The 69,967-nt window shown below is 43.2% G+C and overlaps 7 protein-coding genes across 10 annotated transcripts in view; 5 read left to right on the forward strand and 2 right to left on the reverse strand.

Annotated features, from left to right (window-relative positions):
* Window positions 1–1,517: 1,517 nt before the first annotated feature.
* On the reverse strand, window positions 1,518–2,913 carry LOC137891384 (1-phosphatidylinositol phosphodiesterase-like). Of its 2 annotated transcripts, none has more exons than XM_068735956.1 (3): window positions 2,836–2,913; window positions 2,587–2,660; window positions 1,518–2,488 (listed from the first exon to the last, which is right to left on the reverse strand). In XM_068735956.1, exons 2-3 carry the CDS (start codon window positions 2,637–2,639, stop codon window positions 1,651–1,653), a joined length of 891 nt encoding a protein of 296 aa, XP_068592057.1. In that variant the 5' UTR covers window positions 2,640–2,660; window positions 2,836–2,913; the 3' UTR covers window positions 1,518–1,650. The 2 variants fall into 2 exon arrangements, with proteins under 2 accessions (XP_068592057.1, XP_068592056.1); XM_068735955.1 differs by having other exon boundaries at window positions 2,831–2,881.
* Window positions 2,914–4,046: 1,133 nt separating this feature from the next.
* Window positions 4,047–9,562, forward strand: LOC137891433 (ubiquilin-4-like). 2 transcript variants are annotated; one of them, XM_068736025.1, is made up of 8 exons: window positions 4,047–4,264; window positions 5,383–5,534; window positions 5,671–5,834; window positions 6,257–6,537; window positions 7,196–7,311; window positions 7,504–7,675; window positions 8,209–8,358; window positions 8,837–9,562. In XM_068736025.1, the coding sequence occupies exons 1-7, from the start codon at window positions 4,118–4,120 to the stop codon at window positions 8,347–8,349; spliced, it is 1,173 nt and encodes a 390-aa protein (XP_068592126.1). In that variant the 5' UTR covers window positions 4,047–4,117; the 3' UTR covers window positions 8,350–8,358; window positions 8,837–9,562. The 2 variants fall into 2 exon arrangements, with proteins under 2 accessions (XP_068592126.1, XP_068592125.1); XM_068736024.1 differs by having other exon boundaries at window positions 4,048–4,264; window positions 8,209–9,562.
* Window positions 9,563–10,366: 804 nt separating this feature from the next.
* lamtor2 (late endosomal/lysosomal adaptor, MAPK and MTOR activator 2) lies at window positions 10,367–13,821 on the forward strand. The gene is made up of 4 exons (XM_068736286.1): window positions 10,367–10,554; window positions 11,314–11,476; window positions 11,583–11,672; window positions 13,372–13,821. Exons 1-4 carry the CDS (start codon window positions 10,487–10,489, stop codon window positions 13,426–13,428), a joined length of 378 nt encoding a protein of 125 aa, XP_068592387.1. The 5' UTR covers window positions 10,367–10,486; the 3' UTR covers window positions 13,429–13,821.
* A 1,275-nt stretch (window positions 13,822–15,096) lies between these two features.
* On the forward strand, window positions 15,097–24,710 carry rab25b (RAB25, member RAS oncogene family b). Its single transcript, XM_068736012.1, has 5 exons — window positions 15,097–15,423; window positions 20,438–20,633; window positions 23,022–23,215; window positions 23,538–23,618; window positions 24,088–24,710. Exons 1-5 carry the CDS (start codon window positions 15,387–15,389, stop codon window positions 24,204–24,206), a joined length of 627 nt encoding a protein of 208 aa, XP_068592113.1. The 5' UTR covers window positions 15,097–15,386; the 3' UTR covers window positions 24,207–24,710.
* A 2,038-nt stretch (window positions 24,711–26,748) lies between these two features.
* Window positions 26,749–36,836, forward strand: rab11al (RAB11a, member RAS oncogene family, like). The gene is made up of 5 exons (XM_068736062.1): window positions 26,749–27,084; window positions 30,006–30,201; window positions 31,049–31,242; window positions 32,810–32,890; window positions 35,012–36,836. Exons 1-5 carry the CDS (start codon window positions 27,045–27,047, stop codon window positions 35,149–35,151), a joined length of 651 nt encoding a protein of 216 aa, XP_068592163.1. The 5' UTR covers window positions 26,749–27,044; the 3' UTR covers window positions 35,152–36,836.
* Window positions 36,837–41,794: 4,958 nt separating this feature from the next.
* On the reverse strand, window positions 41,795–50,025 carry mex3a (mex-3 RNA binding family member A). Its single transcript, XM_068736061.1, has 2 exons — window positions 49,550–50,025; window positions 41,795–46,186 (listed from the first exon to the last, which is right to left on the reverse strand). The coding sequence occupies exons 1-2, from the start codon at window positions 49,977–49,979 to the stop codon at window positions 45,045–45,047; spliced, it is 1,572 nt and encodes a 523-aa protein (XP_068592162.1). The 5' UTR covers window positions 49,980–50,025; the 3' UTR covers window positions 41,795–45,044.
* Window positions 50,026–62,914: 12,889 nt separating this feature from the next.
* LOC137891663 (lamin-A-like) overlaps window positions 62,915–69,967 on the forward strand; it is a 29,063-nt gene continuing 22,010 nt past the window's right edge. Inside the window, exons 1-2 of one of the 2 annotated variants that reach the window (XM_068736392.1) lie at window positions 62,915–63,178; window positions 64,967–65,353. In XM_068736392.1, the coding sequence (XP_068592493.1) occupies window positions 65,016–65,353 (338 nt within the window). In that variant the 5' untranslated portion in view covers window positions 62,915–63,178; window positions 64,967–65,015. The other variant, XM_068736393.1, reaches the window with a different exon arrangement.

Genomic DNA, 69,967 nt, shown 5'->3' on the forward strand with positions numbered 1-69,967 from the left:
AGTTGACATTTGAAGCACTTTACAGTATTTCCAGTTCATGTCCTTGTATATCAGATTTTGATCTGCTGAGTTTCGGTAAGTGACACATCTTAACAAACAGCTCTCAATCTTATCAGTAGGTGCTGAGACTTTCGGTAAGTTGATAAGATTCTCAGTAAGAGCTATTATTTTATTTTCTCTTCCACCTGCATGGCGAACACATCAAATTGTTTTGAAATGTGTTCTGTAGTGAATATGGACTAAACAAAATGACTTCTAAAGGTTACAAATGCTGAACATGAGGCTGCAGTCTAAATAATCCCTATATGTTGTTCTCTACTTTAAAATGTATGATATTCACTCTAGAATGTAGAACCTCTTTATCCAAAATAATTGTTGCTAATGACAGATTCTGCTCTGCAAAAATTGAGGCTATGAAAGCATTTCTCTTTCTTTTGCTAAAAGATAAAGTTATGAAACATGACGGATATCTTGTATACCAACACCTCATGGAGAGAAAATAGTTTGAGATAATTAATGGCATGATGAGTAAAACAATGTCCTTTGGAAAAATAAACACATCTACCCGCTCTCTCCACTAACACCGAATGATCTACCTTCAACAGTTATAAAATCCTGCTTTAATCATGTTTGAAATATCCTAAACATACAGTAAACTCAACCTAAAACAGTTTTGATACATTAAATATAAAATAAAAGATCACTGATATTTTCTAGTATTAATGTCTTACCTGTTTTTTGGCTGCAAAGCAGTGCCCATTGGTTGAGCTCCACCTAAAACTGAGTCTGGCTTGGAATTTACTGTACTATTTGGGAGAGGAGGAGGAGGAAAGATTTGCACCATGTGACCTCCCCTCGTCCTGAAGCAGAAGCTCAACCCTTTGCTTTTATAGGCGTAAAAAATGACTTGAGAACAGTTTTTCTTGGATTCTTGGATACTTTACTTGTGATTTTGCATTTCACAACATTCCAAAAGGGAAGTATTGTCATTTTTACGTCATTGTATTTATAATAAGTTATATCATTCAATTATTTTCCTTCTACATTAGGCCTTGTTTTTCAAATATGATCCATTCTGATTAAACGACCCATGTTGAAATAACCTCAATAAGCTACATTGAAAGATGTTTCCACATGTATGAAGCTGTAATAATAATACTATAATATTATTGACAGCAGCCACTTGGTATAACGTGTCACTTTTGATATACATGTTGCTGATAGTACGTATATGTCCTTTTACTAAAGTGAGATTTTGAATGCCTGTATTTTTACTTGGAAAGGAGGATTTTACATTATAGTATTGTTACTTTTACCTAAAATACTTATACTGAGTATTTATTCCAACCCTACATTTATAAGGAGCACATTAAGGCAGTATTACACTATATATAAGCTATATATCATATCAATAAGGAAGCAATAAAATTACATTTGTTTTTGTCAATATTATGGTCAAAGAAATGTGACTGCCATTGCTTCCAAAATGACATAGTTCAGGATACAACTGACAAAGACAAGATTACATTTGTTTTATTTCCAATAATTCAGTTAGATCAAAGTGTTTACAGAGACAAGTGATGGGAAAGATACAGGAAACATCCATTTAGATTCAAACCCTCAACCTCTCAAGCACACAATGGTACATAATTACCAGTTTAGATTGATAACAGTTTGAATGAGGTCAATGCCAGGGAAGTCCATGGCAATGACACCAAAGCCTGGTCTGTGCTGATTAGGATAAAACTGTTTCAGGTACTGATTGAGCCAGGGGTTTACCCTTTCAGCCACTCTCTTCGGTGTCAGAAACATTCCCCAGAAAGTACCGATCCCAGAGCCGCTACTGAAAGTCAAAACAACATTATAACCTCCCCAAGCTTCGGTGGCTTGGTTCAGCTGCTTGATTAATCTGTTGTCTTTATCTTTAACGTCGGTAACCTCTTTGATATTTTTCCCGTTTGTCTCTATTAAGGGAATCCCTAGTGTGAAGGTGCTCTTCTGTAAAAATACAATTCTCCCTCTGACCTGACCGATATTTGGCATTCCAGAGTCCACCCAGACGTTTTTGTCATCGCCAATGAGACTCTGCACCATGTGATTGACGGTATCCTTCTCAAAAGACTCCGGTTGGACTCTAATGAGCACAGCCTCAGTCTTAAACTCTGTCAGGAAGGCTCGGACAGTGTCTAGGACATCCTTGAGAGTACTGTGCTGGTACATCACTCCATGCATGACATAGAGGGTGTCACCCAGTCCAAACACCTTGAGATCAAGGAATCGAATGCCGGCCCTGAGCTGATCCTGCAGGGACCAGGCCTGGCATTTGGCCACTCCGTACAGGGCCATGCTGTCATGGGAACCGGGGATGGTGATGAGAGAGAGGCTGAGGTAATCCTCAATGGCCGCCATCCATGGAATATTGTAGAACCCCGGGAGTATGAGGTTGTCATCGTCATTGAAGAAAGGGTCTTTTCCATGGCACAGAAAGCTGATGATTTAGAACAAGGTTGTGTGATGTTTAAGAAGTTGCAGCCTAAAAATCTATTCTTCTATATTTTGCCTGCAAAACTTTAATATTATACTTACGTGACAGACACCAGGGTAAAGTAGAAAAGCAGACACTTATGACCAGCCTTCATTCTTGCAGTAAAACGAGCAATCTAGCAAAATGTGTAAAATATATAATACAAATGATGCATTAATCAAGGTAACTTATTTTGAATAAAATACATTTATAATGATTAATTAAGGTAAGTGTAAGGTAAGCATTAGGAAGCACTTGAAAAGTTTTAATTAACAGTATCAAATGCTAAAAGAAATTGTACTATACCCTACAGCCAGGAGGATTTCACTGCAAGCCACTCCGATGGTCAGAATGTGGACGGTGGACTAACTTATATTGGCCTGGTTATCTGCAAAATGCTAGGCGTGGACCACAAATATCAGTTCCATAATTCAGACTTATTGTTCAAACATGTTTGCACCGATTGTGGTGTTTGTTTCCAGAGAGCTTCAACGGGTGTGCCTCTCAAAAAAAGAATTGATTCAGATTAGACTTGATTTATAACTAAAATTATCTCGAAGGCAAGCAGCCACACTAGCAAAAACCAAAAACACAATGACTCAGCTGTCGTGTTTGCCACATTATCGGTGACTGAATTAAACATTTGCCAACAATAACTAAATAAAAGCGTATCGCCTCATTGGTATCATAGCGAGCATCAGTGATATCAGTGAGGTGAGGTGCCTTAAAAGACATTAAAAGACTATACTCACCCCAGCAAGCCTGTTCACCCTGCTGCCGTGTAGCCTTGGTGAATATAACTGAGTACATTTACTTAAGTACTGTACTTCTGTACACATTTGAGGTACTTGTACTTTACTTGAGTCTTTTCCCTTCATGCTATAGATACTTCTACTCCACTGGAAAATATTGTACTTTTTAGCTACATTTATTTTTTTGCATACGAACCATATAAAGAGCTTATTAAATATAATGTCTTGTCATTTACCCAGCAGTATATACAAGTACAGCTGAAATGATTAGTCGATTTGAATCACAGTCACAGGGGACATTTTTCTGCAATGAGTACTTTTACTTTTAATACTTTGAGCAACTTGTCCTGATTGCACTTACAGACTTTTTACTGAAGTAACATTTTCAAGTGTGAAATTAGTACTTTTAGTTAAGTAAAACTTACTTCCTGCACCTCAGTTATATGTATAACAAAAGTATGGATAAGGAAAGAAATCAAAGTAACAAGAACATGATTCATGATTTCATGATGATCTCCTCCGGTACCAGTGAACATCCAGGGAATGGTCGAAACTGGGCTGATCAAAAATAATTTGTTTTGTGAAATATTGTTTATTTTGATGTTGCGTTCCTGTTCGTTTTATTTGTTGTATGCTTGTTTTGGATATGGTTATAGACGACTCAAGTCCACACTCCAACACAATAGTCGGCGTTAATTCACCTCAACGCTGGTTGTCACACTGCCATAAAACCGAAGAAGAAGAAGAAGAAGAAGAAGAAGACGAAGAAGAAGAAGAAGAAGAAGAAGAAGAAGACTATACCGGAAGTAACGCAGAAGAAGAGAGAGAAACATTAGTAAAGATGGCGGAGAAAAGCAGCACGGACCGTACGGAGGATGACAACATGGATAATAGCGTTGCTCCCGGAGCATCTATGATGGTGGTCACCGTCAAAACCCCCAATGGAAAAGAGGAAATCTCCATTGCAGAGGGTTCCTCTGTCTCACAGGTGCGTTAATTCACCTTTTTCAGCGGATATCACGCTACCATCACGTAAACGTTTCCTCGCAAACATTAGGGGAAAGGTCAAAACCTTACTTTTTTTTACCGTTACATCTTGACAGGTATATTCGTGGTCTCACAGATGTCTGCTGTGAAATCAACCTTTTGAATCCCACACGTTATTAAGACGGCAGACATTTCTGTGGCTACTACGACAGTAACCGGAAAGTTAGCGTCATGCTACGAGAGCTAACGTTAACCTTCTTATATACAACCGAGCAACAGCATTAACGTTAAACAAGTCGGATTACCGTTACTGATAATGGTCACCCGCTCTTTGATACTGTGTGTGACTATTGACGGAGTGTTTACCAGTTATAAGATGTTATTAACCTGTCAAACCAACGTTCGTCTCCCTGTCAATCAGACTCGTGCTACCACCACGCATTACAGTTAAAGTCAGACAGCAGACAGCAGTGTCACATCATAAGGATTTTGTTTCTCAGAACTATAGTGGAAGGTCTGAAGGGTCTCCTGGTACAGGTAGGTAGTCCTCAGAGGCTCATGTTCTCCATAGAGAAGGTGTGGCACCTCACTGAGTCCTCTGTCCACTGCAAACTGTCTGTTTTACATCAATTACTGTCCTTAGATATTCATATTCACCATTAATAGCTCTTCGTTGGTGTGTCTGTCTTCTTGCTCTGCAATAAAAATGAATTTCCTTTTAGCTTTCTTGGTATTTAGCTGAAGAAAACGGGAGATTTCTTGGTTAAAACGGGCCTGACTTCCATCAACAAACAGTCCACTCATTCATGAGGCGTTGTTGCATCATCAGCGATCTAATCAGTAATCACCGTGTCATCAACAAATTTAACCATCAGAGGAGTTGGCTCCACATTTGTTTTGTGCTGTTTAAGGAATGAATACAACAGTCTGGCCTTAGTTCCTTGGTGCACGTTGTAGATGGAGTCTAAAGACAAGAGACTAACTACATTTTCAGAACTAGATTCTGACACCTCTTCTAAAGAGGGCCACGGGATTACAAGTAAATGTCGGACCTAGTTGATATTTTACTTTGCTTTTCCCTGTTAGTAATCTTCCTTTGCTCTTGTCTCATTTGTCCAGTTCAGACAGGAGGTGTCCAAAAAGTTTGAGGCCCAGCAGGACCAGCTGGTGTTGATATTTGCTGGAAAGATCCTGAAGGACGGTGATACGTTAAAACAGCACGGTATCAAAGACGGCTTGACCGTTCATCTCGTCATCAAGACTGCCCCGAAGTAAGTACCGGTACGATGCGTTGGTGGTAGGAAAATACCGTTGAACTATGTAAATCCCCATCTATGTGTACAACTAATCAAGAGTTAGCTGGTCAGAGTGTCAGAGTTTCATTTGTTGGCTGCTTTCTCTCTGAAGATCGACAGGTGAAGGTACATCTCAGACAAGTTCCCGTACTGCAACACCTCAAAGCAGCACCACCAGCAGCAGCAGCAGCAGCAGCAGCAGCAGCAGCAGCAGCGCAGCAGACAGAGCCGGAAGTGGCACGAGTACGACGCCAACACAACCTGCTAATGCTATGGGTTAGAATTCTATCCATTTTTACAATGACTTTCTTGCTATTTGCACTGCAGCGCGTTGAATCCTTGTGACAGATGTGCTCTCGTAATTAGGGTTGTACCACAAATCCACATAGTGAAAAGAATCTGAATCCATAAGCCTCTCTTTGTCTTTTCTTTCTCCTCGTGTCCCCTACTTTCCTGTGAGTTATTGTCACGCCATGAATAGAAACCATTTGGGCTCCGTAGAGAATTTGTCTTTCATTCTTGCAGATTTGAAATCAATCAAAATGTTCAACTGCATTTCCACACAGACGTTTGACAAGCTACCATCATAAATGTAGCACTTTAAAAACATATTTGGGTGACATGCATACATTTTCCTGTCAACATGTCCACTTACCTGCCACCTTATCTCCGGCTCTGCTCCTCCTCCTCCTCCTCAGGTGGACTCGGTGACCTGTCGGGCTTGTTGGGTCTGGGCGGTATGGGCGGCATGGGCATGCGCTCGTCCAGCTTCATGGAGATGCAGCAGCAGGTGCAGAGTCAGCTGATGTCCAACCCACAAATGCTGTCGCAGGTGATGGGCAACCCGATGGTGCAGAACATGATGTCCAACCCAGAGCTGATGAGACAGATGCTCGCAGGCAACCCTCAGATGCAGCAGCTCATGGGACGGAACCCGGACGTCTCCAGCATGTTCAGCAACCCTGAGCTCATGAGACAGGTCAGTGCAGTGTCGCCCGAGGTAGTTCTCTAAAACACCAAGTCACCCTCAAAAGAGCCAGAGGAACGTCCAAACATTCAAGTTAATTAATTGCATTTGTCCATTTTCACTGAGGATACAGAAATATTAGTATCCTCCGTTCTTCTCCTGCTGTGGTTCCAACCTCTGTTGTCCCGGACCATTGGCTTGCACATGTTGATGTCATTTTAAAAATACTTTTAAAAAAAGAATGTTGTTTTCGTGTAATTGGGTGACCTATTGTTTTTATTTATTTTCTGCAAGAAATACGACCCCGGGTCCAACGTGATCAGGTCAAATGTGCTGGAGTAACGATGGAACTCAACGGTCTAGTGAGACATTAGTTGCTTCTTCCTTCGGCTCTCGCTGCTTGTTTTTGTCACTTGCATCCTCTCGTCCCTTGACGGACCACGCGGTTGACAAGGGATCCAGCGATGATGCAAGAGGTGACGCTTTACCAGGACCGGGTGCTTAGTAACCCTGAGAGCATCCTGAGGGTTTAAAACACTCTGTGCACAATGTATGCGGACATCGCAATTGTTATTTTGTGTACACTAAGACAACATATCATCCGTCAGGTCTTTGGGGACCCTGTTGGGTGGGTTTGGAGTTGACCTGTGTCGTGTTTGTCATTGAGCAGATGCAGAGTCCCGAAACAATGTCTATGATGACCAACCCCAGAGCCATGCAGGCCCTCATGCAGATCCAACAGGGCCTGCAGACCTTACAGACAGAAGCCCCGGGATTCATGTCCAGGTAAATCCAATACTTAAACCTTGTGTAATTGTCTTAATTTGGCCGTCAAATCAGAATTAAGCGGAAGAAACATGATGGCTATACCCTTCAGTTGTAGTTGGTAAGTATTGGTAGTGGTCATTTAAAGTCACATTATATTCAATGCAATTGCTACATTTTCCTGTATTGTTGACATTTCCTCCCCCTCTCTAGATTGTCTCCTGGAGGTCTCGCGGTTCCTCCAGCCTCGGGGGTCAGCATCCCCCCAGAGAACCCTCAGCCTCCTGCTATGGCAACAGGAGCCAGCCCCTCCTCAGCCACCAGTCCCTCTGACCAACAGCTCCTCCAGCAGATGTTACAGATGTTCGCAGGCGGAAGGCCACCAGTATGTTTCATCTAATTGTTGAAGTGGAAGTTCAGGAATACATTTCTGTAAATTCAAGTGTAAGCACTGAAAGCAGTCGGGAGTGTATTTTGTAAGAACAGTGGAAGTTTAAAGTTTTATTCGTATTTAATTTTTTGTTCAAAGTAAAAGTGAAGACCTGAGTGTGAGTTAAAGTTTAATTACTGAAAGCAGATGAAGCGTCAGAGGAAGTGATAAAAGCTCTTAAATTGTCAGTAAAGGTGTAAGTTAATGAGTTGAATGACTCTTCTGTTGTTCTTGAAGTTGAACGGTCCTAAAGCTTAAAATATAACATCATGTGTGAGGATGAGTTTGTCTATATTTTGATGAATAAATAATAAATGAAGTAGGATTAAGTAGAATTAGGGCTCAAAGTGCTTGATGTCCGTTCAGTTATATTTGGCAAAGCAAACGTGTCAAAATCAGCCAGTATGAAGAAACATTCGGCGGAGGTCCGCCTCTGTAAATAAGCAGCAATCTGACCGTGACCTCGTGCATCGTCTCCTCCCTCGCAGCTTCAGACCCCCGAGGTTCGTTTCCAGCAGCAGCTCGACCAGCTAAACACCATGGGCTTCATCGACCGCCAAGCCAACCTGCAGGCGCTCATCGCTACGGGAGGAGACGTCAACGCCGCCATCGAGAGACTCCTGGCCTAACTCGCTCAGGTCGGAAAGACTGGTAGAGTTGTGGACTGGAATGGGAGGTTTTTAAAGTTACGGCGTGACGCGCAGTCCCACATCAAGTCTGACCCGACACCCAGATATCACTTATTATCTAGCTGATCTGTAAATCGTAGGAAGTATAAAACGGGGGAGGTTGACGAGGGTCGTTGTTTCATGACGCCACGACTATCACTGCCAACGACCAATAAGTTCCAGTGCAGCCGGAGATGATTACTGACATGACGAGTGCTCATTCACTGGATGTCTGCGCGACGTTACCAAGGAAATAACTTGTACTTGTTACTTAGATCGACGTCATTTAATTTTAACATATTGTATTTACGTCGTTGGATAAAGACTTTTTAATTTGGTTGTTGTTGGATGATGGTCTTCTGTGCTCTCAGCTTGTTTTTCATCCTCTTGCTTGGTATTTATCTAAGTTATCTATTCAAAGTTTCTTTTTTTTTTTTTACCCTGACAGGTGCTTGGCAGTGCTGCTTAAATGTTTTAGGATTGGATTCGGATTCCAGGACCGTGTGTGTGTGTGTGTGTGTGTGTGTGTGTGTGTGTGTGTGTGTGTGTGTGTGTGTGTGTGTGTGTGTGTGTGTGTGTGTGTGTGTGTGTGTGTGTGTGTGTGTGTGTGTGTGTGTGTGTGTGTGTGTGTGTGTGTGGCGAGGGTTGGACAAAGGAAAAACTGGCAGAGATTTTCCTCAGGTACATTTGTCAGGTGTTTCATTTGCAGAATTAGCCAAAACAGTCGTTTTCCATCTGATTGTTTTAATCTATAAATTGTTCTACAATGGAAGCCCCAGAATCACAGTATCGCCTTAAAAATAACATCCGTACATCTTAGTAAAGACCGTGTCATTGGAATTTACTTTCTCGACAGACAGGTTTGGTTGAAGTTGGTTTCCTGTCGATCAACAGTGTAAAAGTAAATAAACTTCCAGACATCCATTTTGATTTTTTTTTGTCCTAAAGTATAAAATGGTATAAAAAAGTATAAAGTGTCAATGCTCTAATGATACTGTGATTAATTGTGGTTATGGATTACTCAATAGAAATTGTTGAAAGCCATTGTTGCCGTGTTGGGTTCTGCAATATATTGCGAAATAATCTGTGAAATCTATTGTTGCATGTCTCCCTCTATGGACAAAATAGCCAAAAAACATTTTTTTTTTCAGTCCAATAAATGATTTGCAATTTGTCTCGTCTGATTTAAATGTGTGTGAATGATTTACTTTGTCGATGCAGTTTGACTGCTGTGGTATGTTGACTTTAACTCCTGATTTAAATGTCTCTTTGTCCTAGCAGTATGTTTTTGCCTGTAGCCTGTAACCAACTGTTTGCTGTTTCCAGTGATATCTGAAAAGTTTCACTAGTGGGCCCATATATCTCTTCCTTAGAAACACAAATACATTTAAATAATGTAATAGTCACTAACGGTAATCTGTACAGTTATTAAGTGGCAGAGGAAGAATTGAATTAAGTAAATATAGCTGGCCATAAATACTATTCCACTAACCATAACAGTCTGTATTGTGCCTTTTATCAAATATAACGCGGTTTTAATTAAAAGTGAAATGACCTATTTGTTGTTATTGCTCCTTTTTTAATTTTTTGATCTTACATATTTTAATGTGATCTGAAAAGTTGGATGGTTTTATACTCCAAATATTAACATGGAATTTTAATAATTTCATGAATGTCGCACATAAAATATTAAACTATAAACGAGACTCGTAGCTACAGACGTCACAAAATGCAATGCATTAAAAGTGAAGTGCGCACCTCTGAAATATTACGGTATGCGGTTAGTGGACGGGTATGAACAGATATAGTAAATAGTATATATACACAAAATACAATAAGTCTCACACAAATGTAAATACTCAAGTAAACTAATACACTCTTGACTAAATACTTTCCACATGTAACAAACGTTGAACAGTACATACGTCAGTAAATAGTTTCGATGCCTACATTTCCCACAATGCATTGAGAACGCAACCGGAAAGGGAAGAAAACGTCAGCTGACTCGACTTGGTGTGTTGTTGAGTAGTTAGTTCGTGACAGTTTTAAGGCCTTTCGTTAGTGACTAAATAACACTTATGTTAGTGAGTGAGTAACTATGTTACGACCAAAGGCGTTAACGCAGGTTCTCAGCCAAGCGAACACAAACGGAGTCCAAAGCACACTGTGAGTACAGCTAGCTAGCGCTATGCTAGCGAGACGCTACATGGAACAGGAGTAATGTGGTTTTTACCCATTATACGATTGGTTGTTTTTGACATAGCAAGGAAACGCAAAAAGTCTGCAAACGTTGAATAATATTTTGACGAACAGATAATCCCGCGATAGCAAGTAACTCAGACAAATAGCTGGTAAAATCCACCACTTTATATTTTACTGTGACATTTCTTTGCAGTAAGATTTTTTTCACAACATCTTGTAAAGCTCAACCAGCATATTTTGTGATGTAATCGTTTCCGCACTACTGAAAGTAGATCTGTCTAGATTCGCTCATTTGCATATATTTTAAGTCAATTTGTTAAGTTAATCTATTCCTGCATTTCTACAGATGCTTTCATTTGTAGTTATTTTCTTGCAAGTGTGGTCTTATTGTCAGTTCAAATTAAAATAGGTTTTACATCTGGTTTAATTAAACTTAGATAAAGGGCAACATACTTCATAACAACGTTACATAGTGCAGACAGTTTCATATTGCTTTATATTACAGTATATACTATGATCAAGTTTGTACCAATAAGAGTACAGATAGCTCGCAAAATTGCATGCCGATGACCTGTGAGTCCCGAGTGGTGCGCATACAATCTGTGCCCATCAGGGAGAGACAGTACTAGGAATTGTAGTTGTGTCCAATGACAGCCTATAGTCAAGTCATTTCACACGTTCATCGGCTGGATACTGAAACGTGCAACTCTACATTTCCACCAGCCTACTGAATAATGAAGGTTCACTCCTGGCTTACTCTGGGTACGGAGACACTGACGCACGAGTGACGGCCGCCATCGCTAGCAACATCTGGGCGGCCTACGACAAGAACGGCCACCAGGCCTTTAACGAAGACAAACTCAAGTTCATTCTCATGGATTGTATGGTGAGTAGAGCATTTCCTCCCAAAGAAAAACATTTGCGGTTGTTCTCAGGTATGTGATCAGTGTGTGAACTGGGGCATTTTGTCACTTTGTTTTTTCTCTTCTCAGGAGGGAAGAGTGGCCATCACTCGTGTAGCCAACCTACTACTGTGTATGTACGCCAAAGAGACGGTGGGCTTTGGAATGCTTAAAGCCAAGGTGAGAGTTATTTAGCAGTCGCTGCTCATCGGTTTCCCGTACAGCCGACGTCCTGATTTCACTACCATGGTGTTTCATACATTCGTCGTGGTTTGCTCTACTTGCGAAGCTCATTTGTATATTGGGGGTTAAAGCACACCCTTGTCATGGGGCCTCTGAGGGTCCCCAACCTCCGCCACGTCAAAGTCAATTTATTTGATATTTATTGGCATTATTGTAGGCGGCAAAAGAGAAAGTCTCAACATTGTAATGGTTCTGAAAATACCATAATTTAGTCATCAAGGTTGGCGACGCACTGTTACAGCTGACTCACGGGACGTCGTGGGAGATCAAGAGCAATATCGTGGATATAATCATGAACGTTATGTATTAACTATGTACTCTTACTCAGCCCACCTTGACTGATCCCATCCGTTAACCTGTTTTATATTTTTATGATCCATACTCGGGGTTCCCACGAGTCCTGGAAAACAGCTGAGAGAGGATTTTATAGACGTCATAGTCATAGACTGCACTTCTTTTAAATCAGACTTCCACAGAGAGAAACATGTCTGTCATACAAGCTAACCCATGAAAATGTCTAGAAACGAGTGGGAACCCTGTTACTGTTAACCTGATTTAGGCATTGTATATATTTTGGATTTGCACTTTATTTGCACCTCACTTACCTTTTTATGTTATTGTTATCGTAGAATTTTGCACTCCTTGTATTTGCAGATATTTTCCATGGGATTAATCGAGCTTTATTTAATATTATCTTACGATGACAAATTGTTCTGCATATATATATTTGGACTGTTTTGGTTTTTTTAAACCGTTGCTGGCAGCACATCAGTTTTTAAATACTTTATATGAGACAAATAGGAAATAACAAGATGCAGCCACCAGTCAGACAAAGACATGAGAATAGCAGGTGCATACTGATGTTTGCGATTCTCAATCCTCCAACATCAATGTGAGCAATGTCTTTCCCCACCATTTAAAATAGAAGTATGCTTGGTAGTGTTTCTGATCCCAGAGATCTTCAGATTGTAACTCAAGGCTGTTTTACTCTCTTTGGCAGAATGTCTTGATTCGTTTACATACGCATGCTGACTCCTAATGAGTCTGTAAGTAGGTAAACACTACATTTAGTTAATTAGGTAATGTGTGGGAACTCCCAGCATTCAAGCTGTTTGTCCTTCAATACTTTTTATTAAACATTGCTGGAAAAAAAAATGATGTTTTAGGCAAACGACTGCATTCAGCAATATATTAGAAAAATGTACCCGGTAACTGTACTAGGACTACAACTACAGATTATTATCCTTATCAATACATCTGATATTAAAGATATTAACTGTCTGTCTGTCTTATGATGTGGTCTTCAGCTTGAAGTCATTTAAAACCAATCATGTCACATTAAGGAAGCGTTGCAGCTTCTATGCTACACCATAACACATGAGGCAATAGCTTAAACTAGTCCTGCATTCCCCGTCACTCTGAATACAGTCTTTGTTATCTTATGGCAACAGCCACGGCCGGAAGCACTATGTTTTTTTGGGTTGTGTGTGTGTGTCCGTCCCATTTTTGTGAACACCACCAAATTTGGCACAGCGGTGCACTTGGACTCGAGGATGACGAGATTCTAATTTGGTGTTGACGGGTCACTGTGGCGGTAATTCTGGTTAACGTTGCTCTGTGTCTGTTGTGTTGATAGGCAGAGGCCCTGGTGCAGTACCTGGAGGAGCCATTAACCCAAGTGGCAGCGTCATAGTAGAGAAGACGTATGACTCAGGTCATTGGACTACTGTAACATTGTGTACATGCATTAATCTATGAGTGAGGGGGGGGCAGTGTATTTATAATCATGGTATTGAAACTACTAACTTGTCTTGGTTTTTAACACGTTGTCTTCTCTTGTGATGCTTGTGTTCATCTAGTGGTCTGTTCAGAAAGTCCACATAATTCTGAGTGTACAGCTGCTGACATGTTTCCATTATTCAACTGTTCCTGCGGTTGATTCATTCATTTGCAGTTAAGCAGAACATGTGACATTGTGAATCCTGTCAGAGGAGTAAAATGGTTTGTGGAAAACCTTCGTAAGAATGTCTGACTGATAAAATGAAGTGAAGATTATTTGCTGTCAAATAAACAATTTTTGAATTGATATTCAGTTATTTACTTTGTGTTTATGCTCTGAACTGAGTGCTTGGTGTTCGTGGGCTATTATTATATATCAGTTCAAAGGTTTATTTTTAGGGTTAAGCTTTGAAAGCACCCGTAGTTTCAGTGTTCTCTGAAACAAATGTTATTGAATCAGTGTGTTTTAGTGTCAAATTCGAAAGGCCTGCGAAGGAAAGCTTGAGAGTATATCTTAATTCAATAGGAAGCACTTTAGATGTATTTTGGATTGGCTACATCATTACCCTTTAACAAAGTTTAGCATTGTTATGAATAGATTTATCAGGTGCATACAATACAACATCCTCATGTTGTTATTTTGCTCTTATTAGGGGGGAAAAAAAGATCATATTCACAGTTCCATCATGTTATCTTTCCATGATGGTTTTCTGTAGATATTCACTTAAAACCTGAAACGAATATCACTGAAATCCTTTAAGCAGCCTAATGATTGGTTGACTGAAAACAACCTCTGTTGGTCATTCTGAGTGCAGTTCAATCATAGTCCAAGGATTGCACAAAGTTCTTTCTTACAGCGTCACTTCAAGTCAGTTGGAGATTTAAATTCAATAAGATAGAAACATGATTCATCTGCATCTCAGTATTTAGAGAAAAGCATCAACAATTACAAAAAACACTTTGATGACTTACTGCTAAATATTTAGGAATATGAGCCAAACACTCAGTTAACCATGACAGGGCTTAAAAAAAAAAAAAGGCTTATTAATATGATGTTATGGTGCATTTATGGCCCAGGACACAAAATGTAAGACTTCCTACAGTTTGAGTGACCGTGACCTGAGATGAGATCGACGATAAAAGTGTAAAAATGTTTGACAAGACAAATCTAAATATAATGTCCTAAAGTTATAGAAACTGCACACAAAATAAATGAAAATGCATCTTGAAACAGATACTACTAAAATGACCACATGCAGTAAATTACTTTGTCTGTGTGGAGACAGAGGATCAAATAGAAACAGCATACATGTTGAGCTGAATCAGAGACTGATAGAAATCCACAAATGAAAAACTTACAAATATTACAGAAAAAACATGTGAACTCTGTTTCAGGGTGTCGTTTTCCTCGTAGTGATGATGAGCAGTGATACTTGCTTCCTGCTTCCTGTAATTGGACCGGTCCAGCAGGAGGCGCCTGACAGCCCCTCTCAGCTGTACCTGCTTACTCGACCCACCTGTCCAACCTGCCCTGCATTAAGACACACCTCTGCAGCTGCACCACCACTCCCTGACACCAAGCCCCGCCCGCTGCAGCAGAACAACAACCTGGACGCACTCAGCGTGTCTTGTTCAAACAAGCCAGCTTTCTAGCTCTAGATAGGGAAGGGTGACGAAGGGCAGAAAAGCTGGCGACTGGCATTCATGTGTCAAAACTGCAGACACTGTCTTTCCTGAAGCCCGAGGATCTGAGGAGGAGGCTGTGTTGTGGTGTGAGTCAGTGTCGTCTTACATCCTGACCCTGCGGATCCGTCTGTGAGTGCTGGAGACGCAGCAGTAAACTGAGGGGAGGCAACACTGAATGGACAGAACATGGGGTCAGATGAGGCCTACAACTTTGTCTTTAAGGGTGAGTGCACTGGATTCGATCCCCTTGTACATCCTTAAAGTCTATAAAAGGAGTTATTCTGTGATGTTCCTTTGTCCTTCATATCATACTTCCTTGTTCATTATTAACTTGCCTATTTCTAGGAGCAGGAACATGTGCTGTGTGGCAACAGAATACAATATATTTTGAACAACACATGGTAATATACAGTTTAGACAACTAATAGCCTGAACGTATGTGTCTGGGTGTTCAGTCAGCTGTTTAGGTAAACATTGCTATGTTGGTATATTGCAAATGTTAAAACTCTTCAGGTGAGTTTCATTCCTACAAAGGTGAAGGATACTACAACCACATCGCCAGTTCAGCACATTGTCCCTGTGTGTGTAAGGAGTAAGTGTGCATAGCATGCTACAGGTTATTGTCGAAACCAGGATGTGTACTTTAATTCCTGTTTATCTGTTGCATCCCATGCAGAAACAACGCTGTCATTGGCAATAAGACGAAAGTGCATCACTCATACAGGAGTTTCCCCAAATGCAACACTACCAGGCTGTAAAAGCGTTGGACTTGAATTATGCCCTGTTCTTTGAAGAGAAGCAGCTTGTGCCACTAACTCTATTCACTCTGCACTCAACTGACATGGCACAGTAATCATGTTTTATATGCAGCTGGTTAAGGTACCAGATGGCTCTTAGCAGATGTACAAGAGAAGTGAAAGTCATTCAGAGAGGTGATTTGGTTCAGGCACAGCGATTTGACATTTGGGTACAAAGTGCCATATTGATAAAAGCGCTGCAGGTGAATATTAAATCCAAAGTAACACCTTCCGTATCAAGGTCCTGTCTATCTCTACACTGTCACCTGTCAGAGCTATAGGCAGAAATGCTAAAAAGTAGTTTACATTAGTGTGACCCCCCCCCCCCCCTCTTAGTCAATTAGTCGACTAATCTGTTGTTTTGGTGTTAGTCAGCTAAGAGCTCTTAAGCCAATTATTCGTTCATTGTGTTTTATTCATGCCTAATTACTATTTTATCTATCCAAAAACCGAATGAGCACATCTCTGGTAAACACAAGATTTAAAGTGGTTCTTTTGCATGATTCTTTGTGAAACTCAGAAGTGTTGATTTCTTTAGTCGAGGACAACTCTATACATTACATCACGGTCAGTACAGGTTATAACACACCTCCTCTCGATGTGGTTACGAAAAAATGAGAAGATTGATGCTCTTATGTTTGTAGCAGCTGGTTAGCTTAGCATAGCATAAAGACGCAGAAGAAGCAGCTAGCATGGCGCTGTCAAAATCCGCCCAATTTAACTTGCTATTTCTAATTAGTTTAATCTCTACAAAGACTGAATTGTAAAAGCTGGTTGTCTATCAACCTCACGGTTGAGATAGTCACTGCTACCTGTTTCTCCCTGCCTCCAGTCTTTATGCTAAGCTAACTGCCTGCTGGGTGCATAGCGTCATAGTTTATAGACATGAATTGATCCTCTCATCTAACTCTCTGCCAAACAGTGAATAAGTGTTTTTTCACAAAATATGTATCTGTTCCTTTAATGTGCAGTGCTCCAGTGTGGGATATATATATAGTATCTCAAAGGTACGAGCAGGTTTTCATTCCTCCAGTGAGTCACAGATAGCGCAAAGAAAATAATCTGATTTTATAGCTTGCTTGGAATGTAAGCCTGCACCACTGTAAACGAGCACATTGTGGAAGAAGTTTTTTTATTATCACATATGCAACAATTATGGCGAAGCATATCGTTGGCAATAAAAAGCTTAGATCTCACACTCCCTCCAACAATGCCCATTAAATATATATAAAAAGAAAATCACGCTAGTAAAAAATGAGACTCTAAGACATAAAATAGAGCAGAAATTCAAATATAGGGACAACTATAACAAATATACAATATATGAAATTATATATATTTATGTTAATTTTATACTTTCAACAGGGACGCGTAAGTAGAAGATATACATACACAGGTATACTGCACTTTACCAATGTAAACAGGTGTAAAACTAGAAGTAAAAGTATAAAAGGTTCAGTGTCAGAGTCATAGAAGATGGGAATGCTGCAGTTGTGAGTGTATTATCAAAGGATTTTTCATTTTGCCAAAACATTTTTTACTACTGCATATATAAAGTTAGGTGACCAGATAATAATAATAATGTAATGACAGATATTTAAAGTTAACTTACAAACTAATATGCATATGCTTAACGTACATTTTAAAAACTCAGATATTGTTTTAATGTCGACCATTAAACATGAATTAATATTTAGCGTATGAGAATTAAACTTTGCTGTCTAATATATACTCTTAAATTATTTAACGTTTCCACAGGGACTTCAGGGCAGCACTGAATACAGTATATTTCCAAAAAGGAAAGTTTATTAATCCTCACTGCATCACTTCAAGTTCTTCCTCAGAATCAACAGACCAGGCTCGAAGGCCTCTTGTCCTTTATCTCCATAGAAACCAGGGGTTGGTAATTGTTTGCATAAGAAGTTACTGAGTAGTGGAGGAGAAGAGGGGGAGGACGGACATTCTCACCTCACCCACTGGGAGAAAAAGCAGTGCAGTGGATCTGGCTGCAGAGTGAACACTTACCTAGAACAACGTGTCAAACATTCTTTGCCGTGACTTTAGACTTCAGGTTAACCATACTGTAAGTCTGTAAGTCAAGAGCTGTGTACCTGTATGGGCGTCTGCACATGTTCAGGAGAAAAGCTTTTTTTTTTTTTATCTGCAACTGGTGAATAGAGAAGAAATGATTTGTGAACTCCTGTTCAAATTTGCATTCTTTTTTGGAGCATTTTAAGGACCTCTCGTCCATGCTGGCTTCAAAGTTCATTCTGGAACCTTGGAAAATAAAAACATTAAGAAAACAGTCTGACTACAAGGTTCATTTAGTAACTGTTCTGGCACTTTAAATCCCATCACATGATGATCTTTATCAGCAGTTGGATGTGGAAGTGATAGATGGTAGATGAAAACATTTCCGATGACAAACTCCAACTGCTGAAGAAGATCATGTGATGGCTCTTTAGGTGAGATTCTTTTTTAGTCACCAGTGGTAGAATAAGTATTTATGTCCTTTACTGAAGTAAAAATACCACGTTGAAAAAAATACTACATTATAAGTAAAAGCCCTGCATTCAAAATCTCAATGAAAATAAAAGTACAGAAGTATTAAAAGTGTAATATTCCTTAACAAACAATTACTCATTATGAAAATAGCACCATTCAAATTTCTTTATTTCTCATATATAAGCTAAACATTTTTACCTTTTATACAAAATGTAAAAAGGCGATATCCATCTACCAACATCTCTAAAGCTCACTCATTAACACTTAATATCTCGTAATTCTAATCCATACAAAATGTGAAAGCAAAAATGTGTGGTTTTAGTAGCGTTAAGACTGTAAACAGCTAGCCTGGCTTTGTCCAAATATTATACATGTTATATATATATTTTTTAAAAGTCCCCTACCTCCGTCTCTCAAAGCTTGTCGCACATAACTCCCAGTAAAACCAAAACCTTTTCATTTATTCATTTCAGCTTTTGTACAGATTTAACAAACGAGATATGAGGTGTTGACCAATGACTGTTGTTGGTGAATCTTCTATAACCTTCGGCTAGCTGTCTTTATGCTAAGCTAAGCTACATATTTAACTTGCAAACATGAATCTTGTCATTTAACTCTGAGTAAGAAAGCAAATATGCATATTTCCCGAAAACGCCCAACTATTGTTTTAAGTCCCATCATTACCCCCTAACTCCATTCTTAATATCTTGTGGAGATGTCACAAGAACTTGGATTATTTTCTCAGTGTTCACAAGCTCACACGCCTCAGCAGTAAGCTGTGACTGTGTCTTATTCACTTGTGCAGAGATCCCAGTGCCTCTGTGTTTTCACAGTGTGGTCACATTTTCCTATCTGCGCCAATTAAGCCAAGCCTTTTTTTTTCGTTCTGAGTCAGCCACTAACAACTGAAAGCCAAACATTAGTCACTCAAATGTAAAAAAAAAAAAAAAAGGGGTGTCTGTATTATTTCTCGACCTGTTTACCCAGTAGGTTCTTCTGACCAAGATGAAAGGCAGTTGCAGCCTGACTTGTTCCACCTGATTTAGGATCACCTTACACTCTCAGCGACTGCTTTATTTCCTGAAATAAAGGTTCGCTTGTTTAAAGGTGTGCTCTAGAAAAGTTAACAAACATGGAACATTACAGTATATTTCTCCTTCTGTTTTGCTAAAATAGGTTTCTTAAACATCAACAACTCAAACCTCAAGTGAGGCGAGACTGATCGTTGTGCTGCAAGGCCTCAGTGATTACTGAAAATAAAGCTGCAAGCCAATTTTTGGATCATTGCAGACAAACGTTAAGAGAGAATTGTCGATTGCAAAGTCTTCTGCTTCTGCAACCACATCTCTGCCTCAACTAGTTTCAGTCCTGCCTGAGCTTTGCTTCCTGTACTTGGCACCTTCACTCCTTGCAGTCTAAATACAAAATAAATAAATCGATTCAAGATTGGCATCTCACCAGTGCATGCCGGGACAGGGTACGGCCTCAGAAGATCCTTCGGTTACCTCCTTACCGATCAATAATCTGGTGTAGTATGTTACAGGCCAACATCAGTGTTTCACCAGTATTTCACTCAACGTGGTTTCTCTCGTCATTATTTGCTCTGCAGGCTTAAGTTACGACATTAAACCCATTTACCACGAAGGTGCGGTGCTATTTTTAAAATAGGACATCATATCCCCGATGGTGTAATTACCCCCAGTATGAGACAGCAAAGAATGAGGATTTACGGGGCAACCAAGAAAGACACGCCTTGACCAAAATCTGTAAAGGATGAAGTGGACGCACATTATTGGCTCATATTAAGCTCTGTGAACATGACTCTTGTCTCCTTTATCCAAGAAATGTTAGTCAGTTTAGTTTTGCAACAACCAAACCCAAACACAGAACCATAATCAAGACATGTGCGTTGCCGGTGTTTTGTGTCCTCCGCAGTGGTTCTAATTGGAGAATCTGGTGTAGGAAAGAGCAATATGCTGTCCCGCTTCACCAAAAACGAGTTCAACCACGACAGCCGCACAACCATCGGGGTGGAGTTCAGCACACGGACAACGCAGCTCAGCGGCTACACCATCAAGGCCCAGATCTGGGACACGGCCGGACTGGAGCGATACCGGGCCATCACTTCTGCGTGAGTGTCAAGATCCATCACGGCTTTCATACGCTCATTAGCATATCCATGTGTACTCATTCTCACACGCACACCGTATAGAATGAATGTTTTATTTTTTAGCACGTTTGAATGTCATGAATGTCGTGCATTACTTTTCGGCAGTTCTTTTATGATGAAATATTAGATTTTTAATCCGTCCACTTTTTGTTAAACTGTCCCCATTGCTTGCTGATTACTTACACAAATCCAAAGAGAGATGTTGTGAACTTGTCCCCTTCAGTCCACTTGGGGCACATGGTTATCTAAAGGGCCCCTTAATTAAAATGATCTCCGCCAGGAGGATGATGCAATCGGTCGTGTGTGCGTGCATCCGTCAGTGAGTGAGGGTGTCTGTCCATGGCTAACCTCACATTCTGCTGCAGCAAACTGCATCATGTTTTTGGATGGCCAGGTCGGTGCAGACACACCTGTTGGAGATCTGCACTCTACTGAGTGCACCTTTCTAGTTCAAATTGCAGCATGTATTGTGGTTGTAATAGTTCATGGTCAGTAAAATGTAATTCTCTTGGTGTTCCATAATGATTTCTTGCTGCTTTATTGTTGATCATCAGTACTAAATGCTCTTAGTGTGGCTGTGATGGAAAAACAGGTTCAGAGAAAAACAAACACCTATATAGAAAACAGTTTCAATAACTGTAGTACAATAAAGGAAGATGTCAACATTTAGGGAAAGACGCTTATTCTCCTTCCTGTTGAGAGTTGAGATGAGAAGATCGATACCACTCTCTTTAATGGAGGTACAGCCAGCGGTCAGTTAGCTTAGCTTAGCATAAAGACAGACAAACAGCTAGCCTACTGTAGGTACAGGCAGAGCCATCATTGGAAAATATCTGTACGCACAACTGCTTGGTTCTGTGTTAGAAACACTAATTGAGCCTAAAAGTCTTAACTAGAGGAGATGATGATGGTTCACATTGCATCATTATTTGTGACTAATGAAAGTGTTGTGTTTGTTCATGAAGAACCAGCCTAATGCAGCTTTCGGTAACAAAGTGTGCATTTCTTTATGTGGAAAATTGCACTTATTGCACTTAAACATGCTCACTTTTTATGCAGGCACACTAAAATAAAACACAATTATTTTCAGATCAACATTTTATGCTTGCTTTCTTGCTCCACCGTTGTGGAGCAACCTGTATGTCGACAACAACAATGTGGTGTTGTTATCAGCCAAAACACACGCAAGGACAGGCTCTGATCCTACAGTTTCCTACATTACCTGAACAACAACCAGCACATTCTGGTCTCGTCAGTTCCCAACTGGCACACTAAAATCCAAACTGGTTAGAGCAGAGACCTTTGTTTGAACACTCAGCGGGTCTCTGTTATGACTGAGGGCGCTCCTGATTCATTCTTCTTTTTAATTAAACTAGAAGGATTAACAGTGTGGAAATTGGTTTTAAAACAATAGAACCATGTCAATTTTATTTTTAAGACATGGAAAAATCAGAGGATATGCTACACCGCTGGATTAGCTCTATTCTGACAGCTTGGATTTCGGAGTAATTACTCGCCGACTTATTCCAGTATGCAAATTCTCACTCCCATGGAATTTCCCATTTGTGCTGTAACAAGCATCTAAAACCTATTAAAGCGGAATTAATTATACTGCTGGAAGAGTGGAGCAGAGATATAATTGTGAAGGAAGTATTGATTGGTTCATGAATTCAGAGCAATCGTCAGACATTGTGTTTTTTTCAGTTGACAGCCAGAGTAACTGGTTATCCTCAATGTAGATATGACAATGCTTTAAACGGCCATAATCGATATTCTTACAATAACAATGGTGTAAATGTGTGTTTTGGGAAAGGGGTCACTCTCAGTGATGAGCCTGGGAGAATTACTTCCCTCAGCTCTGCGGAGCTTTATGGCATCTCTAAACGGCAACTTCTCTGTTTTGGTTCACTGCTCTTATAGCGTATTTTTCGTTTCTACAGCAGCTATAAACCCCCTGTAAACGACCTGCTCAGCACCAAACCGCAGGCAAGACGCAGTTAGCAACTCAGCTGTGAACATAGTGGAGCATTTAGCATCTAAAGAGACAGATATTTCCCTCAGGAGATGGAGGAGAACAAAAACAGAGCTAAAAGGCGGTAAATGTTGGACTTAAATTCCTCAGTTGGCCAAAAGCATGAAACCGAATTAATGATTATGTTGCTCTTTAACTTGTGAGTGTGTGTAGATTATTAATGTTTAGCTTCATTAAATTATTTTTACTTTTGTACATAATATCCCCTTAATTTAACAGGCAGTGCCACCCTGTCCCTAAAGGTAGCATTCCAGAAAAAAAAGAGACACCTAAATGTCACACAAGGAGTAACTGTAAAGTCAATCTCTTTCAAACAGGTATTACAGAGGTGCTGTCGGGGCCCTGCTGGTCTATGACATCACAAAGCACCTCACCTATGAGAGTGTGGAGCGCTGGCTGAAGGAGCTGTACGACCACGCTGACCCCCACATCGTGGTCATGCTGGTGGGCAACAAGACCGACCTGGAATCAGAGAGGTCTGTGCCCACCGAAGAGGCAAAGGACTACGCAGGTACGACGTCAACAAGTGTTACCACCGTGCTGAAAATCACCGCATAGGATTTGTGTGTTCGTTGTTTGTAATTAGTTAATAGAAACCTGAATTTATGATGATTGCAGAGAATGTAAATTAGTCTGCTCACCAAACCTGTCATAATGTGAATAAAGAAACGTTGCGTCACGTTGTTAAAGGGCAGATTTATTTGAGGATTATACAAACATTGACACTTCGTGATTTGGGGAATGCAGCTTTAAAGTGACACCAGCGAGAAAACAACTACATATGTGAATTTCATAAAACACATTAACTAATATAGCTTATTTGTATTATCTAGAAAAGAATGGTCTTTTGTTCCTGGAGACGTCTGCGTTGGAGTCAACTAACGTGGAGGCAGCATTCAACAATGTCCTAGCAGGTAATTCATTGTAATGTGTTTAACTTCTACTTTGTTGAAAGTCGTTACCCAGATGAAGCGTATTGTTCTTTACCAATGTAGAACGTTTTTGGTTGTTTTGTTTACGAACTTGTGAGGGTGACACGGTTCGCTGCCTGACAGCCTCCCCCGCTCATTTCCTGGGTTTCTTCCTATTTGCTGCCCTGAATGTCTTTCCCTCCCTGTCGCTGCTCTCCTAAGAAATATTAATGATGTGGACTGGGTACACGCATTTTCCCATAACCATGCTTTGATAAGGCTCCACCCTGTGACCCTGAATTCAACCTCAGCTAGCCAGACCTCCATCTTGCTGTCCTTTTCTAAGTCTGGCTTGTTTCATAGTACTTGTTCTACTCCCCGCCCCCCTTCTCAAAGCATGGGAACACTGCAAGCTTCTTTTTATTCTGGCATAGTGCAGATGTATATTTTATATATTCATTTTTTGCCACAGAGATTCACAGGAAGGCGAACAGTAAGCAAGTGGTTCGGGGCTCTATCAGTGCCGTGTCCTTGAGCGGCTCCAGCGCTGAAAACACAGAGGATGGGAGACCCTGCTGCAGGAACATCTGATCACAAGGTCCTCCAGGAGCCCCGGGGCCTCAGGGTGGGCGACAGGTGGACTTCACCCACAACCTCGTGTTGAGCTTGACGAGAGGCACGCGACACGGCAACCACGGGTGCCCATATAAACGGTTTTGGCTTAAGTGATGTCACTTTGATGTACAAGTTGTGCAAGCTGCATGATGGCATATTCAAAAGATGATTAATATATGTGAATGAATGTAGCTGGAGTCCAACGTCATTCTTCTGAGAGTCCCCGCTGACTGTAGGTCAAAAGTTAAACACTTAACCGTGAGACCTGTAAGATGATATATTTATAATCCACGCGCAGAATTGGAGCACCGTACATGCATCATGGCGTGTGTAAATGTAAATGACACGTGGGTGTTTTATAGTTTGTTGGTTGGTGGGACTGTGAGTCTTGCCGTCACTGCTGTGCGTGTGCTACAGCTGATGATCGCGGATCGGATTGATTGCAATTCTGTTGAAAAATAAAGGATTTATGGAGACCTACTGCGTGCTATTTGTGTCTTCTCACAAAATATATCGGTCTTTTTCTCAGAGGACATTTTGACACGTCACAGTAAGAAAAGCTCAGGTGTAAATAAGACAATTAGCGTTTAGCCTGGGGGTGCTGGTATTGACCCTGCTAGCTCACTTTCACACTGTCGTGAGTTAATGGAAAACTTCAACAGCCATCGTTGATGTCGTTCGTAACACCTGTGCTTTTCCTACTACGACTAGTGAAAGTCTGCCTTTAGAATTAAAGTAATACCAGATTAGTAAGATTTACCACCTCAGCAGCGATTCAGTTCATATGAAATGCTAGTTTTCAATCACAGCAACACAATTTCCTGAGGTAAGCTCAACTCTCTGCTACACATTATTAGTTTGTGTTTGTGTTTCTGATCCAATCCTCTCTGTTTCACATCAAACGCTTGGCTGCAGCAGATGTTCTTAACCTTGCAGGAACTCCATAATGAGGTCTAAAAACTCTGATGATGCAAAGATGTGGAAGCAAAAAAATGATCTTTTAGACATACTGCATCTCCGTTGGACAGAAAAGGTCAGCGGTGTGCAACCTTTTCAAGCGTTGTATTCATTTTTCTTCTGACTGCGCTGCGATGATTAACTGGCCCAATTAAAGCTGGGCGAAACCCGATCAGAATGATGATGCACATAGTGAATCTTTATTAGGCCTGGGAGATATATGGTAGAAATGTGTTTTCCTTCCTGCTGCAACAGTGAAACCAAACCAGCTGTCCGTTTTATGGGGAATTAGTGGATTGACTGATAAGAGACGGCGAAAGCAAGACTTGGACAAATATTTATCAAACACAAGGTGTCAGACGGTCAGTGTTATCCGTGTCTGATATGATTAAAATAATGTTCCTCTCTGAGCTCAACATGACAACAGTGTGTAAAGCCTGTGTGACATCTCATTTTATTGATGAGTTTACACCCTGACTGCAAGCTGTTTCAGGGACTTTCCCTTTCTGCCTAGAGTTAAATTGTCTAATAATATATACAATTACTGTGACTATGTATTATTATTCCCTTTTTACTCCGTAGTCAATGTATGCATATAATGGTTTATCGAGATAATAGATACAGTACATGAGTTATGCATTTATATTCCACATTAGGGCCCAATAGTTTCTTTTACGCTTGCGTTTTGTGCTGTTGGTTGTGGGAAATGTCAATTTCAAAAACAGTAATGTCTTATACATGGGCAACCTAACTTTAATGTTTAGGAAGCACATGATCCAAATTTCAGTGTATTTAATGTCACTTTTACTATCCATCTGGATACCTTGAATGACTGAAGTCTGCATTTGATAGCTTTAAATGTCATGAATTCCACTGTCTCAATAAAGTCTTACTTGTCAAATAAATAAACTCTATTTCAACTTGAAATGGTAAAACCTTTATTTTATGTTGGCAGACATGTTGTCTTTTAGGAACGTCAGTGTAAAGTTACTGTTTGCATTGAAAGAGGAGAAGAAGAAGGGGGAATTTGATAAACCTGTTTTGCATTGACATTGTCTTTACTTCCTCAATGTATAGGCCCTTTTCACAGCAGCCATTTTGACATGTCATTGCAGGCTAAACACAAGTGTAATTGATAACATTAACTATGGCCCTATTCCATTTAGGTGGGCCAGGACCCTTGTATTGTGCTCACTAAATAAGTGAATGGGACACTGTTATTCCACCAAATAAAGATCAGCTCTCTGATCAGCTCCATTGCCTTCTGTGTTGTACCACTGTATTTGTCTACTGTACTAGGCTGCTGCGTCACGCGCTGCAGTAAGATATTTGTCATACCACTTGTTTTACCAGCTGGGCTTTGCTCTACTGCTTATTAATTAACCTGCGGCTCGAACGTTACCTGTTTTGAGGCTTGGGGCCGCATACGTCATCACAGCGGCACAGCTAATAACCGACAGCGGAGCGGACCAATCACAGTCGACCTCAGTGACAGGTGTCCATCAGCTGTTGACCAGTAGGAGGCGAGCGAGGGGCGGGACAAAAGAAACTGACGTTACGTCGCAGCCTCGGTAATGGCAAGTGACAGAGGGCGAGACAGACGAGGCGAAACTTTTTCAGCTACCAGTTGACGTTGGATGTTTTTTATGCTTGATATCAAGCAGCAGTGTCACATTCTTTTGAAATTTGACATTATTTCTTTAGCGTTACTAGTCGTTTGAGTGAGACTTTACCGTATTCCGTGTGAGGCTAACCAACGTTAACGTACGTTCACGAAGTAGTAGTTGAAATACACCATTAAGTTTTGTGTTCCGACTTCGAGTTAAATACGCAGAGAGACGCCGAAGAAGAGAAGCTATGACCAACCGAGAAGACGAGTATGACTATCTTTTTAAAGGTGAGTAGCTGTTTGTGTTCTAAGCTAGTTAGCTCAACTTCGACACCAAGCCGTTCACCTGTGAGTCATTTGATGCCGACTTGTTAAAGATGTTGACCCGCGTGCCTAACGACAAGGTGTCGCGCGACATTGAAGACAAAGGCACCTGCTGTTTGCAGCAACTATTACCGAAGACGTATTATTTCGACATAGGCGCTACAGCTCATAAAGGCAGTTTATAAGTACTCTTTATGTATAAAGCAGCATCTGCAGTAGAGTCGTCATCTTTGCAGGCCGATGATGCAATTATGTTTTTGGGGGGATGCGATGTTGATAAACAAGGGGGGGGGGGTCATAATATGTGGCAGGACAACAAATCCAAACAACCTCCATCCATACTTGCTTGGAGAAAAAAATGGAGTTTATGTTCTCTAGTTGTGTACCTGAGGACACCATGGCAAAACCCCCATCTCTTCTATTGTCACTAACATCTATCACCTGCTCCAATTGTTCCACCACCTTAACTTTAATATTTAACATTTCTCAATATGGTCCAGCCAACATCTTAAGCCTCATTCATAGATATCAATATATACTAATAATGTATACTGGGGGTAGAAAGTGATTGTTCCTTTAATGGCTACCTGGTATACAAAACAAGTAGTTCATAGTTGAGTCTTGTCACAAGCGAAGCGGAAATGTTCATGGTCTGTTCAATTATAGAACACCAAACAAGCATGTGTTGTCAAACTGGAAATACCTGCATGAAGTGTGTGTGTGTGTGTGTGTGTGTGTGTGTGTGTGTGTGTGTGTGTTTGTGTGGCCACAGTGTCCCTGAACATAGAGAAGATGAGATTTACTTACTTACTAACTCACTCTCGGATAAAGAGACATGACTCTTGGTGACCAAATAGCAGATTTGTCTGAATCATGTGCAGCGGTGCAAGGACGCTGATAAGGTATCGGCCCGCCTTCTCCGCCGTCTGCTTGAACCAGGAAAGAGCTAAACCTTATTGTCATGACTCTCCTTTTGCTCCTACAACCTCCCTTTTATGCCTTGCTGTTATAAAAGCCCGAGTCAAGTTGGGTGAGGTGTCAGTGAGTCACATAAACCCGACTGATGGAGAGACATCAGTGCAGGTAGTCATCCTGCTGAAGAGTATCAGTTTCATGTTCATTTCAGTGATGTGTATGAGCATTAATATGAGGTATTTGTCGTATGAACTTTTCATACAAACTGCTTCAATTCTGTTTTTTTCTTTTTGGATTTAAAGCACATTTCACTGCCCAACTGATTATATTATTTCAAGGCCATCTGCTTATTTCAGTGGATATACAATATGTATATTTTAAATGCTTTAAATCTCACTGATGCATTTTGATGCCATCACATCAGCACTGGGGAGGAAATGGTCATCCCACTTTAATAGAAAGTGTTTCTTAATGATTGCCATCATTGTGCACTGCTTTAATTCCACATCAATGGAAAGGATGTGATGGTTATCTGTTATTCCATTCACAGGGATTCAGGAGGTATCAATTAATCTGACTGAACAGCCCGAGAGACTGACTCAGTATTATTTCGTTCCATTCTTTATTTTCTGCCGTACCTTTTGGACAGTCACAGGCTGGACTAGATCCCTGGGTGCAGTGTTGTATAATGTTAAAAGAGAGGTGTCATATATCTTTTTACCTGAAGAATGCAAACCCAACAATAGTGAATGGGCGTGTAATGCAGCCATGATATTAGCCGTCTCGTGGCAGAGCACCTTGACATGATTGCATAATGGTTTTTGTCCTCCACCCAAGATCTTTTGTCTTTGGCGATATGGAGAACAGCAATGTTACCTTTTTTTTTTTTCAGGCATGTAGGAGAGCCACTCTGCTGGTATGTGAGGTCCTCACAGGTGCCCCATATTTGTATTATTTAAAAGTCTAAAATAAGTCAGAACGGGTTTCTACTTGTTGCACCGTAGTACCACAGATAAACTTTGATACACAGTTTCCCTTTAGAATGAGCAGAATTGCTTAAATGCAAGTGTAGACACGGTAGTCGGTTTGTTAATGCAGTTTCAACATTCCATAACAAGTTCCTATTTCATAATAGCAGGGTGGTGTGCCGGTGGTGAGTTGGTTGGTTGGTTCCTTTTGACACACTGACTCACCTGACAATTGTGGAAGTAGTTTTCTGATAGACACTCGCCCTAATAATGCCTTTTTTAAAGTACTTTTTAAGAGGGTGTCCAGTGGAGGAAACACAGCATCAAAGCTCCTGTTTTTATTGTCGTGATTACACACTAAGCATTAAAGGAAAAGCTCCGCATTGTAAATATAGTCAGTTAACGCTCTCACGCCATGTCGATTAAAAACCCTACTGATGATTGTATGTGAACCAAAGCAAGGCCTCTCTTTTTTACACGTGTAGTTGATGTTAGATTTAATAGATTTGTATGCTTTGTTTGAGAAGTGTGAATTGCCCCAAAGCTAAAGTAATTTGGAGAAAGTGCTGAGCATTTGCACAAACTTCAGCAGAGGAGAACTTTACTTATACAAATAAATTTAAGCAACCATGTAGTATATTGTATGTCTCGGTTCTCTTGATGATTACAAAAACATTAAACGTATTTACAGTCAAATACTGTTATGGCTGAAGTACATTTAGCAGGTGAAACTGCAGCGAGTCACTGGTTTCACCTGCTCTCAGTCTGCAGGTATTTCCTGAAAAGATCAGATGGTTCCAGTATTTTGTATGTTCAGTGGGCGTGCCCGGAGTTTCTGCTTCACTTCAGCTGGGAGCCACACACATGCGTCATTGATGGAGCAGCATAACTAATAATACTGAGATCAAATTTGATTTAGTAAAGTCAACCCATCTTGTTCCGTGCAACTTCTTCTAGAGTCTCCATTAAACCCTGTAACTGATGATCTTTTGTCTCCTGCAGTGGTGCTGATTGGAGATTCGGGTGTCGGGAAAAGTAACCTGCTGTCCCGTTTCACCCGAAATGAGTTCAACCTGGAGAGCAAGAGCACCATCGGGGTGGAGTTCGCCACACGCAGCATCCAGGTAGAGGGCAAGACCGTCAAGGCTCAGATCTGGGACACAGCTGGTCAGGAGCGATACCGAGCCATCACTTCTGCGTGAGTACAGTAATCATTGAAGCCTTTTTTGTTAGAGCTCCATTACGCTGTTGTGGTGTCTGTTGTCACAGGCTTTCACTTCCACACATAGGCGGTGATAATAACCACTTCACACGAGTACATGCTCTCTTGAAGAAAATAATGGGTCTTTTAATTAACACAGCTCCACATGCAGCAGTTCAAATAAGCATGTTGATATAGATACTAAGCACAGGAACCTATAAGTGCCTCTTCTGCTTCCTCATCCATGTGCATGTGCTATTGTTTTTTTTCCACAGTCACGTGAAGTTTCACTGCATTGTGAACGTCTATTGTTGTAGTTTAAGGGTTGTAAACGTCCAACCAAGAGTCATCCTGCCTCCACGAATTCAGTTTAGAATTCCTGAAATAGTTAGAACGATCTCTGAAGTGATTAATACTACAAAATGCAGCCTTTTGCCTCAGGGCAGGAAGCGTTTCGTTAATCACAGCTTCCTCCTCGTCTTTTGATCAAGTTCCCGTCCCAACATTTGTCACTCTTTTTTAGTAGTCTGCCTCAATGGCGTAACCAGCCCTGAGGCATTGCCATGTGCTGTATAAAGCCCCCCACACAGGCATTGAGGAAGCAGATTTTAGAGGCAGTCTTTAATTAAAAATAAGTAATGTCAGCCAATGTTCCCTTGTCTTATGAGCTTTGTCTGCAGTGGGTTTGGAGCTTTTACTGTTTTATTTCTGGTGTTTCTCAGCTTCAAAGCTGGCCGAGCCCGTGTGACACACCCACGGAGAATCCTGAGATCAACAGGCTGTGGCAAAAACGAGTTTTCTGCCGTTAATTTATTCCATGTCCGTCTCCTCTTGTGTTGACCAGGTACTACCGCGGCGCAGTCGGAGCCCTCTTGGTTTACGACATCGCCAAGCACTTGACGTACGAAAATGCTGAGCGCTGGCTGAAGGAGCTGCAGGACCACGCAGACAGCAACATAGTCATCATGCTAGTGGGCAACAAAAGTGATCTACGCCACCTGAGGGCGGTGCCAACGGACGAGGCCAAGGCCCTGGCAGGTATAGACAGATAATCGCCAGGTTAAAGTTATGATAATGAGCCTAGATGGACTGAGCTGAACCCTAGCTGCTTTAATTGGACTCTTAAGTGTTTATAACATACCATTGGATCAAAGCTTATGCGCGCTCAATACCACTGGGAACACCCGTGTTAGAAATGTTTGCACAACGTACGGCATTTTACCCCAAATGTCCTTGGCTTGCATGCGAGTGTATATAAAAGCAAGCACAGCTCGAGGTCAAGAGTACTTTAGATTTAGATTAATTCAGCTTCCGTTTATCTCGCCCCTCTGAGAATTTCAAGGCTTTGTTTCAGAGCAGGTCTGCTTGTTACGGTCAGCCTTGCTGTACAATTTTGTCACCCTTTTGACACTCGCACACTGTTGTTTTAGATAAGTTGGGCAACGTGTTTACTCCTGAATTTGAGTTTATTGGCTCGGGTCCGAGTCAGCGTTGTACCTCTTTTGACCGTTAAATGGCTCTCGGTAGGACGCCCTGTTGATTCATATCGGAGTGAAAAGAATCATTTTCGTCGCTGGTTAAATACCGTCGGTGCCTCTCGGTGCTTAACTGATTTGTTTTTCTGTTCCACAAATGTAATTTATGAAGCCTAGTTTACATAAAGACTGTGGTGCTGGACACGTCCATGCAAAGTGTGTCGTAAGGCCACGAGTGAAGTGAACAGCGACAGTGGACCAGTCTGATGTCTCACTCACGCCACTGTGAGGACAGGATCCCTTCATGTATGATAGTAGTAGCTGTTCTCCTTTATACTTAGATATCAGAATGTACAGGCTGCCAAGAAATAGGACATGTTTCTTAGTTCCATGACGTCTATTTTTTGTTTTTTTATTGTTGATCAGATCAAGTAAGCATAAAAAAAACATAGTTTATTACTTTTTGATAGGAATCGGTCCCTCACTGTTTATTATAGAGCTTTCTAATAGAATACGTTTTGACATTTTTCACATTAAAGAAACGATAATGATATGAATGATACAATGAATGATGGCTGAATTCCATCAAGCTGCTTTGGTTTTAAGGTCCTGGCGCATTAGGACACATGAATGGAAAATAGTTACAATAATAGAGTAAACCATCAATTCCTTATTTGAATACAGATTAATCGTGCCTCAGTCTATATACACTATGTCATACAGTACTTTAACCTTTTGTAAGAGCAGTGGTATCCCAGCAGACTGTATTATTTGCTTACAAAGCGTTTGTATTATATTCTCTATTCTGTCTTTGTGAGTAACATCATTTGATCACATTGTAAATATACAGCAGAGCAGTCAGCTGTCACACAACCCATTAGATGTCTCTATAAGTACAAAGCAGTTCACTGTGAGGAAACAGGAAGCAGCTGAAATGACTCTGCTTCTAGGGGGAACCCTGGAGTGAGTGCATTATGCAGAAGAAATCAATCCCTGGATCAGAGCAGTGGTAATGCCAGTACAGCACAACAACACACCTCCGCTCAGTGGAGTTACGAAAGTGAAACGTAAAGCAGGCTTTTTCACATTTTGTGTGTGTGTGTGTGTGTGTGTGTGTGTGTGTGTTACAGAGAAGCATGGCTTGTCCTTCCTGGAGACGTCAGCGTTGGACTCGTCTAACGTGGAGCTGGCTTTCCAGACTATTCTTACAGGTGGGTTTCACATTTGTGTTTGTGTCTTCGTTCATGTTTGAATCAAAATAGAGTGAATGAATGTGCATTTGATCCTGAAGCTCCTGAGCCATCAAATGATAACCCTGTACATATATATATATATATATATATATATATATATATATATATATATATATATATATATATAGAAACACTGTATATTGATTTGGCTGAAAGTGTTACATTTCCAGTGACGGTTTACATAACAACACTCGTCCTCTGCCACTAGATGGCAGCAAAATCCATCTCATCTCAGTTTTCTATGCCCATCACTGGTGGGCAGTCTGTGGTAAGAACACCACCCGAATATATTCTATGGAGGAGCACTCGGTCCTAGCGAGAGCTGCTGTGATGTTTGACAATCGCTGACAAACCGCTAATGGTCTCCGTTTGTGGTCACACATCCACACTGACCCACTGTACCAGATGTTTCTGTTCAAGAAAGACATTCTGATACTGCTTCACACTCACAGATATGTTTAATCAAGCAAATGTCTATGAACAGAGTCCCCTTAGAAGAATGTAGACGCACTAACAAGTGCATTAGATTTTAAAAAATCTAAAGCAATTGTTGTGACTGAGTCAACCCCTGGAGTGCATAAAGGAGCAGTCCAACAGTGAGTGGTGCTTCTACTTCAACTGCTCCAGTCAGTCTGCGCCACTTACTGTTTATATCCTTCTTCTGCTCCATGTTCAGTTCCTGGACGCCTCAGCTCGAGCCGTTTGAGACGTTCTGCCCGGCTTTATCAGTAATTTCTAATTCATAAAAAAAACATCAAACCGACAAGACTCCATTCAGCTAACGTGGCTAATTAGCTCGTTAAGGGAGGAGAAGAGAGGAAGTTAGCCGTACATTAGCGGGCCAGTCAGAGCTGAACTTTAGAAGGTGTCACGTGTGTGGAGATACCAGCAGCAGACAGATCGTAGGTCAGAGAGTCCTCGTGGATTATGTGGGCGTAGCGGCTCGTGCTGTGTAGGATCTGTAGTAATGAGTCATGGTTTCTCCACCTGACGTGTCATGTCACAGCCAGCCAGGAGTTCTGTTTTTAAAACAGTCTTTATTTCAGGACTGTTATGTTCCACATCTGGCTCTAGTTTAGCGTTAAAGCCGCTGTATGTAACAGTGGGACTGTGTCTCGTTTACAAAGTACATTACCAGTACTCTTTAAGTTATTGGTATGAAGTACTCTACTGGTATGGGTATCACTTCAATTCCTACTTCATTCGATACCCATCATGTGAATCGAAGTGCTCTGTTGCGTAAAATGCAACAACTACGCATTGATTTTCAACAGGCGTGCGGTAAAGCCGTACTTTCAAATGTTTTGGTGGCATCTCGGCGCGCTGGACTTCACAACCGCCACAGACTGTAGCGGCAGCGGTAGTGACCGCTTGTGGTGATTTGGCTGCTTGTAAAACCAGACAAATAGTTGTTTCGATACCACCTGGTTCTGGGTCATTTCAGTCCATACCTGAAGGTATCAGGTACTGTAACAGTAAGTCAGCTTTCAGAACTAGAAATCACAGCTGAAGTTGCGTTTAGTTCTTTCTTGCCTCCAACTACATCACTGACACATCAAATGCCGGCGCCAGACGCAGGAAGAAGAACAGATTTTGCAGCGTTCTCAGTCAATACAGCGCACACTGAGGAAGTTATCGCATCAATCGACTGTATTGACCACCGACACTAATTGGACGTCCACAGAAAAGGTGGAGAATTTTACCCTTTTTATGGTCACCTGTGTGTTCTTGAACAACACTTCTTGTCTGCTAAATATGTGACTTTATTGTATTTTCTTAGGCGGCACAAGAAAGCAGGGTCACAGAAGCAAATCCCTCGATGTATAATATTTCATTTAAACTGTATTGCATATTGCAGCATTGGGGGACGCCTGAAATGAGTGGCGGTACTGCCACATGACATAACGATGCCAGTTTAGGAAGGAAAGAATCCTTCACTGCTGCCAGGAGTCTGGATAGAACAGTTGTTGTTCAGTTCCGCCGTGCTGTTTGTCCTTATCACAATATGTCCCACTGTTGGCTGGATTTGTAGGCATCTACACATAACTCGTTCCCTTTCACCCTTTCTCTCCATCACAGCCATCTACAACATCGTGTCACAGAGGCAGATGTCAGGGCGAAGTGACTCAGACTTCTCGCCGGCTTCCAACGTAGTGCCCATCACGGTGGAGCCCACCCAAAACTCAGCCAGTAAGGGCGTCTGCTGCCAGAGCAACTGAGGCCTCAGCGCTGACCTCCTCCTTCACCTCCAGGCAATCGGAGAAACAACCAGATAGACAAACAGAGACAGACGGGTGGACAGGGAGAATGGAGAGACAGGTAGAGATTACCATTTCACACAAGGACAGTTGTGCTGGGGCTGATTTGCTTATTGTCTTGTTAAGACGACTTAATACATTCTGAAGAGGGGGACCAGTGGAGGAGGGGTGGAGGAGAGGTTTAGACGGGGTTAGGGTGGGATTAGTATCGATGGAAAGAAAACGGGTGAGATGCATCGTACCCAGTGCATTGAGCTTTTGATCACAACTGATTCACAATCTGACACATGTAACGCATTATGAGGGCCCTTTTGTATCTCATCGCGATTTCTGTCTTTCATAACTGTCCTCCCTTTTTGAAAGCTCTTATTTTACAAGCCAGTATATTGGGCAATATAAATCCACATCCAAAAGACTGAACTGCAACCACTCTGTCGCCGCAGTCATTCCCATTTTGCTTAAATGTATAATATTTAGAAGAAAGAAAAAAAATGTCCCTTACGATATTTATTGAACACTAGATTAAGGTCGTCTCTGGCCAAGCGTTTCTTTGCAGTTTAACACTATTTGGTTTTGATTCTCCTCTCTGATCGCTTTGCTTTTTGATGCTCACAATCAGATCTCAACTACCCCTCACTAATGCAGGAACGAGGGTTTCAAGTCTTTTCTTTTTCCCAAAATGCAAATGCTGGAATTTGGTCAAAGTTAGTTGATTTGAAGTTGTGTTCCACTCCGAGCATCAACATCCCTCTCTACCAGTGACACGGAGTTTTCTTTTTTAAATGCTTTTGATCTTTGTTTGGAAGGCTTTCCTGAGCTGTGCACACTCTGTGCTCCACAGATGAGTCACGCTCTTGCGGATATCCTGTCTCGTCGAGAGAGTTAACGCTGTGCAAAGCTTGCATCACTGGTGAACGGGTTAACCCGCCTCACAGTGGCTCTCCTGGTACCCGTTTCACCCCTGCCCTGAACCTTTGGGTGCAGTGGGAATTGGTTTAAATGCACGGACAACGCTGTGCTGCTGCAGCAGCAGCTTCTGCTGCCTGCTTGCTGGGATAGATGGATGGATAATGTTTCAGGGGATGAGTTAGTGAGGGCACTCAGCCCTGCCCTGCTACTGTGGTCTCTGATGTGCCCGAGATGGCTTGTTTTACTGTAAGTGAAATCCTCCACTGCCTGCTACCTACTCGTCTCTGTCTCTCTCCACACTGTATGTAACTGGAACAGGACTCTGCCTTCTGGGATCTCCCAGAGGTCTGCCCTCGCTCTCACTTGTCTGTATTTCCTGTGGAGGGGAGGGGGGGGGGGGCGGGGGGGTTGTATTCGGGAGCCAGGATTTGGGCTTGTTAGGATCTAATAGTTTAATAGATCGAGGAAAAGGACGGTAGTGTTAGGAGGGGCTTAATTAAATCCAAAGGTTATGCACACAGATGGTGTTTATCCTGGTTACGTGTTTCCACATAAACACCAACTTCTGTTGACTTCACAGGTCTTAAACTGGGTGGTGTAGGTTAGGGCTTTTTAAACATTTATTCTAATATATGTATATTTGGACTGCATATGTATAAATAAATCTCATTTGTTATAGCCTGCCTCTTCTCATGTCTCTCTTAAGATGTTTTGAAACAATAAAGGCTGCAAGTAGCTGTTTTTTTCATTAATGAATCTGGTAGAGGGCAGAATGAATGCATTGTATAATTCTTAATGTCCACTGTTATTTAATAACAGAACCTTTGCTGTGAAATTATTGTTCCTCTGATCATTGGGATTAAAATATAAATAGTCAATTAAGCCATAAAAGCTCCCCTTTGGAGGAAAAAAAATGCAATTGTTTCAATTGGAGATCGTTTCATTTTTGTTTTATTAGAAACATTTACAATACATCTTGAATCTTGGAAAAATAACAAAGAACCAGAACTAACATGGCGCAGATACAATAATAATAATAAAAATGTCCCCAAAAATGTAATTCACAAAAAAAAAAAAACATGTGCTATAACAAATAAACCTGCAATATCGCATGCCTTGTAATGGCACGGCATACTGTAACAGAGTTCAAAGACTTCTTTTTTTACATTTTTTTATTTTTTTTTTTATTTCCATCCATCAAAGTTGACGGTCAGCCACCGAGGGCCACACTGGCATCCCTCTTTCACTGTTCACAGAGAAACCAGAAACTAACGCCGGCTGATGCCGGCCCAAAAACTAATGCACTACGACCACTATTAGACCGGTATGAAACACCTCTACTGTGCTGGAACATCTGGAAACGCTACCAAAGACAAACCGTCAGACTGTATTGACCTCTTTGGAAAAAAAAAGTTGCGAGTTTCACCAGCGAGCGCCACTTCAGTCTCCGTCCTTTACATGCAGCAGAAAAATGTGCCATTGGGAGTGCCGTTGTCAAGTTTTTTTTTTCTTACCTTGATCAACTCAACAAACCGAGAATGTCAAGTAAAATCCATATGAGGTGCGAGCAGTCTTTCATCGATAAACCGGTAACTTAGAATACAAAATCCAACTTTGATGCGGGGACTGAAATGGGCTCTTGGTCTGGCTCCAAACTCATGTCAACTTTCCAAAGAGACTCCCAACTATGAAAATCTACAGAGGAGAAACGGCCCAGGAGCACCGACGTTAAAGGGCAACCCGGGCCCTGCGCCGCTTCTCCCGTCTAAGTGACCATACAACACACATGCAAGCTAGTACGGTAATGAACCTGTTTTGTGTATACGAGTGCATCTAGTTACATAGATCTACGACACGGCGCGCTGTTGTCCTCTCCTAGATGCCTTCGCTCCGTTTAGCACACTTCACCCAATTAGCACATTAGGGGAAAGTCTCTCATAAAGGCTTCCTTTAAGCTGATTACGCTCCGTCGCTATTGATCACAAACTGTCAGAGTAGTAGATGTAGAAAACGTATGAATGAAAAGTGTGTACAAGTTGTGTGCGGGCCCAACTGGCGAGAGGGGCCAGCGGCTGCCTCATTCATTCCAAGCAGTCGTAACATGTTTTATAGGTTTTGATAAGTAGAAAGCGAGTTTAGATTACAGAGGAAATGAGTTATGCGTTTCAGTCAGTAACATGGGGTTAGTTGAAGAGGAGGGGGGGGGGGGGGGGGGGGGGGGATGGGGTTACAGCAAGCAGCACTGCACAAAGAATGCTGATGCTGGAAAAATATATAATCGAGGCACAAAATTGATGCTCTGTGACTAAAATATCTCCAAATTCTAAAAAATATTATATTATTTTCTGTAATTATTCCATTGTGAATGCACTGATGTTAAAGGAGCGCACGCCTGAAGTTAAAATTTCAGCCATGGGGAACTCTCTCTCTCTCTCGGAGTGAGGAGTCGAGCGTCCATAACTTTCATAAATAAAACTTCTAAACTTCTCTTCTCATTTTACTTATTAGTAGAAACTGACCTCCCTGTGTTTAGAAATATATTAACTTCTTGTCATTTTTAATTAAAAAACAAAATGTCTCAAGGTTACTCATAAATATGTTGCTTCATTTTTTTATTTTTTACTTTTCATAAATAACATCCAGATACTGACTTTTTTTTTTTCCTCTGCTTTCTATGAAATAATAACCCATGTTAGCAAAATAGATCTGAGAAACTGTAATATGTTTTTTTGTTTTTTTTTTTATTCATTTTAAGTTACTTTCTATAAATGTATGTGGAAGAACTCAAATATAGTCTACGTTGAAAACCTGTCGCGAAAATCTTTCCAAAAAGAAAACAAACAAAAACTTAAAGCTCACTTGTAAATTGACAAAACGATAAGCATAAGGAGTGCATTGAGTCGAGTGGTCTTTTTTTTTCTTTTTTTTTGTCCTTTTTTTTACATTCAAATGCATTTCTTTCTCAATGTGGATTTCGACAGGTTGGTACAATTGCTTTAAGTGCATCCATTGAAAATAAGGATTTCCTATCACTCCTTAAAAGGGATTCTACATAAATGCATAAAGACCTTTTTCATATCAAGAGAAGAAAAACATCAACAGTTTCTACCATTACTATAATAGTAAGCTTAATACAATATTGTAAATAATACTAACAAGAACTTAATGAATCAAATGTCACTGTGAGTCACCCCACCCTGTCGCTGCTCCACTCAATTAAAACGCGTTTCATCCTGGGTGAGTTGGACAAATGAAACTTACACCTTAGCATATTCTTAAGAATCATAATTAAACTTTATGTATCACTTAGTTAAACTACACGGTAAATATATGATTTTTAAACCGATGTTCACTTTAAGGTCTTAAAGCTTTTTTTTTTTATATAAACTTCAGGTATCAGGCGGATGAATTCTTTAAGCGGTCTTAACTCTTTTTTTTCTGATAAATCTTACCTACTGTACTATATTTCACTAACATGCAGTTAAACTTAAGGATACAGTCCACGGCTGCTTCAGACCATGTTAACCTAAAACCACAGTGTTGTTTCGTTCACCGTCACACTGTCACCTTGTTTACATCCAACCCGTTACCGTCTACTCTTCAGGGTCTTCTTAGAAATGAGGAATTCTCACTGGCTCGTCATTGTCGACACAATTGCTTCTCAGTCTAGTTTTAGTTTTAGTTTTTTCTTTTAAATCACGTGGGCGGTCCCTTTTTATCTGAACTTCTCCAGAAGCTTTAGTTGTTTTTTTTAAGAAAGATGAAGTTTTTCTCCCACCAACCTAACCCATGACAATAGAAAACGGACTCAAACGGACTGTGTAAGTGCCAGGATGTGCTTTAAGCTGATCTCTTTGGGGAGAAGTAAGTCTGTTACCGGCGCCTCTGTGGTATTAAACTAATCTTACAACACTGAAACATGATATGCCTTCATCTCACAGATATCGATCATCGCGTGGCCTCTAAGACTTTTGGGTAAACCGAGTTGATTTTTGTTTATGCTAAAATAAGTTAACTCAAGTGATAAGTCCTCTCCTCGTGTTTTTGTTCTTTGGCTATGTCTGACCTTTTTTTGTCTTTTTAAAAACAATACAGGTAACAAAACAAAGTTAGGTGCAAAACAAGTATAAAATAGAGCCAGGAAATCAGAAAGGTCTTAGTAGGAGATATGCTGTCAGTAACACGTGTGCCTGTGTGTAGCGTGACGAAGAACACTGAGGGTAACGAATCGACGCTCTTCTAAACGGACGACGCGAGTATGTCCCGCCCTCTTCCTCTCGCCGCTGTGTTTATCTCTTGACCAAAGCCTTCAAGACGTCCGTCCGTCATAAGCCAAGTCACCGGCTGCTCCTGCTTCCTAGCGACCTCGGTGCTCGAGCTCTGGTCTAGTGGTTCGCTTCGCTCTTTGACGGAGAGAACTTTTACAGCCTCCCGCGAGAGTTCCTCTCACGTCACGAGAAGAAATTTGCAGTTTCAGTTTGTCTCGACCCACCCTGTGATCTGATTGATATTCAACGTAAAGAAAGAAGAAAAAAAAAAGAATAATTAAATGACTTAAGACCCTGATGAACACAACAAGAACAATTATTTATCCTGAAACTGTTACTAAGTCATTATATCTCTGTTGTTTTTTTACACTAGCATGAATCCATAATGAACTTTAAGCAGATATGAGACAGAAACGCAGCGGTGTTATCCTAATCATCAAGATCGATTGCTGAATAGAATATTATTTAAAGAACCGACTCTGTTTATTGTCCCGGTATAGTCCTATTATTGCTTTTCATCCTAATATACATAGAAACAGATTTATTCATTTGGGGTTATTACACATACTATTCATTCCAGTTTTTTTTTTTGATATTCGAGATTGGATTTATACATCAGCGGCTTCATAAAGGATATTCATTATTACAGTTTATAGTAGTGTCTGGTTAATTTCTTATCTATATATTTGGATGGAATACTAAGTTAATCAGTTTAAATAATATTTCTTAAATGTATGGATCTATCTAATATACTATTATAGTCAAAAAAAAAGGACGATGGGACGCATATATAAAAGATTTACTCTCCCTAAAACTCAGAGACATTTTGAATTCCATATGCTAAAACATTGACGATGACACCCTCGGCGTGTAAAAAATAATCAAAACCTCACTTTAAGCGGGCCGTTGTCCGGATGTTCGTAACCGATACACATACTGTATTTACATAGATGTTCAGAGTGCTCTCCCATAAAGTACAATACTCATTAACTTATACAGCGTCTAAACAGGGAGACTCTCCAATAAGCCCTCTCTTCATTAAACCAGTGCAAAACTCATCAGCATTGACTAAATGGACGAGAGGTCTCCCAAGTTACCACTAGTACTACTTTAGTATTAAGAATAACAAGAATCACCATAATACAAAAACATAATAAAATAAAAAATGATAGGGAATCCTTATGTGCATGTCTTTCAATGATTCTATGAAAAGTATTTCACCATCAGTGGTCGGTTTGGTATTAATGAAATGTTCTGTCATAAGGTGCTTTACTCTATTATTTGAAGTAAAGTGTTTTAAGAGCCTAATTTCCTGAATCCCTCTAAACCCCACCCAAGCAGTTTGATTCACATTCTTTTCTCCAAAAATAAGTATTTCTAAAAGTTGTTTTAGAGAGGGGGGGGGGGGGGGGGGGGGGGGGGGGGGCGGTGCTATCAAAGGCCAAAGTTGCTACCTTGTATGCCAAAGCAATGGCAATATTTGAATACAAAATATTAAGGCAGAAAACAAAATAAGAAAAATACTAAGTTCAAAGAGCAGCGTGTCACACCGCCTTGAATTTGACATTGAAAGCTTCGGCCAAACCGCTGTGCAACTCCTCCGTCCGTTAAATCCCAACTCTTCTTCATCCTACAGCTCATAGATCTCAGGGGGCTTCTCTATTTTGCTAGTAATCCACACGTACTGCGACTGGTCTGCTTCATACGTTTTGTTTGTTGTTGTTGTTGTTGTTGTTGTTGTTGTTTTTTGTAAAAAATTTTAAAAAAATAAAAAAAGGAGGGGCGTTTGAGTCCCGGAAGACACAAGCTGTAAATGTTTAAATATTTTTCGGAGACAGAAGCCGAGTATCCGTGTCCTCCAGAGAGACCAGAGAGAGGTTCCTTGTCGTCACCGCTGGCCCACATGTGACAACAGCCAGCAGCTCTGCACGACTTCACTGATCAATACAAATGTAAGATCTGCACGGTTTCTTTTTCTTCTCTTTTTTTTGGGGGGGGGGAGCATACTTCTCTCTTTCTTCAGCCAAAATGAATCCCCCACCCTTCTCCACTCCTATCATTCAACAGCTTTAATCCCTACCCCCATCCGCTCTCCTCTAGCCCTCAGAAATCCCCAGGCTGGGGCTAAGGCAGACGCAGAGGGTGTGTAATTTGATTCAGCATGAGTGCTGGTTAAATGGGGCGTTTCCTCTGCTTTCCTGTCAATTACAATTGTTTGATTTCATTCTGGAAGCTCAAAGCTAAGGGTGGGGTGGTGGGTGGGTGGGGGGGGGGTGCCATTGGCTGAAGCCCGGGTGTCCATAGTGAAGGGGGCAGCTGCAGGATGTCCCATACAGTAGCGGGGCTGACAAGATCTGCACCGGCGCAGTCACGCAACCAGAACCCCCCCCCCCACCCTGTCCAAATTTCAGGGCGGTGCTGTTGGGGGAGAGGAGGGGGAGTTAATGCTGCACCCGGTGTGACAAGATCACGATCAAGATCATTTCTTTTCCTTTGTAGGTGAGCGCGTAGAGTTCTAGAATTTGGAAATGGTACACAGCCAATTTAACGTTGAAAACAGGTACCTGGGGAATCCCCCCGATAACTGTAGATAATTTATTTCTCTCCTAAGCCCCCACTCATTTCACAGGCGCTGCCAAATTCAGCTAGTGTCTTTCAAATTGTGTGTGTGTGCGTGCGTGTGTGTGTGTGTGTGTGTGTGTGTGTGTTTTAGGACAAAAGAGGCCCCCTCTCCCCAGTAGGGATAGCGGCAAAGGAGAGGAAAAAGGGGGGGAGGAAGGGGCAAGAGGGAGTGGAAGGAGGGGGTCCCATTCGCCCAGCTGCATCCAGACCATCCAGCCCCCACCGAGCTTGTAACGGTTGGGGCGGGGTGGGGGCAGCAGCAAAAGGGGGGGCTTCACTGCGGGACCCTGTCTTACACTCCCCCCCCCCCCCACACAAGCTCCAGAGTCCCCCACACGGTCCGCACCTGGACCAACCCCATTTGCCTAATTATCAATGAGTGGATCCAGGCCGTGTCCGAGCACTCCGCAGCCCACGCCGCTACCGGGCCCAGACAATACGCTCCCGCTCGGTGAGGCCTTCGGAAAAAGCAAAAACGCTCAAACTGTAAGCAGGGCCGAGACATAAAAGCCACTCCCCAAAGAAAAGAGAGAATGAAAAAGGGGGGGGGGGGGGCGCTAGGCGAGACCTCCGACTTGGGGTCACAGCTACAGTGTGCCACGAAACACCTGCTCCCGTACAGCTTTGCTAATTACAGGGGGAGACAGCTGGCCCCCTCGGAGCTCACGCATAATGCCGTTGGGGACGTTGGAGGAAGGATTACTGATTTGGGACTCTGTATTTTTTTTTTTTTTTACAGCGTCAACTATTTTGAATTGGAGTCTGCTGCTGATTCAGGAAACGTCGCACAGTTTTACTCGGCTTCTGTCCGCGTACCAATTCTCCTCTTTATTTACAGCGCACACCTCGGCGAGACGCTCGTCGACCGTCCCGTCTCGTTCAGCGACTTGCGGCCAAATGGCCACACAAGACAATAAAGCGCGGTTTAGGTGGCTTTGAGAACAAGTCCATCGGGGGAGACGGATATCGAGAACTAGCCAACTGGACGAATTCCAAGGCTTTCGGCCTCACAAATTAAATCAGCGCTTTTAAGCCAACCAGAGGAACCACACGCTTTTCGAGTGCCACGAGGAGCGAGCGTTACCGAGTCCTTTCAACAAACGGCAGTGACCGAAGTGTAATCAATGGCTACCGGAAAGGAAAATTTCACTGATACTTCATGCAACTTTCACCCATCTCTGTGAATGACGACACCAATACAAATGTAACCGATTACCATAAATAAATGATGTAATTCCTTTTTTTAAGACTTTTTAGAAGACTTCCAGGTGTAAGAATGACATAAGGGGGGGGAGGGAGGGAGGGGTGGGGGGGGGCTTTGTTTTCTTGTAAAGGTAACATGGCTTTGACTCAAACCGATCTATTCACATTTTCATTTTGCTGAAATTAATATCGGTTTTGGACCAATTAAATCAAACCACAATCACAGTAAAACTGAAAAAGGCGGAATTCACCTCAGCTCCCGAAGTTGTACGGTATGATTGTGAAAATCCTATTTTAGACCAAGATGATTGTAAGGTGCAATGACAAGTCTACGGTTTTTTTTTTCTCTCTCTCTCTCTCTCTCTCTCTCTCTCTCTCTCTCTCTCTCTCTCTCTCTCTCCTTCTAATAACAACATTGACTCTCTGGGTCAGTCAGGTGCAGATTGGGTATCTCAACAATCATCTTCTTCCTTCCATATAAACCCACTTCATGGTAAAATAAAAAATTTGAATAATAAAATGTTCACATTACTGTCTACCTCTGCCTACGCTGTGATTCATGAATGAAAAAACAGCAGCAGTCAAAAAACTGAAAATGCAAGGTACTATACTTCTCTTATAAACAAAACTTTTATAAAATATATATGCATATATATATATAAAAGAAAAACTTAAAAATATTTCTTATACTTTTTAGTAAAGCAAGCAGTGCCTTCTAAAATATCTGCTTGATTGTTTGTAAATTTTCTGGAAAACAAAAAAAAAGTGTGTATTATAATAATAATCATAATAACAGTAAATAATTATTGAACAAACACTGACAAAACTAATGATAAAAACTGATGTGGTTCCTTAAGAGAATATTCGGATGGCCTGTGTGACCTGGGTGTGGCACACTGGGCACTCCGGGTGGTTGAGCTCACAGATTCGGATGGCACACTCCATGCAGAAGAGGTTATGGCCACAGGGCACCAAGGCAGCCGTCACTTTGCTTTCAAAGCAGGTCATGCAGTCCCGCACCGTGATCGGTGGCGAGTCCGGCACTGGCAGGCGGCCCGGGAAACCCTCGCCGGCCGAGGTGGGCTCACTGTGGGCGCGGCGGGCCTGGGCGTGAGGCGAGCCGGATACGGGCACAATGCTGGTGACTGACGAGTTGTTGTTGCCTCCGCAGGACTCGGGTAAGCCGGGGGAGAGTCTGGTCAGGGGGAGCGGGAGGCCTCCGAAGCTCTTGGACCGCTGCTGGGCGTAGAAGGCCACCTGTTTGGGGTAGTCTGGGTCGCCCCAGCTCTGGGTGCCCTCCGATCCGAAATAAGAGCACGGCTTCTCTCCGGAGCTGGAGAAGTTGCTCTTGCTGTAGATTCCCCCTCCCTCGCCTCCCCCTCCCCCTCCCACCATGGCATCTGAGAAGTTCTGGCGGTAGCTGCTGGTGAGAGGCTTGCGCTGGCCCCCCTGCAGCCCCCACACCTGCTGTAGCCGGCTCTCCAGACCGCCGCTGCTGCCCGCCGGGCTGCTTCCGCCGTTCGGCCCCAGACAGTCGTTCTCGTTGTTGTGGTCGTGCAGGCCTCCCGTTCGGAAGGCGATGTGTGCTTCGATCTCCTCGCGGGCCCTCTCCGCGTTGCTCGGCGACCCCGTGATCTCGAAGACGGGGTCGCGGTCTCGGCTGGGCGTGACGATGTAAGTGCAGGTCTGCTGCTGGATGCGCTTGATGGTGGAGCCTTTGGGCCCCACTACCAGCCCCACGACGCGGTATGGCACTCTCACCTGAATGGTGGTCTGACCCGGCAGCGGTGTGGGCGGGGAGCCGCTGAAGGACACCCCCAGCTTGTTGCGGGACGCCCGGAGCATGGAGAAGTGCTCCGCGGCAGAGATGATTTCGCGGCGGGCCAGCGCAACATCCTCCTTCCGGCCAGTGATGAGGAACACGGGCTCCTCTCCTCTCACGGGGGTTTTGATGTAGGTGTTGGTCTTGGCCCGCAGGGCTTTGATCTTGCAACCTGCAGAGTCAACAACATACATTTTAAAATAGGTAAACAGGATACATCGGTCGCATTGTGTGAGTCACGAATCAAGCCGAACGGTGACAACACTACCCGAGCTGACAGAAATCCTCAAAACTCTTGATTTATTCACCAATTAAGAGCAGTTTAACTTAATGTGCTGCAGGTTTTTACTGGCAGAGGACACACCGAGTAATTGCCACCATTCATGAGGTTTCCCGCACTTCTACATATTCGATGCACTTATTTATTAGTTCTAAAATCAGACACGCTCCTTGCTAACTGATACATGGACGCTGCAGACGGTTCAGCCAGCGTCGACGTGTTTCGGTACGAGCCACAGCAGACGCCATCACTGCTTCACCTCAGCCTGAACTCACGAGACAATACAGTCAGCCCACATGCGCTTGTGTTTTTGGGACATTTACTGCTGTACATGTGCCCTGTTTTCTGATCGGAGTGCAATAGTTTACTCTATTAAGTGCTTTTAAGGCAGAGCCTCAACGTGAGAGAGTGCAGGTTAATGTTATTTCCATGACAAGTGAGCCGACATCGTAACGGGACAGAACGGTACATGCAGTAAATTCTTTAGGCGGCTTGTCGGGTACGTTTTCCAGATCAAGAGGCTCTGTTTATGTTCCACTCCGTGAAGAATGCATCGGGCATTACTCGGGTCAGTATTCATTCAGAAATTCGGGCAGCTCCCTTCATTAGGACGTCCACGTTTATCGACGGCTCAAACGGCGCCCTTGCTCGCGTCTTAAAGAGGCCGGACAGGCGTCTGTTCCGTGGATACATCCGAGCTCGTCTTAGCAGACTCCGGGTGCCTCAGATCACACGGCACATCATCACATTACCCATCTGAAAATCACGGCGGCGGGTATCAAAAGGTTCAAAGACACCCTAAGTTGAAGCTGAACGTCGCTCTAATGCTGGTAAATAGGCCCACTTTGTTTAGGAACGCTTACTCCTCGGGGACCAGAGGTACAGACAGAAGGATGGTGATGCTCTGAGGGTTTAGCATCGCTCATATCCACACAAAAAAATCCCCTTGGTGGCCATTGCCTCGTATTAGGCTAACAGACCTGTTCCTACCACGAGGGATCAAAGAGCCATTGCCAAATTCCTCCTCTCAAACTACGTTGCACCTTTTAATTAGTCCAAATGAACGCCTCAATTAAAGAATTGTCTGCAAACAAAATAGTAGAGGATTAATTAATCGCTACCAGATATTAAGGTCACCGGAGACAGATTTATTTTGCAGCTATTGAACCGGGGTGCAGGAGTGAATTAAAACAAAGTCACCCTGGATCTAAACAGAAGAGGTACGAGGACACCTCCGGTGAATCGACGCCCGTGACTCCCATCACATCCAACCCTTCCTGCTCCGTTTGCCAGATTCAACCAGGAGAAGGTGGGTGTGTGCGTGGCGCCAAACAACGAACGGGGGCCCCGAATCAAAAGCACCTCGTCTCAAATCTCTCCCCCGCCCCCCAAAATCAGCACTTCCTCTCGGTCAAGGCGAAAGGGCCCTCTATCTGCACCCGCCGCTCACCGGATCCACCCTCCGGCTCTTCTCCGGCTACCCCATTCAAATTCAAAACTTACACTTCAGAGTAAAGAACGGGAGCCGCAATGGGAGACGAGGGGGCACTTAGACTAAACCCACACCACCACAGCAGAAGCAAGAAATAGCAGGTAATGGGGGGGGGGGGGGGGGGGGGGGGGAAGCCATCTGAACCCCCTGTGACATTATTGGAGACCTGTTTGTTTTCGATGCGAGATAAATCAGGATTTGCTGATGGTACCTCACCCACCCTGCAGTCTTTGTACCTCTCCCGGTCCCACCCCCCTATTTCTCCCTCTCCTGACAGGCGACCATGTGGTATTGAGAGTGTGCAGTGAAGTGGGGCTCATGAGGAGCCCCTTGTGTTCAGCTCCAAGGCGTGACTCCCATTCAGCTTTTAGATGCTATACTGCCCTTGCGTCCCAGTCCTTGTTTTTTTTTTGGAGGGGGGGGGGTTTCTGTCCCCTCTCGCCCCTTGTGTTCATCACAACAGCTAACAACGGGTGCAGCCACACAAACACCACCGCCAAGCTGAACAAGGACAATCTCCTCCTGGCTTCAAAAAAACCCAACTTTAGGTTCAAGCTTGTTAGCAGCTCGAGTTCTACACATAAATATGAAAAAAAAAATCACCGACCAACGGTACTGCAAACAAGCACAAAACACCAGGATCATTTTTTTTTTTTTTTTTAATATATTATTTTTGTTTGTTTGTTTGTTTTTAAAAAAGGACTCCCCCCCCCCTCCTGGTGCAACTTCTCGCTGAGTCACCCCCTTTAAGGCCATCCGAGCAACAACACTGTCCTAATGCGCCCCTCCCCTTACCCCCCCCACCGACTTTCACACCTTTGTTTGACAGCTGCTGTCATTCAACTTCAGGTCTTTGTTCCATAATAATAATAAAAAACAACCTCCAACTGTAAGAAAAACGGGTAGAATCCCTAACCGGTCTGGAATTGAACTTCCCAACTCGCCTCATTCGATAACAAACAACAAAAAAACGCACAAGTGGACCACGCTTCTATTGTCCAATTGTGTCACTGGGGCAGTGCGCAACACAAAAACAACGCGCTGAATACATTTGGAGAGAGAGAGAGAGAGAGAGAGAGAGGCTAAACATCTCCCCGCCGTTGAGACTTTAAATGTGTATATTTGGTGTATTTTCTAAGCCGTCGAGTCAAAGTGAAAGACATTCCTCTCTCTCTCCCTCTCTCTCCAGCCGCACGTTGCCTTTTTTTGAACAGTCTGGCGCGTCTCAGACGACAAAGGAAGCAAGTGCTCTCCACACTGTGTGTGTGTGTGTGTGTGTGTGTGTGTGTGTGTGTGTGTGTGTGTGTGTGTGTGTGTCTGACATTGATGGCGTGGATGTAGAATAATTCGCCCAGGAGAGGAGGGACGGGGTACAAAAAAAACACTCCCAAAAACCACACACACACACACACACACACACACACACACACACACACACACACACACACACAAATAAATACATAAACACAAAGCGACTCGTCTCTATGTGCAGAGTGCCATGATGAGACCACGAGAACTTGCTAGCAGGAGGAAAAAAAAAAAAAGTGGGAGGCTGATGTCTCGGGGGAGTACTAAAAAAAAAAAAAACACGCGAGCACACACACACACACCACTCCCTTTTCTTTGTCAAATAACACCAGGTAACAGTTAGAGAACAAACACACAAAAGCAAAGCACACGGGAAACCACTGCAGCGCTGTTAGTGGGGTAAAAGCACAAGTTTGGAGGAGGGGGGGGGGATAATATGCAAGCCAGCGGTTTACCTTGTCTCCCCACTATTTCGGCCACATGTTCAGAGCTGGGCACTGGGACGCATTCTGTTATGTTGCAGCCTCGTCCCTTCGTCTCACTTGAGGAGCTCTCGTACAGGGCGCACAACTTGCTCTTCCCTTGCAGGATCGCCGCGTCCCCGCCGCCGCCGACGTTGTTCGTGTGGTTGTGGTGGTTGTTGTTATTGTTGCTCCGGTCCTGCACTCCTGTTGTCGGGGCTCCTCCGCCGCCGCCGTCCTCGCCTTCCCCCCCGAGCCCCAGCAGAGACAACTGGCCCAGCGCGACCCTGAGGGCACGGGAGTCGTCTTCCTCCTCGTCGGGCGGCACGAGGAGACCTTCGCCTCCGAAACCGGAGCCGGCCAGATCCCCGGCGTAGCCCCCGTTTTTCTCCATGATCCCTGCTAGAACCAGCAGGCTAGGCATGGCTAACAAAAGAGTGTGTGAGACAAAGACAGGGGAAAGAGACTGGAGAAACAGCAAACCGTGCCGCCTCCTCCTCCTCGCCCCCTCCTCCTTCCGATTCCCCCCTCTGCGCTAGTCCCTCCCATAGACCGGCCCCCTCTCTCTCTCTCTCTCTATCCGCCAGACTTTTCAGTACAGTAGTCTCTCTCCGAGCTCCAGGCGAACGGGACACAAGGCCGTCTGCGCGATGGATGGGGCGGGCGGTGCGTTGCTCCACCCAGTCTGGTTTACACAGCTCCCGCTCCTCGCCGAGACAAAACGAGCCGCCCTCCCGTTGTACCATTCCGTCTCAGGTTCCCGAGCCCGTGGCATCTCAAATCGAGCTGCCTCCCCGTCGCCACCTATAGAAAGGGAGAAATACCTCACCGTTTACCTCCCCGCCGCCGCCGCCGCCGCCGCCGCACTGTTACCGCAGACTCGTTCACAGCGACACGAGCTGCGGTGCAGCCTGAACAAAACCCCCCCAAAAAATAAAACACACAAAAAAACCCCGCATTTTGGGCGACTTATGTAAGAACAGCCATCCGGGATGTAAACAGTTGCGTTACCGAAAAGGTGCAAGTACGAGTGCGCACATGGTCATCCGCTGAAAAGATGATGTCAACTTTATCATTGAGAGATAGAAAAACAAGTGGGCTCGTGCGTTTTTTATGTTAGGGGGGGGGGGACGTGGACCATCTGACATGATTTTTTGGGGGGTAAATGAGTTTGTGACATTTTTATTTTGGGTGTGTGTGTGTGTGTGTGTGTGTGTGTGGGGGGGGGGGGGGGGGGGGGGGGGGGTGTCCGCCCACCTCTATGTAGCCGTGCTTTGCGGCAGGTCACCGCGTTTTTGTCTCCGGCGCCGTTGCGCATGAGGATGTTATGTATAGGAGGGAAAGAGGGTGTCTGGGGCGGTGGGGGCTGTATACGAGGAGGAGAAAGGGAGTTGTCAGACAGGCGTTGCAGACCCTATGCAGCGGGGGAAACATCAGAAAAGCCCTCGCACATTTCCCGTTAAAAAAAAAAAAAAAAAAAAAGAAGAAGAAGAAAAAAAAAAAGAAGCAGCAGCAGCCCCGGTGAACAAAGAACCGCGCCGCTCGTTTCGCGTATAGACTCCCCAAGATGTCCTCGACAGAAACCACGCCTGACGGCATGGTTGTAGTACTACACAAAGACTTAAACTGCAGAATGGATGATAATAATAACAACATTGAGGGAGAAAAAAAACCACATTTATCAATGCAGTTCATACATTTAGTCAGAGCTTTTCCCCTTTTTTGAAGATTGCTTTTTTTTTTTGTTTGTTTCAAAAGTACCTGCAACTTCCATTCATTGTTATTCAAATGTGGAGATTATGCCCACATCTGTTTACAATGAATGCATGAGATGAGCAGAAAATAAAGTGGGGAGATTCCTCTTATGATGTAATTATTTTCTGACTTGAGTTGTAAATTATTATTAGCCATACACTTCGGTCAACGCCGTCAATACACAAGCTTTGAGGAGACGCCGGGGGCTGGTTACGGGCTGTAGTTTGGCTCACAGTGCTGAACAACAACCGATGTCCATGTTTTCAGCTTCCTCAAAGTGTCAGTCTAACTGAAGCTTAGCCTGTCATTACCATCTGTGCATATGCATGGTGGGATGTACAGGGAGTATCTGTTACCTGAACGACGAAGGAGAACTCTGGGGATGTTCGAGAAAACATGAAATGCTCCACCGCTCCACCGTTGGTTTGGTTATTGTTGTTGTTTAGAAAAGAGATATCTTTACATACATGTGAACACGTGATGTTCTCTGATATCTAAATTGCTGTTGGAGGAATTATCTTGTTGTGCTTGCTTTGTGTTCCCAAAGGGGAGGTGTTGAATTCACCCCGTGGATAACTCGTGCGTTTTAACCCCATCCATTACATTCAATTAATTATTCCCCATCACGTGTGGCGTTTTCCCACACTGTAACTCGGTTACCACTGAAATAAAACAAAAACAAAAACACTCACACACACACACACACACACACACACACACACACAGTCTTCCTTTTTGGCCTTATATGAGCGACTGATTGTGGCGTGCGACTCTTACGGAGATGAATATTTTAGCATTTCTAGTGAGGACATTGTCTTTTAATAACACATAGAACTGTGCAACAATATCATTTCAAACACCGGTCCTGAAAGTACAAAAAAAAAACAACAACGACGTAATTGTTGCATTGAAATGGTCCCAGAAAGACAGAGCAGGTGTATTCACATGCATAATCACAGTCTAGACGTGCGCTCTGGGTGCCAATCAGGACGGGGTTGGTTCCCCTAAGGGTGCGTTTGCAGATGAGAACTCAAAGGGAGACTCCTGGTATGAGTCCAGGATTAAAACATCCCCACTTCACCCAATAACAGGGATGAAACCCCCCCCCCGCCCCCCCAAAAAAAACCAGCAGCAGCAGGAGGAGAACAGGATTGCGTGATGCATGAAGGACCAGAGGGTGGGCTCAGGAGGTCTGGCCCCAATCCCCAAACCCCACCCAGTGGAGAGGCCAGAGGATTGGGCGAGAGGGTGCTGATGGGGGGACCAGCAGCGTGGTCGCACCGATGAGGCCAGTGCGTCCAAGAGGTCGTCTGGATTTCCATTAAAAGGAGTCTGCTGGGAGTCCAGAGGCCCGATCAATAAAAAAGCATGGATCTGGGATAGTGTTCCCCTCCCCTCCTCCTCCCCTCTCTGCCTGGATGTGTGAGTTTTGGTGTGGCCTGTTGGAGGTCTGACTGGTGATGCTGCTGTACCACATAACCTCTGAACTAAACCGTCGCCGGGCTCTGAATGAACCGCAGCAGGTCTGCTTTTCATTCAGACCTCAGTTTAGCTGTGGGCTACGATTGTCGTTTGTCTGTGTGTGTGTGTGTGTGTGTGTGTGTGTGTGTGTGTGTGTGTGTGTGTGTGGGTTAGCTGTGTGGTACTTGTGAAACCCAGAGTGCTGAGGTCATGTTACTTGCACATGAAAAAAAACAAAAAAAACCCTCAATGATCTTGACCATCTGGTCGTCACAGTAGTGCTGTTTCTCTTTTTTCCCCCCCGATGAAAGGCTGACTGGCATCTTTGAGGAGATGCTGTGGTTTACTGTGCCGCAGAGACACATAGAGTCTATACCAACCTCTTTGTCCAGGAGCCCATGCAAATATGGCTTTCACCTATACGGACGGTGTCTGTCTCCCAAAGAGTACATGCCTAATAGGCTGTAAAGACATGTCTTAAGAATCCCTAAAGGACGTCCCTTTGACTTCCACGGCCAGATGTCCCTTTCAAGACTTTTCTGGTGCCCCCGCTGTCACTTGAATGAGGCTTCTGCGAGCACAAAGGGACGTGTTGGCTGAGCACCACGTGCTGATGCCATAGTGAGCGGGCTCTCAGCGATGATGTAAGACCTCATGCAAATGATACCACATCTTTGTGCTCGGAAGCTGACGAGAGCCCCGGAGTCGATCAGCTGACCAGATGAAGAACTGTAAATCCGGAGGCCCACGTTGTGTTTGTTTGTTTTTCCCCTCTATTCGTTTTATTTGTTTGCTCATTTGTGTTTGTTTTTATTTGCTGTAAGCTTTTTTTTTTCTCCCCCCGCTGTTGAGAGACTAGGCCAGTGCAGCAGCAACACAAGTACAGACAGACTGTCCATGATGATAGAATACAACAAAAAAACAAGGAAAGAATAGATAGAATACTATAGAATAACGCAGAGATGAAAGGGGATTGGAGAGGTGGTGGAGTACAATTCAAATGCAAAAAAACTTCTTTGTCCTAATCTCCATCTTTTGGGGTAAGTCAGCAAAAAATCTCCACACTAAGCTCCACCTTTAAAACCAAAGACAGCTCAAAGGGATGTGCTATTCCCAACTTTGATTGTTTTTCTTAAGGCTACAGTGATTACACTCCTGCAATTATTTTCATTATTGATTCATCTTCTTGTTTTTTTTTTAATAAGTCAATTCATCGTTTAGTCTATAAATGGTGGAGAAATAGTGATAAATGCTAATCGCACTTTCCCCAGAGCCCCAGGTGACATGTTGAAAACGCTTGTTATGACCAGAGGATATTCAATTTAAAATGATATGAAACAGAACAAAACAGAAAACCAGAGAATGTTTGACATGTACTTGATAAATTATGAAAATAATAGTTTTGTTATTAATTCATTGTGGCAGCAAATCCTTTGGTTCAACAATCATGTCTGTATTTTTTTTTTTCCATCTTTAAACTCATCAGTGTGTGACACACACACACACACACACACACACACACACACACACACACACACACACACACACACACACACACTCTCACCCGCTAACAACAAACACATACATGCACTGTGATGTTGTGATTGGGAGAGCTGGTGTCAGCTGGGAATATGAGTCAGGTAGTATGACTTCATAGCTTTTTACAGGGGTATTAGGTCATCTCTCTCACACCCCCCCCCCCCCCCCCCCCCCCCCCCCCCCTCCCTCCCTCCCCTCCCCCCCCCCCCCCCCCCCCCCCCCCCTCTAATCACATTGATGCTGTGCAGCCAGTGACACGCCTAGTGATGAGTAAGGCTCACCTCACCGCTCGCTTCCCGCACGGCGGTGATCTCACACACGACACAGAGAGCTTTGAAGAGTCCCGCTCGGTCATCTCATTCTAATCCTGGCGTTCCTTGTCTCATGTTGCAGACGACGTTGTCAGTTGATTTAGATCTGGCTTTCATTGCACGCAGTGAAAGTCTACTTTTAAAAAAAAAAAAAAAAAAAAAAAAAAATCTGCACATTAATGCTGTTGATGATTTATGGTGGCTTCTTAGAGATAAACTCTCACACCTGATTGCACACGACGCAGCTTTAATGCACTTTAAGATTTCGTGTTTTTTTTTTTACATCGGATAGGAGACAAAATGCAAAGTAGATGCATTAAAGCCATTTATGTCCTTGTCAGACATGCATCATCAGTGATGGAAAGTAATTGAGTACATTTACACGAGTACAGTTGTGCAGTTTTAGACAAACCTGATTTAATGCCGCCTGATAGCAGTGGAGGAAAGTAACTAAAAACATTACGCAAGTGTTGCGCAGTACAATCCTGAGATATTTGTACTTTACTTGAGTATTTTTCATGTAATGCTTCTTTTTTTTACCTCTACTCCACAGCATTTACCTTGCACACATATATCATTAGTTTAAAGAATATGACACATGTTGCTACCCAACGATATGTAAATCTGTTAAAATGATCTCCACTGTCACCAACTACAACGTATATCATATTAGCGCACACTTCAAGGGCCATTATGCCCTTTCTGAGTACTTCTGACACTTTAAGTACATTTAGCCTTATATTGTATTTACTTTAGTGATATGTTGAACAGCCGATGTTTTACATTGTGCTACTTTCACTTAGTGTAAGTGAAGGACTTGAGTACTTCATCACTGTTCAGTACTTCACCTCCATTACATTTCAGAGGGACGTTTTGTGCTTTTTACCATCTATCTGGAGGCTATATTTAACAGTTGCTTTGCAGATTAACATAAAAAAAACCGTACAAAATCTTGTCCAACACTGTATGAAGTAAAAAAAAAAAAGGCTCTCTTGTGTTGTTTTTAATGCTTTGTGGTGACAATTTTGTAAGAAAAGGGTCTTTCAGTGTGACGTGTAATGGGTTATAATATACATATGTTGTACTTTTTTCCCAGTGTTTTACTTATTGAACACATCGTAGTCTGAAGGCAAAGGTCAATTTCTCCATACAGATTATTTCCTTTACAATTGCACTCCGTCAAATCCTTTGTTGGGGAGTGATGTGATGGCTTTCTTGTAGTATTTTAAAGAGATATTCATCTTGAGCCAGGACTGACTGTGACAATAGAGCAATCGATGTATATTCCAAACAGCTTCATTATTTCCTAAGTAATATTTTGCCAATATGAAAAGATAAAAGGCCAGAAAATATGAAAATGGTCAGACTTTTTTTTTTTAACCACACTGACTCCAGTATTCATCCTGCCACTGATTACTACTTTGAATGAATGTAACTAAAGTTAATTGAATCAAATCAAGCTCACTAAATAAATAGAATTAGCTGCAGCTTGACCAGCTACAACATCAAAGTACTGATAATGATAATCAAAAGTTTTATATCTATGATCTCAAAGGCTCAATTTAGCACAATGAGTGCTCTCTGTCTGGGTACTTTAAGTGCATTTTGCTGACAGTAATTTATATTTGAATGTTGTACTTTTGTTTGTATGGAAGCATTTTAAAAGCGTGGTGTTGAGTTTATTTAAAGGGTCTGAGTACTTCTTGGAGATCGGTCTTTTGGACCACACCGTTATTGTTAATATTCCTAAAATGTCAGAAACATGTTTACTGCGACAACTGCTACTGTCGCTCTCAATCTACGCTTCGTGTGTTTGGTCGTCCAAAAGGGACGTTGTGAACCATGGCATCAACACATGTGAACATCTTTGTTAGGTGGGTTATGCAAATGAGGACAAGCTAATACTGTCCTGAAGGTGCACCTCTAGTACCAGAGTGGGGCCACAATCACAGCACATTCTCTGATGCCTCCAAGTGACCCACCGTGCTGTTCCATCATTTATGATCATTATGGATGTAAAAAAAACAACCAACATTTACAGCTCAGTAACATAGGCCATGTAAAATTCATGTTCAGCTGTTACATAATGATAAAGCTCTGTAAAATATCTCCAGCAGCACACTTGAGTTGTTTTTAATTTGCGTTTTTTTTATTTTATTTTGTTGTTGTTGTTTGTTTGTGTATGAGTTTGAGTTTGGGATCACAGGGGATTAAACTGACTGCACCCTTCAACTGGGCCATCTGTACAGCTTGATAGTGGCAGTCACGCTGCTGTAGCTGCCTTGAGGAATATAGTTGTATGGCGCTTCCTGGCAGGCGGTTTGATTAAATTATCAATTCAGGTCAGGAGATCAATCATTGCCAAAGTGGGGTCCATGTGAAGCGATCATGGTGTGATAACAGGTATCGGAATCGGGTGTTTAATACACACACAACCCCACTTTTGGTGTGGATCTCTTTGCAACTATAGTGTGGAAACGCAGGAACAGTTACACGACAAATACGTCTCTGAAAGTACAAGAGCCATGTACGTATGTATACATATATATATATATATATATATATATATATATATATATATATATATATATATATATATATATACGTACATGGCTCTTGTACTTTCAGAGACGTATTTGTCGTGTAACTGTTCCTGCGTTGTGTGTGTGTGTGTGTGTGTATGTATGCATATATATATTAATTTACTTTTTTAATAATTTACTTTTTGGTTCACAAACTTGCATTCACCTGCCTTCACTGAAAAATCCCCACCACCAGTTAACCAAAATCTCAACACAACGCGGACCTAAGTGTTAATAGTGGCCGCGAGGTGGCGCGCGTGCAGGCTTGCGTCGTAATTAGCACAGATTGTCAGTCTAATCAAGCGTGTCGATTTGCAGGTGGTTGTCGGCTGCCTGCTTCGCCTCAAAGGAGTTCGCCATCACCGATTTTGTCCCAGAGAAAACCCCGGCCCAGTGGATAACATCATGATTAACTCGACTGTGGACATTTTGAAAGGTCAACAGTGACCGTGGAAAGGAAGGGGGACGTGTTTTAAACGACTGCAGGAAAGAAGCTTCTCCAAGGAGCGACGGTAAGACTGTCGGGTCAATAATATGTCGCAGTGTAGATATCTCTAAACTGGTTTTACGTTGTGTATTTGGGGGCTTTTTTAATAAATTTTTGAAAGGGGACGAGCAGACAGGGTGTTGAACTAACTCGTGAACTAAGTGAGAGATATTACCCACTTAGAGGCATAAGTTTCCATTCAGTGGGTCCGCCGGTGGATGGCGCTTACCATCTGTGGATGACTCGAGGTGACCAAAACGGACGGTAGGGGGCGCCAGAGAGGCGCGGAGTGAACGCGCTGCAGCTTCATTCATCAGGGGACAGACGGACACGCGACACAAGAAGCATTCAGACCCTTTTTACTTTAGCAAAATACAAAAACCACACTGTGGAAGTACTCAACTACAAGTAAGAGACTTTAATGTAAAACCATTTAAGTACTGTTGATACTTTAAGTACTTGAAACGTGAACCTGTCCTTTTTATATAAAAGTTTGAATCATCTGAACGTCACATTTAAGTACAGGTTAGATTTACAGATAATAAAGCCATACGAATATAAACTGTAAAATAACCGGAGACTGGTGCAGAAAATATATGAATATTATGTAATATAATAATACATAGAATAGATGGAAATAGATTTAAAACAAACACATGGAGCCTATTCTACCCATGTTATACCATTGGACGGTTGAATGATTTATATGTAACTGTCAAATGAATACAGCATAAACTCAAATATGTATGTAAAGTACAAGAACTTCAGAGTTGTACTACAGTACTGAGGTAAATATGACTCTTGTGTTTGTATTTGATTGTTCAGCACTGTAACATCACACACATGTGAAGGCTGAACACACAGTGTTTGAGGATTATTCGGCCTGGATGAGGACTCTGCTAACAGTTTCCTTAGTTTCCTCCTGGGACAGTCACTTCCGCGTGTTGCTGATGGAAGTCATGAGAAGAGTCTCTGATCTTTCCTCCGTCATGGGTTGTATCTGTTTAGACGACAACGCATTGTGTTGTCTGTCTCAGCAATATTTAGTCAAACATTATGAAAACTATAACAATGCATTTACATAAGAGTGAAGGCTGCCATGATCACGTTGAGAATAATTTGCATGGTAAGCAAAGTAACAATGGTTTGACGTTATACATGCAGAAATAGAATATTAAACAAATATTTAGCTTTACTTTGAAAAGCAAACTAGCAGAATTCTGAAGAACAGGCACTTGTGCGTTGGACAGAGATATGCCATATCTGAGTCTTTTATCAATGAATACTGCACTTTGTGTGAACAATGGACTCTTGCGCAGCAGCTATAACAAAGTGAGAGACTGCTTTACAATTACAGCTGCTGAGGTTCAAAGAGCACTCGAGGACAGTTTACTGAGAAACTGACTGCGCTGGTTTGTCAAATGAAAGATGAATGCCTCTGTGACCTGTTGCTTTGTTTCACAACGATATCTGAAAAGTAATCCAGACACGAGCTATACGCTCGTCTGTGCAGGAAAAGGAGAAATGGTTTTAGAGGATGACAAAGAGGAAGTGTTCCTCAGGTTAGGACCACTCCAAATATCTTTGCCATTACTCCTTTTCTCCCACGTGAGCAGAGTCAGTGACTCATAATGGAGAAATCAAACCTCTAGATTGCACAACGGCCCTGCCTTGTTTTTTTTATTGCTGCCCGCTTGGAATGCTGTGAGGGCAGAGACAGACAGACAGACAGAGGGGGAGAGAGAGAGAGAGAGAGAGAGAGAGAGAGAGAGAGAGAGAGAGAGAGAGAGAGAGAGAGAGAGAGAGAGAGAGACACACACGGACAGAGGGAGAGACAGACAGAGGGGGGGAGAGAGAGACACACACACACACACACACACACACACACACACACACACACACACACACACACACACACACACACACACACACACACAGAGAGACAGACACGTGAGGAATGAAATGCGTCAGGAAGGCTCTGCTGACATGCTGTTCGCTACCTGTCCTGAATCGTGAGTTGCATCACAGTCTGTCATGCCTGCTCCTGTCTTCCCACTTGATGAGTGCATCTGGCACTCAGACTGTCAGACAGGCGGCTGGAGACTTGAGAGCATCGGTAGTAGTTTAACTTTAATTTAACGCATTTTATAGTTAAAGCAGCATCCAAAAAAAAAATCTTAAAGCAGAGAGCCAGCAGTCGGAAATGCATCACTGCAATTTTTTGGGGAAAATTGAGAGCTGAATCGATTAGTTGGACAGTGGGCAATGAATCAGCAGCTATTTATTATAATTGATTCATCGTTTGGCATTTTGCTTGAAACGTGAGTCCAGCTGCTACCAGCTTCTTAAAGCTACTATAAGGAACTTTTATTTTGTGTTGATTTCGGCGGCCCCCTGTGGACGAAAGTAGTGGAGTTTCCGAGCACTGGAGTCTCTTTTAGAAAAACTTAACTTTACTGAAGCAGGCATCTGACAGTCTGCTACGCTTAGTACTGCTTCTGGTCCTCCCCCCCACCCCCCCCCCGTCTCCAGCGGAGCAGCGAGGCGAAGCTCTGCTCCTGGCCGGAGGAGGAGATGCTTCTCCTGTGTAGCTGAGCGCTCTTCCTCCCACCAGAGCTTCCTCCTGCAGGTCAGAGGCTGCAGAGAAGCCGGGTCTGGATCTGGGTCTGTCTTCGGCGGGCTGGTCGCTGCTGAAGGGCCCTGCTGGAGCCTGAGCTGAGGGAGTTAATGGTGAACCTGCATGATTTCAGTTATTTCAGAATAACTATATACGAAGAGCCAATCTTCTCGCTGGTGATCTCACTTATTTATGGAGAGCATATAGAGGCATCAGTGTTTCATAACCAGTACGCAATTCCAAACAGTAGCTTTAAAGCTTAGGTAGGCAGTTTTTGGAGAGAAAAAAAACACTGCATAATTGAAATTAAAGCCCACCTCCTGCAGCCCTCCGCTCTCTGACTTAAGCACAAGAATATGCACACGCTTTATACAGTAACCTGTACGAGTACACATCATCCATTTTAAACATCATCCCGTTGGTGATTGTGATCCTGATGTTGTTATATAGCGGCAGTTCTGTGAGAATTATCTGTTTACTTCTCAAACCTGCCTGTGAAGCCCTTTGAGAATACACACTGTGCTTCCATGAACATGAACTTGAATTAGTCGCTGCCGTGAGCCTTTTGCTGCCGTTAGCAGAAGGCTAAACTATTAGCATCATCTTCTCTCCATCTCTGAGACGCTTCAGACATGTTTTATTTCTTTTACTGCCTCTCTTTACTGACTCTCTTTTTTTGGGGTTGCTTTGTAGTGCAGGCAGATGTTGCCAATGTTGTTAGAGCAACTTTTTCTGCAGACTTTCCCCAAAGGGACGTGTTTGAGCGTTTGTGTTTTGCAGAACAGTCAATAGGAGCGTCCTCTCTCTGAAATGACGTGCGACTCTCTCGTCGCAGGCTAGGTTTTCTGAAGCCTGACAACCGAGAGGTGCAGAGGTCTAGTTTCCTCTGAGACAAATGAATCACAATACACTGAAAGGTTATTATGGAATTTATGCCCAATAACGTGAAAACAACTGGCTACACCAGCGTTGTTTTTAAACATTTTGGACAATTTTTTTTTTATTAAATTGATCATGCGTTGCTGCCCTAGAAAAGTTTTTGTGTCATTAATCCCTTTTATGGTAAACCAAATGTTTTTAGCACTTAAAATGTTTTGCTCGCTTAGTCCCTTCTTGATGAAGAAGCGGATTAAATACATTTGTGTATTCAAATACTAATAAGCAGAGTTTTAAAACTATGAGTTAATTATTGATCAACCACCGTCACATTTGCTTTGTATTCTGGGAGTCAATTATCACCTTCCTGCTTCAAGGATCTAGCGTGCTTCTTCCCTGAACATTCCCGTTTCAACGTGATAGTTTGTGATACGATTTGATTATTGTTGAGACACACACACACACACACACACACACACACACACACACACACACACACACACACACACACACACACACACACACACACACACACACACACACACACACAGAGCACAAGGAAAGGCCAACATGTTTGGAGAGTAGTGGAAAAGCTTGTTGAAGAGAGATGTTTGTGGTGCCAGTCAGGCATTCTTGTTTTAGTGATGCTTCCATGGAAACACAAAAACTTCAAAATGGAAAGAAAGAAAGAAAGAAAGAAAGAAAGAAAGAAAGGGGTGTAGAGAGGAGGAGGTGAACAAGTGAGCTGTTTGTATAGGGATGTGTGACTCAGAGAGGCAGCTTCAGAGGCTGACGGCTCCTTTCCACTGGAAGGCCACGGTGAAGCCAGGATACTCCCTTTGCCACTGGGCCGGCCCCATGCCCAAAAACAGAGACGCTGTCTTGCCCCTTGTTTAACCACACGGACACACACACACACACGGACACACACACACACACACACACACACACACACACACACACACACACACACACACACACACACACACACACACACACACACACACACACACACACACACACACACACACACGCATGCTAACGAATAGACTAACCTCCATTTCCATGGTGAGGAGATGCATATACACACAGACACGCACGCAGAAAACGTCTTTTCCCCCTGCATTGATTGGACCTGTGACTCCATTAACTCCACCCAGAGGAAATAAATATAAGACCAGAATCAAGTTGGTGTTGGAGTGTCAGACCTTTTGGACTTTCAAGATGACATGTGGCAGTTATCCTATGACCCGCTGGGATTATGATACCAAAGATTTGTGGATTTTATCCTCTTTGGATTCAGTGGACGAGCTTGTCGTCGGGTTGGTGCCCTGCCATGGACAACACGACGCCGCTGTGAGGAGATTAATGAGTTCCATGTACTCTGGATTTGTTTGACGGCCTCGCGATGTTGTGTGTGTGCCGAGGTCGTCTCTTTTCTTTTTTGCTCGGATGTCACAGCTGTTTGTTTTGTTATTGTTTTTTTGTTTTGTTTTTTTAAAAACCAGAAATGTGGGCAAAGAATGCATTCTTCATAGCAGCAGGGAGGAGCAGGGTGAGATCCGCACATTCACACGCTTTCACCCACCCGGGAGCTGTTCAGCGTCGCCTGCGTCGCTGCGTTTTATTGACAGACCACTTGCACCAGTCGCTGAGGTCAGTGTGTCTGCGGGGGCTCTGTCTGAGTGAAATGAGAAAGGAAAAGATAGGGAGAGATAAAGCTCAGCAGCTCTGTGTGTGTGTGTGTGTGTGTGTGTGTGTGTGTGTGTGTGTGTGTGTGTGTGTACACAGACTGTCTGGGCTGACTCCTCCTCGCAGCCCCACCCTCCCCTCTCATGCGCTCCCGCCCCCTCTCTCCCTCTCCAGCAGTAGGTACATGTGCGGTGAGCGACAGCTAGGAGAGCAGTTCAGGGCACGAGCCAAAGGCACACACACCCACTAGCGGAGAGCAAGACTGCATTATTCAACGGATCCTCTTCTCTACGCTCCTCTGGGGTATGGCAGCTCACACACACACTCACACACACACACACACACACACACAAGCCAGCAGACAAACTTCTAGAAAGGTCCTGTACTCTCACTTTTAGTCCCTTCAGCAGGCTGAAGTCGAGAGGTTCCCACACAGCCGAGGTAAGGTTCAGAGAGTGCGCTCAGATTTCTGTCTCCCTGTGAGACTTTCTGTTTGTTCAACTGGTCGTGCGACTACTGTGCTCATAATATAGTGCTTGTTTAACTTCAGTCAGCTCAGTTGGTGTAATTTAGTCAGGGAGCGGTGTGGAGTAACTTTGAAAGTCGCAGCTCATTTCACTGCCTGCTGTTACAGGAGAGTGGACCACCAGACACCACCTGTTAACGCTCACTGCATTTTGGGAGCCTAAGTGGATGCTTCATTTATTCAGAATTAGGCCGGAGAGCACTTGTGAGTGTATGGGTTTGCTCCTGTGGGCGTGTGCACGCTTCGTGGGCGTGTGCACGCTTCATGTGCACGCATGCGATGTGTGCGCCAACCCACCCACATGGGCGGGCACGTCCTTGTGTGCACTTTTGGTAATGGGCGGTGGAGGGTCCACCCACTGCTGAATTAAATTGGAGTCGTCTCCCCGCCGTTTGGGTCGTGAGCGGGAAATAAGATGCTGTTTTTTTTGAAGTCACACCTGTACAGCCACAGGTGCAGTTGATAACAACACTGATACATCTATGAAAGTTGTTGAAGGCCTCATTTATAATCGCTGCATTACATTTGCAATTTTGGTCCGTTGAAGATTTCAAAGAGGTTGATTTTAATTTTCAGATATTCCACTGCTCTCTTTTATTCGTTCTTCTTGTCAGCACACATCTGTAGCGGGTCCATGTCCTTATTGGGGCATCTTGCAGCATTTGTTGATGTTATGAGTCAACACTTTGGTATTACCCTAGTTGTAAGTAGTTGTGGGCGAGAGGATCACTGCACAACATGCCGTCCGTGGAAGTAATTAGAAGCTTCTTTTTTTTGTGGTTTCTCTCCATTTTCCCAAAAAGTCTGTGGAGAGCAGAGGAGGAGGGAAATGTTTTCATTTATTTTGTTGTCCCTTGCTACGGCTGCATATTTTAGGAGTAATTATAAATGTGTTTTAATTGCCGTGTGTGTGTGTGTGTGTGTGTGTGTGTGTGTGTGTGTGTGTGTGTGTGTGTGTGTGTGTGTGTGTGTGTGTGTGTGTGTGTGTGTGTGTGTGTGTGTGTGTGTGTGTGTACGGGTTGATGTTCGTGGGAAATATGTTTGCTCAGGAGTGAATTGCATAAAGTGGCTTAACTGCTCCTGCAACAATTTAAGGGAGCTGGAGGAGATGACTTCGAGGCGTGTTACACAAAATGCTGGTGTGAATAAGGGATGTTAGCAGGAAAACTGTAGCGCCGTCTTTTATAAAACAAGAGAGGGTTTGTAATCTGAACTCCTAAAAGAACCAAGAAAAACAGATCACATTCCTGCTCTGCCCACTGCTTTTAACACCAACTGAAATACTGTAGAGGGATAGGTGTTTAATGAAGTTTTATAGACGCGCTCACTGGCTGTGGAAAAAGGATCCTGGAATATATTCTCATGCAGATCTGTGAGCAGACCCAGCACCGCAGGCGGGCTGCCCAGACAAGGTTGCGTAAGAGTGGAACATTTCTTCAGAATAAACTCCATTAAAGTTTAACGTGTGATTCAACCCATGATTTGGTGCACTGCGTTTGCAGAGAATGAAGCTCAGATGCTGTAGTTTTCATTAACTCTTCTTATCTCACCCTCCTCCCCCACAGCCAGTGACTCACCCCCCCTGTCTGCACCTCTTGCTGAGCCATTATTACCATGGAAACCCCGAGCCAGAAACGCACCGGCCGCGGTGCCACCACCTCCCCGGCCCGCATCACCAGGCTGCAGGAGAAGGAGGACCTGTGCAACCTCAACGACCGGCTGGCCGTCTACATCGACAAGGTGCGCTCCCTGGAGTCGGAGAACGCCGGACTGCGCATGCGCATCACCGAGTCGGAGTCCTCGGTCACCCGCGACGTGTCGGGCATGAAGGCCGCCTATGAGGCCGAGCTGGCCGACGCCCGCAAGACGCTGGACCAGGTGGCCAAGGAGCGAGCGCGCATGCAGCTGGAGCTGAGCAAGCTGAAGGAGGACCACAAGGAGCTCAAAGCCAGGTAGGAGGAGCTTGTGAGGGGTGGAGCTTGAGAGGGAGTGGCTTTCTTACGACACACATGGTACAGGTTATCATAGTTGTTTTATATGATCGTATATTATAGGCATCCCTCTGAACACGTTGTTTCTCTTAATGCATTGTTAAATGCTTTGGAATAAAACAGACTTTCAAAGTCAGCAGAACCACCTGGAGCCATCCAGAGATCCGTCTAGTGTCTTTCTAGTGTCGCAGGATTGATGATGTAACATTTGTTTGCTGTTTTCTGGTTCCTGGCAACCGATCCCACAGTAACTCAGGAACATTCCTGTGGCTCTGATGCATGAGATTAATATGCTTTTCACATTGTAGGCCAGTAATGTTTACTTCGTCTCGCAGACGAAAAAGGTAATTCAGATAATTAGTTTATTTGGAGAACAGAATTAAGCCACAAAGGCCAGATGAGAATACATTCCATGTGACATGATTTATGTATCATGTCCCTGTATTTGTGCAGGTTTGCTCTTGCATCTGTTTTAAAATGCTCCGTTTCAGCTCAAAATATTTCCTCATAGTGTTTACGACGGCGCTGCAGCCAAAGTTCAAGCTGAACATGTCGATCGGAATGTTGTGATTTTTTTCCTTTCTGATGTATTGCCTCTTGTTCACACCTGGTATTCAGAAGGACTGAGGTGGTGCAACACCCTAATTGTCTACCAGGAATGCACAGACCGTTCAGCCATAGCAAACAGCAGTACTGTCGACGGCATTCCTGGTGGTTGCGTTAGTATGACTCGTCCGTTGGCAAGCACAGTCGTGTCACATTTAGCCCCGGGGATGTTCCAAATGACAAACCTCCAGCCAGGCGGGCTGCACCTTAAACACACAGAAGGACGCTTTAGTCATCGGGATCGCTGTCCTGATGACAAAATGTCTTTCATCACAGTGTTTGACACAACTCGGCTGCATGAAGCTCCATGTGATGACAAGGCACAGCTTAGAATTCAGATCTGGGGAAAGTTCACTTCAAAATCAAAAATACATATTTTTTGTTGCCTAGTTTTGAAGATATCAGCCGTAGAGATGTTTGCCTTCTCTCAAATATAATGGAACTATATGGCACCAAAAAGAAAAGTTTAATGTCAGAACTATGTTCGAAAGAAAATAGTTCCTACATGACAGTGCTCCCAACAAGGTCTGTGGATTATCTTGAGTAACCAGGTCATGCTTTCTGCAAAGCGACATTGCTGTTGAGTTTGTCAAATGGGTGCCATCTAGTCCCATTATATTGCAGAAGAGGCAGACATTTCTACAGCCGATATCTCACACCAAAACAAATCTAGATTCATAAATGGCACTACAGGTTAGAGGAAAAATATGTATTTTTGATTACGGGGAGAAGGAAAGTCCCATAGAAAGTGACCTGCTAACTTAGCACTGAAGGTTGGTGTGGAGGGTAGTAGATGATTAACTTCTGTTCTTTACCTTTTGAGTCACGTTCTGTATCTCAGTGTGCTGTTAGCAGCGGCTTGGCAGAGCTGGTTGCCGGTGTTTCCCTTTCAGCCGATCAGGCCGCTGCAGTAGGCCTCAGCCAGCGGTGGCTGTCGAGGAATGTGTCAACGTCACGACAAAGTGCACCTCGGGTCTGAGGGCTCTGAGAAAATGAAAGTATACCAAATGGAAAGTATTTGTACTCCCCCAGTACATTTCCTCACATGTCAGACATCATGTGCTCCTTTACAGTCTGCATTTTGTGAGAGTGACGGAATAAAGAGATGCAGCAAATGCCTTTTTTATAGTAATGTTACAACCCGGCTCAAAGACCAATAAACAAACTCCATTTCAACAAGGCATATTTTCAGCAGGGAGTCCTTTCCCCCCATGAAGCACTATTGTGTTACCTTTACAGAGTTGACATTATTATTGAATGTGAGCGGTGAAGCACATGGAGCAAAACTCAGAGGGTATGGCTCAGCTTAACGTGTGGAAAGATGAATATAAATGTAAAAATTCAGCAGGAAATGTGCCTCTTTTTTTTTAAAGTGGCTCCTGTGTGTCGTCCCAAGCTCATCAATCTATGCTTTGTACATTTGCACATGCTGTGCTACAGGTGGATGAGGATGTTGACTTTGTTGTGCGCTCTGGATAAAAGACTGTGTGTGTGTGTGTGTGTGTGTGTGTGTGTGTTCTCTCTCAACGTGATGAGAGAACAGTATTATTGAATATCCCCCCCCCCCTCCCATGCCTTTGTGCTCCTTGCTACTCTCCAGCTACTTGGCAAGAGAAGCACCAACGGCTCCCCCAGCAGTATTGTTTTCTAAAGGAAGCAGATCTCTTGACTCATGTGTGGTGGAAAAGTATCCCTGGATCCAGCCCGGGCCGGCTTTATCTGCTCCACTCCAGTAGTGTTTGGTGTTGGGTTGCCATGGAGCTCTGAGATTCTTGGCTGGGCCGTGTGACGGGGTGGGTGACTCAGAGGGTTTTTCATGGCCTCTGGAATGGGCTGACTGCTGACTCTCTGTAACGGGAAGTCGGGCTTTATTAATACACACGGTGACGGGCTGCTTTGACGGGCAACGCTGAGCCGAGCCGACGGTGGCGACGGCAGCAGGCCGGAAGCGGACGTCTCTACGCCTCGCAATGTGTTGATTTTGTGTTGGGTGCCCTTCGTTATCCCCCTCGTGTTAGACAGAACACACAGCAACAGGTGGGGCTGTCACGCCACTTCAGTTGACTGGACACACCTGTTTAGCCCAAAGGCGTGACACTGCGTCTCTTCACGCGCGTCTTTGTATGCATAACTACTACTGGGAACACATGCTGCTGCCCCCCCATTCCCTCCTGAGGCAAAACCTCAAGCTGCTGGGCCACAATGCCACCCATTCTCCCTGCAGCACTATTTGACTGGTAAATAATTGAGAACAGTAAAAGGAAGAAGCACATAACTTGGCAGAAGCAGGTGTGCGTGGAATGTGGTGCAGTAAGTCTAAAGCTGTGAGCCGGGTCAGAAAACACTAAACATGAGCCCCCGAGCTACAGAACTCAAGACCTCGTTCAGTCGTCTCTCCTTTAAGACTGAAATAGTGCGTCTGCTGGTGTCTCGTGCCCGCTCTAATCTCCAGCTGCGCCGCTGGCTATGAAACATTGTGTGTGTGTGTGTGTGTGTGTGTGTGTGTGTGTGTGTGTGTGTGTGTGTGTGTGTGTGTGTGTGTGTGTGTGTGTGTGTGTGTGTGTGTGTGTGTGTGTGTGTGTGTGTGTGTGTGTGTGTGTGGAGAGGGGGTGGGGGGGGAAACCGGCTCATCGGTGTCACTGTCAGGACTTGTTCTCTACATCCTTCGTTAACGTTCCACCCAGGCAGACTAGAGTAGGGAGTGTTTACAACAAACGTGTGTATTTCCTGAAACAATTCAACAGAAAATGTTTCTGCTTCTTTTTCGATAATCTTTTTCTTATTAGGAAATGGTTTAAATTCGCTGCCTCCAGCGTCTCAAATGTAAACATTAGCTGGTTTTCCTTGTGATCTATGGTGTTAAAGTAAATATGTTTGGCAAACCATATGTCAACTTAATTTCTGATCTAATCAAGAGATCAATGATTTAATTAGTTTGTTACTTGCAGCTGTAACTAATGTTGATGTGGTATTATTTGTGCCTTGCATGTGTCTTTATTCCTGCTTTGTGTCTTTATTACAGCTCCTTTTTTTTTTTTTTTTTTTTTTTTGGTCAAAGTCTGACAGATATTTAACTGTAAAAGTTGAAGAGTAAACAGCCGAACCCTGTGCTGGATCAGACCTGCTTTGAATGCATAAGAGCAGGGATTTAGCGCGGCTGCGTCGGCCCCACCTGTTGGCACAGTGTGGTTCAGGGTTCAGGGTGTGGCTGCAGGTAGACGGAGCTCGCAGACATTTGTTTGCTGCCAGACCGTTGGAACAATGCTTTTTTTTTCTTCTTTTTTTTTTTGTAAATTGGTAAAATAAGTGCTGCAGTAGACATGACGTGGTAGAACGTGTCCAGGCGCAGCAAGAACTGAAACGTGGTGCTGAAACGTTGAAGCCAGCTATCAGAGAACACAGCAGGAAGTGCTCTTATCTTACAGCACTATTCCCATTTCCTTTCTGTTGAGTATGACTCGTGTGTTTATCGTTGCTTATAACCATCCCACAATTCTCTTTTATTATCATCCCGTGACCTATTTCCAAAGTAGTTGTAAAGTTGTATTCTGACCTTTTACCTTGTTTCTATGTGTTTGTATTGTGCTCTCTGAGCTACACGGTAGGCCCAGGCGTTCATGATACAAAGGAAACCGACCTCACACTCACTAAGCAACGCGCTCAATGTGACAAACAAAAGCTTTTTAATATCCAGCCAACCTTCCTCCTGGTGAGGACAGAAAGGAAGTAAAACAAGGGAGAGCGTGACGGAGCGGTGGCAGAGGTGGATGTCATAAGAAGTGGTCTAACATTAGTCATAGTTTGAGTTTCAGTGAGTAAAGTCGATATATTTAACTCGAGGGGAACTTCAAATGCGTCTCTAAGGCGACACATTATACATCCGCGCTATTATGGGGCTACGTTGTGGATAACGGGAGGACTCGAGCTGCTCATGTCAAGCTTGTTGAGATAAAATGTTTGCCTTCAAAG

Source organism: Cebidichthys violaceus, unplaced genomic scaffold, assembly GCF_023349555.1.
Source record: "Cebidichthys violaceus isolate CVI_PGR_0920_01 unplaced genomic scaffold, fCebVio1.0.p SCAF_7, whole genome shotgun sequence".
NCBI classification, from domain to species: Eukaryota; Metazoa; Chordata; class Actinopteri; order Perciformes; family Stichaeidae; genus Cebidichthys; species Cebidichthys violaceus.

Coding starts and splice junctions, on each gene's coding strand:
- LOC137891384 (XM_068735956.1), bottom strand. CDS start 2,639: ATGAAGGCTGGTCATAAGTGTCTGCTTTTCTACTTTACCCTGGTGTCT. Junction 2,489..2,586: donor TTTACCCTGGTGTCTGTCAC/GTAAGTATAATA, acceptor CTAAATCATCAG/CTTTCTGTGCCATGGAAAAG.
- LOC137891433 (XM_068736025.1), top strand. CDS start 4,118: ATGGCGGAGAAAAGCAGCACGGACCGTACGGAGGATGACAACATGGAT. Junction 4,265..5,382: donor AGGGTTCCTCTGTCTCACAG/GTGCGTTAATTC, acceptor TCATTTGTCCAG/TTCAGACAGGAGGTGTCCAA. Junction 7,312..7,503: donor GCCCCGGGATTCATGTCCAG/GTAAATCCAATA, acceptor CCCCCTCTCTAG/ATTGTCTCCTGGAGGTCTCG.
- lamtor2 (XM_068736286.1), top strand. CDS start 10,487: ATGTTACGACCAAAGGCGTTAACGCAGGTTCTCAGCCAAGCGAACACA. Junction 10,555..11,313: donor AACGGAGTCCAAAGCACACT/GTGAGTACAGCT, acceptor CATTTCCACCAG/CCTACTGAATAATGAAGGTT. Junction 11,477..11,582: donor TCATTCTCATGGATTGTATG/GTGAGTAGAGCA, acceptor TTCTCTTCTCAG/GAGGGAAGAGTGGCCATCAC.
- rab25b (XM_068736012.1), top strand. CDS start 15,387: ATGGGGTCAGATGAGGCCTACAACTTTGTCTTTAAGG. Junction 23,216..23,537: donor AGAGGCAAAGGACTACGCAG/GTACGACGTCAA, acceptor TGTATTATCTAG/AAAAGAATGGTCTTTTGTTC. Junction 23,619..24,087: donor ATTCAACAATGTCCTAGCAG/GTAATTCATTGT, acceptor TTTTTGCCACAG/AGATTCACAGGAAGGCGAAC.
- rab11al (XM_068736062.1), top strand. CDS start 27,045: ATGACCAACCGAGAAGACGAGTATGACTATCTTTTTAAAG. Junction 30,202..31,048: donor TACCGAGCCATCACTTCTGC/GTGAGTACAGTA, acceptor TGTGTTGACCAG/GTACTACCGCGGCGCAGTCG. Junction 31,243..32,809: donor CGAGGCCAAGGCCCTGGCAG/GTATAGACAGAT, acceptor TGTGTGTTACAG/AGAAGCATGGCTTGTCCTTC.
- mex3a (XM_068736061.1), bottom strand. CDS start 49,979: ATGCCTAGCCTGCTGGTTCTAGCAGGGATCATGGAGAAAAACGGGGGC. Junction 46,187..49,549: donor CGAAATAGTGGGGAGACAAG/GTAAACCGCTGG, acceptor TTGACTCTGCAG/GTTGCAAGATCAAAGCCCTG.